Below are 50,889 nucleotides of genomic sequence, written 5' to 3'. Positions count from 1 at the left end.
AGTGTCTGCAGGCCTTTAACACTTTGAAAGAGAAGTTGACTTCAGCACCTGTAATTATCACACCGGATTGGAATCTGCCATTTGAATTAATGTGTGACGCCAGTGATTATGCTGTGGGAGCCGTGTTGGGTCAACGAAGGAATAAGGTATTTCACGTGATCTACTATGCAAGTAAGACTCTGAACGATGCTCGATTAAATTATGCCACTACGGAGAAAGAGCTTCTTGCTATAGTCTATGCATTTGACAAATTTCGATCATACCTTGTGGGGTCAAAGGTCATAGTCTACACAGATCATGCCGCTATCAGGTACTTAATGGAAAAGAAGGATGCTAAGCCACGTCTCATTCGTTGGATATTACTACTCAAGAGTTTGATTTGGAAATTAAGGATAAGAAATGCAGTGAAAACGTGGTGGGGGACCACCTATCTCGGCTTGAGGACACAGAACGGACAGAGACAGTGGAAATAAATGAAATCTTCCCAGACGAACAGATTTTTGGTGTGATGGAAACACCCTGGTATGCAGATATAGTTAACTATTTAGCCAAGTCTATCATACCGCCAGATTATTCAAGTCACCAGAAGAAGAAATTTTTCGCTGAATTGAAGTATTATTTTTGGGAAGATCCCATTCTCTACAGGCGGGGGGCTGATCAAATTGTTCGTCGCTGTGTACCAGAGGAAGAGGTGTCTTTGATATTAGAAAACTGTCACTCATCTATATATGCAGGGCATTTTGGTGCTTCGAAAACAGCTGCAAAGATTCTTCAATCAGGTTTTTACTGGCCTACACTCTTTAAAGATGCTTTTGAATTTGTGAAAAGGTGTGCCCGATGTCAGCGCACGGGTAACATATCTAGAAGAAATGAGATACCTTTGAATAGTATCTTAGAGGTGGAATTATTCGACGTCTGAGGGATCGACTTCATGGGACCATTTCCACCATCTTTTTCAAATCAATACATATTAGTGGCTGTGGATTATGTATCGAAATGGGTCGAGGCTGTTGCATTGCCTACCAATGATGGGAAAGTGGTGATTGAGTTTTTAAAGAAAAATATTTTTACCCGGTTTGGAACACCGAGAGCCATAATCAGTGACGGGGGCACACATTTCTGCAATTGTCGGTTCGAGCAGTTGTTAGCGAAATATGGCGTTAAGCACCGTGTAGCCATCGCATACCATCCCCAAACCAGCGGACAGGTCGAAGTATCTAATAGGAAATTGAAGCGAATACTCGAAGTCACAGTTAGCTCATCAAGAAAGGATTGGTCTAAGAAACTAGATGACACCTTGTGGGCCTATAGGACTACATTCAAGACCCCTATAGGTATGTCACCGTATCGACTAGTTTTTGGGAAAGCATGCCACCTACCTCTTGAGATCGAACACCATGTCTACTGGGCAATGAAGAAATTAAACTTGGATTTGAAGGCTGCGGGCGAAAAAAGGCTCTTACAACTTAATGAGTTGGATGAGCTCAGGATGGAAGCCTACGAGAATTCAAGAATCTACAAAGAGCGCACTAAGAAATGGCATGACATGCATATTCAGAGACGTGACTTTAAGGTGGGGTAAAAAGTGCTACTCTACAACTCCAGGCTTAAACTGTTTCCAGGAAAATTGAGATCGAGATGGTCTGATCCATATACCATTACACAGGTGTTTCCACATGGGGCAATTGAGATCACTCACGACAGCAAGGGGACATTCAAAGTTAATGGACAGCGTTTGAAGCACTATTGGGGCGGTGATTTTTCAAAGGACAAGTCTACCGTCCATCTTGGATCGTCAGAATGACGCAATACGGTAAAGTCGGGCTATTGACTATAACCTAGCGTTGAGTGGGAGGCAACCCACTGTATCCTTAAATTTATTTTATTGCATTGCATTAGTTTAGGAATTTGTTTGATTTTAGTTTGTTTCGGTCATCGCTCATATTTTGCATGATAGCCTAGGTACTACACGTTTTATGATGCATGAATGGGTGCTAAATGAAGTGTTTGGGTGTTTGAGTGTGTGGCACGCATTTCGATGTGCGAAGATGTTCGTTTTGGGTAAGTTATCAGAATGCGGGTCAATAATTATGAAAAATCGATTTTGGTGCCAAGTTTTCGATAAGCATATTCCTTTTTCAAGTCAAAATTTTCAATTTTTTTCGGAATATAGCAAGGCGAGTCAAAAAAAAAATTTTAAGTGAACAAACCGATTTTGGGGGAGTTTAAATTTTAAGTCATGTTTTGAAAGAAAAAGAAAAAAAAAACCCGGTTTGGTCTATGCGACCGCATAGACCTAAACCGAAAAAGTTTGGGGGACTTTGTGTTGCACTATGCGGTCGCATAGTGTTGTGGTCACGGATTAAACCTCATTTCCCCAACCTTCCCCTCTCTCAATCACACACAACTCCACACTCTACTCCACACCCACTTCACCCATTCCATTGCATACACTCCACATTTGCACATCACACACCTAGCTTACACTACACCCATTGCACACTAATCATTCAATTGCTTGGATATACATATTTAGTGAAACAAATCAAGAATCCAAAAGTTGTCAAGCTAAGGTATGTCTTCTAATTCCAAAAATTTCGAGCTTCGTTTTCACATTTTCATTCAATGTGTGGAATAGTTAGAATGTATAATGATGTATTGGTATGGTGTTGTGAATTGGGGAAAATTTCATGATAGTGTTTTAGAAGAAATAGGAAGTAATTCACATTGTCACCACATGTTCGACGAAATGCCACATTGACGCATGTTTTGAATTCTTGAACTTTTCACTTATGCAATAGTTTACATCGTTATTGTGTAGCTTTTTTGCCGAACAATCATGTGAAATTTCATTTGAAAAACACTACCTCAACATTTAAGTTCACATAAGCACTTCATGGCTCAACATATCAACTCACGTCACTACCTTCGTCCCCATATTTTCTTATGCAAACGACCTTCGATTAAGGTGAAATTTGGATATATGCTAGATGTCATTGAGTACTTTCACATGTCCAAAGCTTGCCCGAGAAAATTTCGATATTTCTCGGTGATGCCCGGGGCTGAAGATAGTCACTTGGTCATGGATCAAATTTTCTAAAAATGCATGTTAGAGCCATAATTTTGAGTAGTCATAATTTTAAGTTTTCCATACTTATGCAATGTTAGAGTTATATTGATGTTCATGTTTTGAAAAATTGCATAATCACACGTACATGTGCATGTTGAAGAAAGTTTGGGGGATTTTGATTTCAAAGGTTAATCATACTCGTTTTTCCTATACCAGTGATTGATATTTTGTATTTACTTTTGCAGGATGCCACCTAAAAGAATTTTGAAAGGAAAAGAGAAAGTCGGCTCCTCATCTGGAACAGCCCGAACAAGAGAGCACGAAGGGGGTGTTAGAAGATTTCTATCATCGGATAAAGCATCCTGATACGCCAATGTTGTGCGTGATTGGGCAATCATTCCCGAGAGGCCAGTTAAGCTAGAAGATTTTCCCAACTTTGAAATAGCATATCTGATTCACAACTGTGGCTAGGAAAAGGTGATAGAAAGACCTCATCCGGTGTATGAAAATCTGGCAAAGGAGTTTTATGCAAATTTCAACACAGAACTCGACACTCCCGGATCGGAGCACTTACATCAAACATGGGTTAGGGGCAAATGGATTATGTTTTCACCAAAGGTAATTCATGACTACTATCAGTTATCCTGGAATAATGTGGTCCCTATCCCAGAAGACTTCAACTGGAATGAGGTTGCAGAAATATTGTTGGGACGTGAAAACACTTGGCCTCTACCTACAGCAGACTGGCATCAGATAGATCTCACCCCCATCCATAGCAATTTTATGGTTATTCATGTGCCATAACATCGAGCCTATATCCCACAGAACAACATTTACAAATCCAAAGGCCGGATTCATATACCATTTGGTTAGAGGAAACAAGATTGATCTAGCCACGTACATCTACAACCAAATTCATGGTACAAGCACTTGGGGTGATAGGCACTACTCACTAATTTTTCCCAGTCTGATAAGTGGAATATGTAGAGCAGCAGGCATACAAATCCAATCTGGGAAAGCACCAGAAAAGCCAAGCCCCTTTATCAAGCAATCCACACTAGAGGCCCAAGACCGAGCGAGACTGAAGCACCAACAGAAATTAGAAAACGCACGACAACGACAACAATTGAATGAGGAAGGTCAAGCAAATGCAGACCTTGATATGCCTCAAATTCCTCTACCACCAGCCCAGGTTGATATGGAAAATCAGGTCTTGAGGCAGATATTCGCCGCCACCACTGGAACTAGCCGGGACATACAACATCTCCAGCAGAGTTTCGAGACCATGGCTACCACTGTTGACAAAGTGCAGAGAGACCTCTACTCTTCCCGGGACTACACAAGGGGTGCTTTGAATGAAGCCACAGCGGCACGAAGGGAAGTGGAGACCATGAATGGTAGGTTCAACATGTATGCTGGGAAAATGGATGGCATACAGTGACGAGTGAACGAAACCTGGGATCGATTAGGAAGTATGGAGAATAGGCTTCAATCCATTCAGGCCGAGCAAGCACAGCAGATAGAGTTGATGAGACAAATCCTATCTCGCCTTCCGTCTCCTCCTGAAGATCATGCTGCGGGTCCCAGCTACACACCACAACCACCACTTTGATCAGGGGAGTGTTGTTTACCTCTATTTGCCAAGTTGTGTATATATTTTTAAATTATGCATCATATTTAGAATATCTTGATATCCATTTTTAACAACATTTTGATTGGTTGGTAAAAAATGTTGATTTGTAAGTCCCATTTTTATCACATGGAATGATGGATGCATATATTTAAGAACGGGATCCCATTCCATGGTTGTTGAATGAAATCTTATATTTATATATATATATATATATTTGTTGTCTTGACGGCTTCAGTATATCTTTTAACAGCTTTCTAGGATATATACAAAGTATATTTCCTATCTCAAAACAATTTCGTACCCAGTTGGCTGGTGCTCCTGGATAAAAATTTATCTTGTTGTATTTTGAATAGTGGAGAGTCTTCATCCATTTTTCAATCTCCAGATACCAATCTGATAAAATATTGAAAATAACAATAAAGAGTGTTAGTTCTTCATGGTTATCTTTTCTGGGAATTTTTGCTTCATGGCATATCTTGACAATATATTTTGGATCATCCTTTCAATAGAAAGTTTAGATTGAGTTTGACTCTGTGAAGAGCTACCTTCTCTTTTGATATCTTGAATATCTTTATTACCAGTAATAGGTTCAAGTTTTTCCTGTGAAGGGGTTCTTATTACCTTCTTTTCTTTCTCTTTATCCTCGAGGAGAGCACTAGTATTCACAAATCCCTACAAAGGGATACTAGATTTGGTAAAGTAACTTCTGCCTCAAAGGCAATATTTTTGTCTCGACAGCTATCTTGGATAATTTGAATTTGTGTTTCCAAATAGGAAACTTTTATCTCAAATATTTGGACTTTCGTCCTTAGTTGTTCTAACTCCATCCCTGCTAAGATAATCAGGTAGAAAATTAGTTTTACCTTTTATATATTCAATATCAAATTTGAAATATGAAAACCAAATTTGTATCCTAATAATAAATCTATTGACAATAGATGGATCAATATTATTTTTCAAAAATGCTTTAATTTGAGTATTATCAGTTCTAATCAAGAACTTCTTTGGTAATAAATAATCTTCATATTTTTGAACTCCACTTTTTAAAGCAATGAATTCTTTCCTATTCGTCTCATATCTTGTTTCAACTTCTTTGAATGTTCCTGATGTATAACCTGCAAGTATCTCAGGACAAGAACAATTCTTTTCACATTTATATTCTTTATGATTCTTTTTGACCTTTAATACTGCTCCCCAGTAATTATCTGAAGCATCAGTTTCAAGGATAAAGAAATCTTATTCTTGTGGAATTATAAGTTTGGGCAATACCTTTAACTCTTCTTTTACTTTCCTTATATTTTCACAATCTTGTTCTTCCCAAGACCACATTATATTTTTTCTTAACTTTGGAAGAAAATAATTTTTTAATTTGGCACAATTTTCAATGAATCCTTCAGCATAATTCAATATACCAAGGAAGCTTTGTAATTATTTTTTATCTTTGATTTTTTCAGGAAATTCTTGAAATTTTTCTCCAATATGAGATTGCAGTTGCAATTCTCCTTCTTTTATAAATAATCCTAAAAAATCTATTTCTGTTTTAGCTATCTCAACTTTTTTTTGAGAAAGTGTAATACCATGTTTTTTCATAATATAACAGAATTTTTCAAGATGTTCAATATGTTCATCAATGTTATTTGAATGAATAAGTAAATCATCTACATATGCAATACAGAAATGAGTAATTGGTTTAATTACCTCATCCATCCTTCTTTGAAATATCTGTGGTTCATTTTTCAACCCAAATGGCATTACATTCCATTCGTATTGTCCTAAAGGATTGGGTGTACTAAATGTAGTTAATGGTTTACTTTCTTCTGTAAGCATGATTTGCCAAAACCTTGACTTACAGTCAAATTTTGAAAATATCTTTTTATTGTGTACTTGCTTAATAAGGGTGTCCTTATTTGGCAAATAATATACATCAAACTTGGTAACTTCATTTAACTTTTTGTAATTTATCACCTTTCTGGCTTTTCCTCTTTTTATCTCACTATGTTTTCTTACCATAAAAGTTGGGCTGCTATGTGGACTTTTACTAGGCCTAATCAATTTGGCTTCTAACAATTCTTTTATCTGGTCTTTAAATTCTTTTTGACCATCAGCACTATATTTCATAGGTTTGACTCTTACAATTGTGTCTGGATTGATTAATTCTATTTTTGCCTCTACTTTGTCTGTATTCCATTTTTCTAATGAATTTTCAGAATATATTTCAAAAATTTCTTTTTTCAGTTTTTCAATCCTATTTTCTGTTGTCATTTTTAAGATTGTAACTGGTTTAAATTTTTCTGTACTCCAACATCCACCACGCTGGGTTGAAGAACTCTGATAGTTTATATCTGTATATGCTATTGTAAAAGCTTTATTTATTTTTGGTGTAAATATTTTATGTGCACAAGGTGTTGTGAACATATACTTATCAATATATTGTGTAAATGGTGCATATTTTAATAGAAAATTTTGTTCTAATAAAATATTACATCCAATTGTGGTTGACATGTATATTGTATCAACAAATACTTTTCTAAAGGAAATTAGAAAAGGTACTTGCGTAGCATATTTGTTGTATATTACCTTATTTTCACCTGCTGTTGTAGCGGTGACTATCTTCTTTGAATTGTATATCCAGTATTCAGATGGTAGTACATTTGGTAAGTATAAACTTATTGTACTTCCTGTATCTAAGCATGAAATTTAATTCTACAATAACTTTTTATATTAAGTGTAATTTCAATATATGGACTCATGGGATTAGTGCTTATTACTATTTCCATGATAAAAATAATTTCATATTTTCATCTATTCTTGATATGATGATTGGGTTATCATCAACTGTTATCTTTAAATATCCTTAGCAGATTTTATAAGGACTATATTTTTCAAGAAAGTTCATTCCTAATAGAATAGATGAACGATCTACTCCATATAATTCATCTTTATATATAATTATTTCTTTAGTATATTCTTTGTGATCATCGCCTTTAAGTATAAGAGGGAACTTAATATATTTTCTTATTTCAAGATTATTTCATAAATAATCCTTAAATATATATGGTTCTGGTATTTCAAAGTCTATTAAATGACTAACAAATTTAGCATTTACATGACTTTTATCCGCTCCAGTATCTATGAGGACAAGAAGATTCTTCTTATATCTTTCTTGATTTACATATCTTGTCTTAATGTAATATTGCGAACTTGATGGTTCAGCAATACTTAAATTCTTAAATCTGTTTATCCTAGAGTCTTGTCTAGAGGGAAATCTTGCAATAAGATTATCTCCTTCTAAGTTGACACTATTTCTTCTTATTAATTTTCCTTCGGAATTAATTTCTTTAGCTTGTTTATGGAAATCAAGCATTATTTGTTCTGGTATAGTGACTTCATGTTTTTGGTATTTTCTAGGAGGTATATATTGTGCTAATTCCTCAAAATCTTTATGTATGATAATATTATCAGTTATTTTCCTTAGATTGTTATGATGGCTAGTACTAAAAGCAAAAATTGATTTTATGCTTATACTAATAGCTTTACTTCTTCGTAACATTTTCAAGTTTCCAATTCTATAATATAGATTGAAACTTTAGTCAATATTTTCATCATTTAATGATATTGCATAATTTGGTTTTACTGTAAATATTATTTTCTGATAGACTAAGTTTCCTACAACTGTACCTAATAGAGCATCTATAGGATCTTGTAAGATTCTGTTGTCCATACAGTATATTTCTATTGGTATGTTTATACCTTCTCTAAAGAATCCTTTTACCATTATCTGGACTCCTCTTATTTCAATACATTTGAATTTGTTTCTTACATTTTCTGGGATTTTGGATAACTTTTGTTTTACCCATTCTTTTGTAATTATAGGAATTTTTTACTTTTCCTATAGTATCTTCTATATTGATAGACATTTCTTTATAATTCATACTTATAATTGTTTTATTTACTCTTGGTAATATTTCTAAGAATCCTTGATGGAATACATCTTTTTCTTGTAGGTCTAATATCTTCTTAGTGATTCATGTGTATTTTTTAATATCAAAGGTAATCTCTTAATTTATACCTTCTATAGAGTCTTCAACTTTTTCAGTTGTTTCTATTTCTATTTCTGATTGTTGAATCTCCTGGTTCATATATACCATCTCCTCATAATCTTCTTCTGATGAGGATGTATTTAATTCATAAATGTTACTGCATTCACTACTTAGATCTTCAAAATATTCAATTGATTCTATGTCATAAATTCTAAGAGTTTTTATATTTTGTCTATCTTTAAATTTTTTACTCCAATTTCTTTTCTTGAAATATTTTTTGTGTGGTTTAAAATTTCTTTTCTTGAATTTTTTATAGTTTTTGAATTTTCTTTTATATTTCTTATACGGTTTATATTTCTTCTTATGGCATCCAAATTGTATAACTTGGCCAATATCTTTGTGACAACATAATGCATTTTTTCTTATTTTATACGCTTTTTTATTTTCTAAAACTTCTCTGCACCACATACCTATCATTCTTTTTGTAAATTCAATCCTACTTCCAAGACTATCTATTTTTATTCCTTCCTCTTCTCCTAGAGGTAATAATTTTTCATATTCTTTTAATAACTTAATTCCCCATGAGAATGGTAACTTAGTAAAATAAGACCTTAATATAGGTTTATTTTCTTGATAATCTCCTTGGTTTAATATATAGTATATTTCTTCAAATTTACAAGTATATCTTTCTAATTCACACATATCACACATCTTTGAATTTTTCATTGCTATCATTCCTTGATTATATTTATCATGTTTTCTTTTTTCATCATTAGAAGTATACTTATCTCTTAAGAATTCTGTTCTTAAAATTTTTTCAAACCTTTTTAATATCTCCTGTATATTTTGTTCATTTAAAGTATTCCTATTATCTAATACCTCAGTTCTACCTGCTCCATACTTTATCCTTCCTTTAATAGTTTCTAGTAATTTTCTCCACGATTCAGAAACAATTCCTCTGAATGTATGTTCGATAAATCCAAAAGAAATATATATTTCCCATTTATTAAATTGTATTGCTAAATCTGTGTTTTTCATCCATGTTTCAATAGTTTTATTTTTATCTACACAGTCTAGATCTAACCATACTCCTGTTGTGTGGATTAGTTCATTATAAGATTTCATTGGGTTTATTTCTTTTATGGACTGTTTTCTTACATTTTCAGTGTATCTTTTCTGTGTTTTTCTATATTGGTAAATACCATCCTTATCAGGTATTGGGATACCATAAGGATAATCTTGTTCTTCATCACTACTGAATTCTACTTTTATAATCTGATTTGAAGATGGATTAGTATTCATCTTTGTATTTTTCATTTTTTCAATTAATTCTTCTAACTTTTTTTATATTCTTCATACTCTTCACCTGTAAATTCTAAGAATTTTTGTTCTATTTCTTCTACATCTGTAATCATATATTGTTTTTCTTCATGTTTTTTCCCTTTATTATTTTCCTTTTGTGTTATCCTAAAATCTTGAGGTGGATTAATTATAATTCTATCTTTTCCTTTAAAATTTTTATCTAAAAGAGCATTTCTTACTTGTAGATTATATTCTAGATTTTCTAATCTTTTGTGTATATTCTCAAAACTTTCATTTGTGGTATTTTTAGGTAAATAGGGATAATTAGGTTTTTTATATTTTTCAACTTTTTTCAAAAATTCTTCAATTATACTTTCTTCATCTACTATATTCATCATAATTTTTGGTTCGTAACATGACTCTGATACCATTTCAACGGAGTGTGCAGCGGAGGGGTTAAGATTTTTGAGCCAATTAAAATCTTCATAAGTATCTAAAATATCACAATAGAATTTATAAAATTCACTATTTTTTATTAAAACTTTTTCTTCAATAATTATATTTAGTTCTTTAATTCTTCTTTTCAGGTTAAGAATTAGTTTATATATATCATTTTCTATTTTGATTGTTCTATTATCTATAGAAATATTTTTATTTTTTAATTTTGGATCTAAATATTCTGTAAAGAAACCTGTCAGATCTTCTTCTAAATATTTTAATTCATTTTCTGTTGCATTTTTTAGATCAATAAATTTTTGTATAATATTTGGGTTTAAATTTATTAAAGATTTTTTATCTATATTTCTTTGAGGACCTAATTGAAAGTTTTTATACATTGTAATAGTTTTGATTGCAATTTCTCAATGAGGGGTATTTTTGGAAAGATTATTATTAAAAGGCTATTTCTTAAACTATTATATTTTTTGGTCTAATCTTACAAACCTCTCTTGTATTTAGGCTATCTATAGGTATTTCCTCCTATTTTACGTACCCCTACGAGACCCTCGCACTTGCGAGTGCCGACGTATTTTTTATTTAATTTTTTTTTTTTTATGTGGGACTGACCCTTAAATAGGACCCTATGAAGTACAGCTCTGTACATAGAGCTTAATTCTGACTAAAATCACCCCTCTGATCTTTACAATAATTGCAAATTGTAACTGGGATGAGAAACCCCCTTTTGGCCCCAAATTTTGTCAAATTTTAATAGTTGGAATAGTAATTTTTTGAAAAATATGTGATTAAAAAAAATGAAAATTTTTTGATTTGCGTGTAATATTATTTTATGAAAAATTTTGTAATTGAAAATAAGAGAGAAAAAAATGAGAATGAGAGCCAAATAGGGGCTAGTGAGGGATATTTTTCCCATGGCAATCGGCACACAACGTCGAAATGTTCTTATTTTCATTAACATTATTTTGACATTTTGACTTTTATTTTTTCTTTTCATTACTAAAAATATCATTTTAATCCAATTTCTCATTAAAAAAATAAAAAATTACAAATACACTCTACTATTTAAAGAAAAATTAAAGAACAACCTATAATTATATTCCCAATTTTTTTTAAAAATCACAAATAAATCTAAATAAATTATTTTGACATTTTGTTCTTTTTTTGTTTTATTTAAATATGAGGGTATATTCGTCATTTTATCATTTTTAATTGAGAAAATAGACAAAAATGGTGATTTTTACAATGAAATATGAAAAATAAGGATGAAAATGCCAAAAAATAAAAGATATGAACGTTTTATATAATAATATTGTAAGGTAAAGACATTTTGTGCTAATTATCTTTTAATAATTTATTTGGACTTATTTAAAGTTTTGTAGAATGCTTAAGAGTATAATTGTAATTTGTTCTTTTTTTTTTTTATTTAAGTAGGATGGTATACTTATCATTTTACATTTTTTTTATTAAGAAATTGGATAAAAATGATATTTTCACAATGAAATGTGAAAATAAGAATGAAAATGTCAAAAAATGAAAGGTGGAGACATTTTGCACAATAACATTCAAAAGTAAGGACATTTTATGCTAATTGCCCTTTTATTTATCTTTTAATACAAAGTGATTTTATCTTAATTGAAAATTGATATCCAATTAGGGAAAAAAAATGGAGAGAACAAAATATGAGCCAAAAAAGGGCAAAGCTTTAAATCGTTGATGCCAAACTTTATTGTGTTGATATTGTTTTGCGAACATTACCATTTCATTGTTTGCTATTATTTAAGTCCATGTTTGGTTATGTTTAAAATTTGATTTTCATCTAAGTCAAAGTCAAACAATCAATATTAATCATACATTTTATGGGTCTCACACTTTTTAACCACACATTTTAGAAGTTTTTATCACAATCTACCAAAAAATCTAATTTTAATCTCCACCAAACATCTGGTAAATCTTTGAAACTGAATTAAGCAATTGACTATACCTCGAGTCCTTGGTCCGAATTTCACTTGCAGACTTCTCAAATTGTTTATCTATTGTTAACTTTCTTCTTGCTTTTCAAATAGGCACATGACACATAAATTCGATAAAACTAATTTAATTTAACTTATGGGACAACCGTAAAATTTTGTCGATAAATTAATTGGCATGCTGTATTTCGTAGCATAATTTAACTCCATGCTTTATAGATTATTTCTTGTATAAATAGAGATACATACATATACAACTATACAAGTATTCTCTATGTCAAGAATCATGAGTAACCGTGGATTTATTGATTCTTCATTCTTAGTTTTCTATGCTACTAGTTACGGTCTTGGGCTAACTTGGGTTTACATATCGAGCTTTTACATTTGAGACATAAATGGTACATAACATTTGTTTTCAATGTGCAAATGATTCGTTATATTTATTTATTGACATGAACATCCCTAACTATGTATTTTCGTGTTCAATTATTTTTTGGATCAACCAATGGTCCTTTTTTTTTTTAATTTACAAGACCCGTATTCCTTTAATTTTAATTCGCAAAAATTGCAGCTGTGTCCCAAAACTTTGGAAATAGTATAAGCTCCTGAAGCTTTATATAATAATATAATTTAATGTATTATTATATTACCATAATCTGGCAAATAAAGTTTTAGAAGGAATAAAAAGTGAAATTGTCGTTCTTCAAATGTATTTAATTGATTTGTGGGGCGAAAATTTTGAATAAAGATTAAGATAAATAAATACTAATAACTAAAATAATTTCACGACATTCAACCAACTTTTTATGTTACAATTTAACAGAAAAATACTAAAAAAAAATTTTATGAATCGCGCATTCTTTTCTTTATTATTATTAAATGAAAATAAAACGATAAATTAAACCTCTAATATTCATAGTTACTAAACAAATAGCTCAATTAAGAGAGAGAGAGCGAGAGAGAGAGAGCGAGAGAGAGAGAGCGAGAGAGAGAGAGAACTTCTTCTGACGTAAATGCCATTAATTGCTAAAATAAGTTCAGCAACAGATTGATCAGAATACTTTAAATGATACATAGTCCATGAATTTACATAAATCTGTCTTTACATATAAAATTAATTGAACATTTTTCTAATGCTTAGCCAAACATGATCATTTATTAGTTTCAACCATTCAACTAGTACATCAATTTTCACACATTTTTTCACAAACACACACATGCAAGTGGATGGGATCCACGATTACACCTTTATGAGGGTGTGAAAATTGCTATAAAAAAAACATGCTGTACAAACAGCATTTTTCTATTAGTTTTCTAGTCTTAGCAAATAGCAATTATAGTTGTCAAGTGGGTATGACGAGACTGTACACACGAACGAAGAAAAAAAAAAGGGGGGGGGAGTATTACCTAGACTCCACGACATGTTGAAAAGAGGTTCATTTATTCAATAGCAATACGATAGTAAACCGGCAGTGATCTGCCAGTAATCCACAGCAGTACAAAACGGACGATATCAGAAAACCACAAGGGATTAGAAGTGCACAACGTTGTTTAACAGTCAAATTCTAAAGAATCGGAATTCTTCAGAATTTGCATAAAAGTTGAGGTTGCATAATACTTCAGCACGTCAAGGAGATCCCATTATTTCAAAACATCACACGCTAATAATTATCCATTTTGCTGGTTCATTTTGGCAGTGGAGTGTTCACAAATTCCCATGTGATCTTATGAAAGGCCTCATTAGAACTTCTTGACCCAGCTACTTCATTGATGGGAACCGCATCGGTGATCTCTTTCAAATCTTCTTTAGTAAGCTTCACTTTCAAAGCACCAATATTGGAGTGAAGATTCTTAATTTTGGATGTACCTACAAATATTACAAGATCGAAAGAAAGATTATCATTAAAACCATTGCAATTCAATAAATCAATGTAATATATACAATTCACTATCTATCCATTGCACGTGATTCCAATGAAAAATTCTTACAGCATCTCCAGTGATAACAGACCTCAGTATACAAAACTCTACTTTATAATGCTTCAGTATGTATATATTTCCTGGGGGAGGAAAGTGATATATCACAACTTGGCCTAACTTCGAGGAGTTATTATTTCATGAAATTTGGAATGATCTACCGTCTACGTAAGTTAGATATGAAGAGTCTCACTTCTTGATCCAGCTTTCCAAATCCTTCTGACTAGGAATAAATGGCCAAAATGGCTATTAATTATTGGGCCCATAAAGATGATGAAAAATATCATTAGAAACAAGTCTAATAAAGGGTTGTACTTGGTGTACATAATTTGGATATACAGGGGTGTCCACATCCCACATGTACTTGAGACCGCACAAGGTAGGAACCACCCCATCTAAGGGATGTGGACACCCCTTTGTACATATTTTATGTACACCAAGATTTATCCAAAAATAAATCTCTCAACCGTGAGGAGATCTACAGGCACAAATGAATATAATTTCTACTTCTAAAGTGGGTCTTGAAACCCACAACTTGAAAGTGTAGGATATCCATAGAGAATAAGTTCTTACCTATTTAAAACAACAATAATTTATGATGACAATCCAAGAAGCATACTAATATCTAATCAAGAAACAAAAAGACTCGATAATTATACCAAAGTCTTACTAATCTCAAGTACATGAACCCCCCAAGGGAAAGGCTGATCATCTCGTACACTAGGCTAATTTAAACATATAGATCCAATTTCTTTAAATCTCTACATTTCCAATCTGTCCAACATGGTTTCCACTAGAGCATTTAAAGCAAAGCTTCTTATATGATTGGCTTACCTGGAATAGGTACAATATCATCTCCTTGATGAAGAACCCATGCGATCGCAAGTTGAGCTGGTGTGCATCCATGCTTCTTAGCCAACGCTTCTATGCGAAAATATAGGACTTTGTTCTTCTCAAAATTCTCTCCTTGAAGCCTTGGGTGACTTGTCTGATAGTACGAAAATTACACAGCTTTTCAGCAACTAGAGATTACAAGAGTGAATAAACTACTATATGATCTTTGATACTAAAGAAGATATAATGCAATGAAGATTAGAAAATATAGATGCGCACACACCAATGAGCTATTTGGATCCGCACTTTCCACGATTGCCTTCCCAGCAAAAAACCCTCGACCTAAGGGACTGTAGGGAACTATTCCGATCCCAAGTTCCCTGTATCCATTCCCAAAAAGAAACAATTTATGAGATCACAATTTTTGAATAGGAAGCATAAAAATAAGATGCGAAACTACACAAACTTGAAGCGTAGTAGTTGAAAGAAGACGAATCAAGGTATCGAAGCATTGATAAAAAGAGGGTAGTAAAAATACTTCCAGTATTCTCATTAAAAGCATAATGTTCAACACACTAACTGCGATTGTAGTTTTAATTACTTAATGTTGCAAAATTAACTTCATGAAGAAAAATATAAAAACATAAAGGATTATAATAGAAAATAGGAGCAGAGCACTGTACTGTTAATCCTAGGATGAAAATGACGTCAAGAAATTTATATTGTACGAAATTAATCTAAAAATTTAAACATGAGAAAGTAGAAACTGACCAAATAGTTAGCTGAAAATGTAATATTTAATCAGAGTTACAACGGAAATATTTAAGAAATATGGAAACCTGCAAAGTGGAATTATTTTTTCTTCAATGTCACGAATCCAAAGGGAATAGTCCATTTGAATTGCAGTAATAGGATGAACTGCATGAGCTCTCCTTATTGTGTCTGGGCTAGCTTCAGACAATCCAATATATCTTATTTTACCTTCATTAACTAGCTTTTTAAGTTCTCCAATCTACAACTCAAAAACAATTTTATCAACAAGTGCGATCATATTGTTAAAAGGAAACGAAAGAATGATAAGAAAAATGAATGCAAGCAAAGAGAAAACGTGGTTAGTGGCCCCAAAGTTTTAAAAATGAAAAACTCACTGTGTATTCAATAGGCACAGTAGCATCAATTCTGTGTATGTAGTAAAGATCGATATAGTCCACGCCAAGAACCTTCAGGCTAGCCTCACAGCAAGAGCGGGCATATTCAGGTGAACCTTTCACTATAACTCCAGATGCATCATACCCGGCTACACCAAACTTTGTAGCTAATTGGACTTTTTCTCGCGGTAACTGCTTTAATGCCTGCAAAATATGAATTCCCTAAGTTAAGACAACTCAAAGGTGACCATGAAGTGCTTATGGTTACATTTACTGGTTTCTGAATTAATAATAATCTAATAAGAGGCCAGGAAGGGAAACTTTAAGTTAAACATAACTTCAAGAATCATCTAAAGACAAAATTATATTTTTTTCAAAGAGATAATTGTTCGCCAATTCAGTTTTTTTAATATCACACACTTTATATAACTTACAGATACAATAGCCGATAGCTGGACTTTTATCAACTATTGTTCTCAACTTTTGAAGAAAAAATTCAATCACGTTAAGTTCAATAATATTTTCAATAAACACAAGAAGTTTCAACGGATATATTCGCGAAATGAAGCTGTCTGTCCTTTTTCTTTCTGTCACAAAATTTCCACGTGTTGTTTTATTATCGCAGAGTTATACGCAAGGAAATGGAACTTTATTTAGATCAGCTTGATGCCATAGAATACCATTATTGTTGTTCACATCAACTTTCGATGACAAAAGAAGTATCTTGCCAGCACATAAATTCAAATGTGCTGCCATGATCAAGAGTAAGTATCTCAGTAAAGCACCTACCTTCCCCACCAGGTACTCATTGGCATGGTCCGGACCATAAGCATCCGATGTGTCAAAAAATGTGATGCCTTTACTAAATGCCTCTTTGATTACTGCAATTGCATCCTCCTCAGGGACAGGATTACCGTAGGCACCTGAAAGCCCCATACAACCATAACCTAGCCTTGATACCTAAGAGAAAAAACAAGTCATTGGATGAAGTAAAGAGATTTAAGAAAGTATTATTTGAAGAAAACAAATGAATCATTGCATTATCTTCCAATCAATTTGCTGGAGCTTAATGCGGGGTGGGAATGCACAAACAACATCAGTCTGCAAGAATTCTATATGTATATTCTTCGTCTTTCTTTAATCAACTATATTTCTGATTTCTCATGTCTTAAAGAGGGTTTAAAAACTCTGTTGGTAGCCAAATTTTCAAAGTGGAGTTAATTGTTCCCATAGTCACCGAACTTGAGTCCATGTCTTTGAATGGTCACAGAAATTAAAAATGTCGAATTTTGGTCACTAAATTTAGGTTCATGCCTTCAATTGCTCATTGAAGTTTAAAATATCGAGTTTTGTCAAATGAATTTTGAAAAATGTTGTACATTACTCAATAAATTTTGAAAATTGCTGTGTATTATTCACTGTAAACTTGATATTTTTCAAAATTCAACAATTATGCTAGCTAATAAGTAACATACGGTATAATCCAAAATTCAGTGGTCAAAACTCGACATTTTAAATTTCAATGAAAAATATAAGACATGGACCTAAGTTCGAAGAGCAATCGAAAATATTGATCTAAGTTCAATAACCAAATCTTGACATTTTAAACTTGAGTGACCAATGAAAAAAGACATGGACCTAAGTTCATCGACCATTGAAACAATTAATTTTTCAAAATGTGAAACTTCAAGTACCCAACTTTTATTAAGTCGTTAACCACCTATCCAACTAAATTAATCGATTTAACGAATTTGGTGATATGTCCTATGGCCAAACTTAAACGGCAAAACAAAACCAAAGAGCTCCAAAAAAATGAAAGCATCAAAACGTTTAAATAATAAATAACAGTTGTGAAACCACAATCAAATGTGGAACTAGAGTTTCTAGCTTATTAATGCCAATTCCCCGGCACCGTCAGCCACGTACGCAACACCGCGAGACACCTCAACAGAACGGTAAAAATTTGTCATAAATACGCAATCAGTAGCTTATTCACGAACAAATGGGTTGTTTTTAGGATTCTAAGCAATAATCGGTAAGGTTACCGAAAGATCACATGTTTTATAGGGTATAGAAAAAATTCAATTCAGATCTACAAATTGAATCGAATCCGAAACTGAATTAATCAAATTTAACATATACCTCGAGTCCTTGGGTTCCAAGTTTCACGCGCGGCATCTCGATTTGTTCAGCCATTGCGAAAGTTTCTTCTCTATCTTTGAACTAGACAGTGCTGCTTTCAGTGAGATGGCTCTAGTGTCCAGCAATTGAGCCTATCTATAGACACCATTACACATGGCTGACGTAAGCGAGTTCGCTTTTCACTTAGCCCTAGATCTATTTTTATAATAAAAAAAAAAAAGAAGAAGCATTTTTAAATATTGTACGGATCAAAATGTGTGATTAAAAAAAGTCATGAATTTACATGTAAATTATTTTATTAAATAATGTGTAGTCGAACTGGAGTCAAATACTGTTGAAAAATATATTTTAATAAAAAAATGAGGCTCAAGAGTTTTTTTTTTTTTTTTAAGGGACATTAAAACATCTATGATCATGGTATTTTTATTTTTAAAAATTACTTATTTGACAAAAAAAAATATCTATGATTATGGGTACTTTTATATTAAATTCTTTTTTATCGATATTCAAAATGATAAATATGAGATGGTATGTAAAATAAGTGTATATTTAAACGCATTCATATCATTCTAGGACATTGATATATATCGTGTTTCTTTATGATTAAATGCCAAATCAAACTATTACCTTTTTGAATTTTTCTTCTTGCATCTATTGCGCCAATAGGGGGCAATGTAGGACATTGATATATATCATGTTTCTTCATGATTAAATGCCAAAGCAAATTATTCCCTTATTTGAATTTGTTTTCTTGGATCTATTGCGCCGATATGGGCGCCACATCGCCCCCTATTTGGACACCTCCATGTCCAAGTAGCATGCCTTCACCTTTTTAGACATTAAACATTTATTTGTCCCTGTTTGGCCCCCATTTTGTGTAAATGAAAATTGTATTTTTTTGAAAAATTTTTCATTTACGTATAATATTATTGCATGGAAAATTGTGTTGTTGAAAGAAGAAGGGAGAAAAATGAAATGGAATAGAATGAGAATTAATAGGGGTCCAATGGGGGCTTAAGGACTCTTCAGCTACATTAAGCCTTGTAAGTACCCTTTTTCTAAAACTTATTTTTTATGAATTCATTCTCAATTATGGATTCTCTGAATAAAATATGCAAGGATTCATGAATTTTTTATTTTATTTTTAGTATTTTCCAAAAAATAATAATAATAATAACAACAATAATAAATCATTTGATACAAACTCATTTATTCAAAATTCTATATCATATGGGTATAAAATGTTCGTCATCATGTTGATGAGTAACACTCATTTATAGGTGTGTATTCATCCATGTTTGATCAAGGGCCAAATTAAATCAAAACTTGACACTTTGACCCTATCCATAAATATCTTCTTTTATTTTAGGCCACTTGCCAATTTCTATCTATAAATATCTTCCTTATCTTATCTTAGACCACATGTCAATTTTGCATCAATGGTAATATGCATAGATATTAGACCATACTCACTGCTCAGTGGTAGATCCGAAAAAATCTTCGAGTCAATGGTTCAATCGGTGGATCAGCAATTCAATCGGGGGATTATTATTAGACTTTAATTTTAATTATATTATATTTTTGAAAGAAAAAAAGAAACCATTTTTCGAAATCTAATATATATATATATTGCTCACATTAGATGATTAAGGACCATTAGTTGCCATAGTGGTCATAGAGTAAGATGTCTCCTTTGTTGCCAAAGTTCGAAACAAAGCTTTTTAGCAAATTTAACATAAAATTTTACTTCAATTTAGTAGCCATTCGATTCACACATTGAACCGGATCTGGTTCCACCTAAAATCGTTTGGTACAAAGGGTTGGTTAATGGTTTAACCGATTCTTGACCGATTCATATGCTTGCTTAATCAATTAAATCACTCGGACATCCGATCCGATTTTAATAACTATGATAATATGTTGCTTCACACGTACATATGAAACACATTTTATATTTATATCTCTTCACACGTAAATATGACACATGTTCTATATTTATATCTCTTATTAAAAATAGACAATCAAAAAGAATTCAATCTATAAAATATTATCCACCATATATAATTATTGACTCCAAGGAATAATTTTTTTTTCCATGGTTTCACACTTTTGATGCGTCTGCAAATTTAATATTTTTCTGAGCGTGCGGGCGTAATTTTAGAAATCGACTACAATGATTTTTTTGGTCAATTATTCTTTTCACGAAAAGAATTTCACGTGATCTTAGGAAATCCTGGTTCATAAGAAAACATGAGCATAATCTTTATAAATCCTAGCGCATAAGAAAACATGAGATTTTGAACAACTACAATGAAATTTTTTAACCAAAAAACTATTGTGACTTTGATTTAATATTCATATAAAGATGGAGATGAATTCTCAAAAAAGTTTGAAGGTTCGAGTTTGGTATAAAATAGGGAAAGATATTTTGTAATTAATCTAGATATGAGCTCTAATTATGGAGACGTGAGGATTTGAATGGAGTGTACTCCCATTAGATCATGTAAAATTAAAAAGGAAATTTTTGGTCCAGTTAGTGCATTTGTTTTTTTTTTTTTTTTTTAATACAACAATATATTTCTTTACACATTTATATGTTGAATTTAAATCCCAAATCAAATAGAATTTTATTTAAGAAATAAACTTACACAAATTTTAGCTCAAATGTGTAAATAAACTCCACACATACACAACACTCAATTATCAATTATTTCCTTTTGGTCCAGTTAGTGCATTGGTTTTTTTTTTAATACAATAATATATTTCTTTACACAGGCATATGTTGAATTTAAATCCCAAATCAAATGGAATTTTATTTAAGGAATAAACTTAACACAAATTTTATCTCAAATGTGTAAAAAAACTCCACACATACACAGCAATCAATTATCAATTATTTCCACTCACTATCTTTCTAACACTTGTGCACTCTCTCGCTTACTTTCACATACACGTGCCCTCCCTCTCGCTCTCTCTCTCAATTATCTCCACTCACTATCTTTCACACACTTGTGCACTCTCGCTCTCTCTCCCCCTCGCTCCCTCACATTCATTAACTTACACAGCCAACACACGTGTGTGTGCGTGTGTCTATATATATATATATGGGTGAGCGAATTCAAACATTTGATTGGTAAATGACTTAGATTCATCAAATAAAGGCCTTAGAATCATACCATAAAAACAAAATCCCAAATGAAGAATCAATTGTCCAGGTTTTCTCAAAATCCAGGCAACTTCATGAGAGCTCCAGTTTTTTCTGAAAGTTCAGTGCAGGCAGTGGCCTACATTGGACTCCATGCAGCTCCGCCCCTGCTAACAATAGTAGACTAATCATAAAATTCTAAGTTATCTACTATACTGTTATTCGCTAAATGAAAACCAGTGTGATGGATAAAAGTAAACATGTCTTCAAGCAAGAACAAAATTTAATGGTTTTGAAAAAAAGAAAAAAAACACCCACATATTAACAGAAAAGAATATATAATGGTAGAAAAAATTGCACTGCTATTACTAAAATCATATCAGAATTTCAAATTCTTCCGAACTCCATCGCTTTAGATATGAAACTTCAAGTATGTAAAGATTCTTAGGATGTTAGAAATTTTTCAACAAGTAACATCAAAATCGAAATGTAGCTTAACCAAAGCAAACACGAAATCCAAAAACAGTAGAATAAAAGGTGGAAGGAGAGAGAGAAAGAGAGAGCCCTATTTAATTTAAGAGTAATGCTTAGTCTCACTGAAATTAAAATCTCAGTCTAGTGGCGTTAATGTAGTATTAAACAATATGTGAAATTAAATAAATCATTTAATTTTATATTTCATTCACCCTATCATCTAGTGCCAACTAGATTGGGATTGCAACTCCATCGGGCTACGTAGCATTATTCTTAATCTAAACATGAATCTTTTCATGACAAAGTAAAATTAAAAAAGAATAATTTAACTAGATCATTAATTCACAGAAAAAAAAAATGTTAAAGAATCTAACGAACAATAATCACATCAGTTTAACTAATCATTCGAAGAGCTTTAAAATTTAAATATTCCTTGTACATTGAATAAAAAATAAAAAACCAAAAAATTGCATTCTTCCACTATGGACAAATTTTTGCATAGCATATTTTCCATCATTTTTTTATTGATCACATACATCTTTCAAAGACCTCATATGGCCTCGCGTAGAAATATATAAATAAGGGATAATAGTCCAAATGATCGCTCAACTTTGCAAAAGATCCACAATGAGTCATTTGACCCACCGTGGGTCCGCCAATGCCTGTCACTTCATTGACAAGGACTGCATTAGATATCTTTTTAAAATAATTTTTTTAACTTTCACTTTCACAGAATCAATATTTTCATGAAGATTTTTTATTTTGATTGTACCTATAATTACAAGATCGAATGATATGTAAATATTAAGATTAAAACAACTTAGGAGATCAATATAATAATATACATGTCACTCATCATCAATTCGAGTGAAATTTCTAAAAATATATATAACTAATCACAATTTCCCAAGCTAAGTATGCCGAAGTCTTATCAAACTTTAAAGCAAGATTAGAATATGAATGGGCTTACCGAAATAGGTACAATATCGTCTCCTTGATGAAGAATCCATGCAACCGCAAGTTGACAACCACATAATAATATCCATCTTAATTTACCATAGTATTTTTGACTAAAATTTTATGACGATTTTTCTTATTAAGTAGCCAATGTCATGGTTTATCCTTGGAGCAATAATGAATCAGCATGAACAAAACTAATTCCACCCAATCCAATGGTGGCCCATGGCCATCTATGATGTTGAAGTATCTAAGCACCGATTTCGACACCACTCACTCTCCTTATATAAGGTCCATACACTTGGCATAAAAGCAAGTTGAATTGGATTTTTAGGCTAGTCTGCAACCCCACATGTCCTCTTGCCCTTATCTGTTAAAGGAATAACTTGTGAAAAGCATTACGATGGAAAACTACTTTTTGGTGTCATTCCCATATTTTATTTTTTGTTCTTTTGATTAACTTTTTGAAAGAGAGAAGAATTAAAACAGCCTCTTTATTGCTTAAGCAAGGGCGTGAGCTATAGATCAAACAACGTTACGATGGGTTCAAAATTTGTAAGGTTTAACAATGCCCACTTCGAGAAAAATCGTTGTGGATTAAAAGTTTTGTTCTGCGTTATTTTGAAAAATAAGATTTTTCTCTAAAACATTTAATAATATCAAAAGTGGTTGATCGTGTAACGAAAGGCTTGATCAATTCATTCTCTAAAAATTCTTGGACAACGTTATTCCATTAAGGAATTGATGCCTTTTCTAATTTTGGTTCTTTATGGCAACTTCCCAACAATGCAACTTGAAAAGTTCAATGCACAAGATAAAGGAATTAATGTAAATAACTATGGTGGTGAACTACATTTTATTTTACCATTTTTCTTCTTTGCTATTGTCAATGAGTATTGAGTTGCATCAGTCACTAGTAAACAACAATGAAATACCCATATTCGGGAGAAAATTTATGAAGAACTTGTTTAAAGATTTTTTATTGATCATATGGCCTTAATTACAAATATATAAATAGACACAAAAGTGTAATATATCATGCCAAAATATGCAATCCACGCCTGACTGAATTATCTACCAACTATTCTTTAAAAAAAAAATTACTAATAATTTATCGATAATTCATAGTTCATGATACAACCCTAGTGACTGAAGAGAAACATTACTTGCATTATTGAACCAAGAGTAGTAGCAATATGTCTACGACAAAATTGTTACAAATATCAGAAGCCCACATTTGAAAACATAACATACAAAGATTTATCAACAATCTTGCAATGTTCATTTTGGGGGTGGGGTATCGGCAAATTGCGCATTGACCCGACCAATAGCGCTGTCAGATTTTGACCCTGCCACTTCATCGATGGGGACTGCATCAGAGATCTCTTTTAAATCATCTTTTGTAAGCTTCACTTTCACGGAACCAATATTATCGTGGAGATTTTTTATCTTAGTCGTACCTACAATGTTGCAAGTTGAATGGCATGTTACTGTTAAAATAAAAACAATCCATGGAGTGAATATGATAATAAATGTTTTAGTTACTATCCATTACTATGCGGTTTTGCATAAAATCTCTGACAACATTGACAAGTAATCACAATATTTCAAGTATAACAAAATAAGTACGCCAAACTCTCATCAAACCCTACCATATTTAATGCAAATTAAATATGAACAGGCTTACCCGGAATAGGTACAACATCATCTCCTTGATGAAGAACCCATGCAAGCGCAAGTTGGGCAGGAGTACATCCATGCTTCTTAGCTAATGCTTCAATACGAAAATAAATGACTTTGTTTTTATCTAAGTTCTCTTCTGTAAACCTTGGGTGATGTGCCTGATGGTACAAAAATCAGGCGACGATTCAGCAAGTACAGATAACTAAAATGAAGAAACTACTAAATCATCTTGGATTCCAAGGTAGAGTTTACATGTCTAAAATTAAAAGACAGGAAGCATACGAACCAGTCTGCTACTTGGGGCCAAGCTCTCCACTATGGCCTTCCCAGCAAAAAACCCTCGGCCCACTGGACTGTATGGAACTATTCCGATACCAAGTTCCCTAATAAACCATTCCAAAAAGAAAAGGAAATCCTATATGAGAACATTATTATTGAACAGGGAGGAGAACGATAAGATAAAAACTACACATACTTGATGAATAGTAATGGAAAAAAGATGAATTGGGGCATTCAAAAATTGTTAGAAAGAAAGAAAAGAACTTTTAGCATCCTCATCAAAAGCAATAATTATCAAAACCCTAAGTAAGACTGTATTTAACCCATCAAAAATACAAGTTTAACACATCAACAAGAGAAGTACACAAACGCGAACTATTATATTGGAGAATAGGAACTGAACATTGCAATGTTAGTTGAAGAAGGAATGACATCAAGTACTTTATGTCGTGAAAAAATAAATATGAGATTCCAACATCTGCTTTCACCCTCTTAAAATTTGATTTGCCAAAATTTTTTGCCTAAAATGTAATATTTTGAACAATCAGCATTATAATAGAAATATTTGAGAAATAATTAAAACCTGCAGAGTGGAATAAATTCTTCTTCGATGTTACGAGTCCAAAGGGAATATTCCATTTGTATAGCAGTAATAGGATGAACTGCATGTGCCCTCCTTATTGTGTTTGGGCTAGCTTCAGATAACCCAATATATTTTATTTTACCTTCTTCAACTAGCTTTTTTAGTTCTCCCATCTGCAGCTCATAAACAAGTTTATCATCAAAACGTAATATTAAGTGATATAGAAAGCGTGTTAAGAAAGACGAATACAAAAAAGAGAAAATGAGGTCAATGGACACTAATCAAAATGGCTATATAAGAACAATATCACAAATAAAAGTATATAAGAAAAACTAACCGTCTCTTCAATAGGCACAGTCTGATCAATCCGATGTATGTAGTAGAGATCAATATAATCCACGTCAAGACGCTTCAAGCTAGCCTCACAACAAGAACGGACATACTCAGGTGAACCTTTTACTATGACTTCAGGACCCCCAATTTTAAATACACCAAATTTTGTAGCCAACTCAACCTTTTCTCGAGGTAACTGCTTTAATGCCTGCAGCAATTGAATGTCTTAAGTAAGTTCACTCAAATGTGATAATAAATGCTTATGTGTTACTTTTAGTTGTTTTCAATCAACAGTTATCTCATGGTTCGATACTGAAAGCTGAAGTTAAATATAACTGAAGAGTAACTTAAAACAAAATTTATATCACCTTTCCAAAGAATAGCATCTCCACATATTGTAACTTTGTAATATAAATTCAAGAAAGCTGTCATGTCTATAATTCTCTTTACCATTGAATCTCTTCTCTTATAGTTATTACTATTGCGGAGTCAAATAAGTAAATGGAAGACCTGATTTTATACTAGAAAAACAAATGACAAACCTATACAAATGAATCAAACCTAGAATCCTAAAAACCTATAGTTGGCCATATATATCAGATTTTGATGCTTTAGTTTATATAAATGATGAAAATTGGAATTTAAATTTATGAAAAAAAAAAAAAAAAAAAGTAATATACTGTTCAGCATAACCATTACAACTTTCAAGTCAGTGACTTGGAAGCTTCAGTGCCGAAAGCAGCACAGAATTAGATTAAATGCAATTAAGTTCAGAAAAAAAAGAAGCTAAATTTACAATCCATTTTTTTTTTTTTGCGCACCATACTAACATATACTTGTGTTATGTTAAAATTTGGGATCCATCTTAATAAAGTCAATCTTATTAAGAAGAGTAGTCCAAGATTTTTTTAAGTTGATCAATATTTCAATATTTAATTGATGTGGGATTTTCATCCCTTAATATGCTTCCGCAAGATGGTGACTCGTTTGAACAGACCAATCTTACAATCCGTTGCTCATTAATTGAGATTTATAATTGAATCGAATCGTTGGTTGGAGCTTAATGGAGATTTGAGGTCCATCTTAATAAGGTCAACCTTGTTAAGAGGAGGAGTCCAAAATCTTTTTAAGTTACTCAATATTTCGGTACTTAACCGATGTGGGATTTTTATCCCTTAACATGCTGCAGTTTATCGAAGAAATTGGAATTTAAATATGTAGTTCCCATCATCTTACAACCACTAAAGAAGAAAAAGTATGTTGCCAGCATATAAATTCAAGTGTGCTGCTTTAATCTAAAATAAGTATCTTAGAAATTACCTTTCCGACCAAGTATTCATTGGCATTGTTCGCACCATAAATATCAGATGTGTCAAAAAATGTAATGCCTTTACTAAATGCCTCTTTGATTATTGCAATTCCTTCCTCGTCGGGAACAGGAACATTGTAGATTCCAGTAAGCCCCATACAACCATAACCTAACTTTGATACCTACCATGCCATAAAAAATATATATCACTGGATGAAGCGCAATAAGATTCAAGAAAACATTATCTGAAGAAAACTAATTAATGGTTGCAGAATTTGCCGATCAATTTGCACCCATTACCCATATCCCTATACAAATTATCGTCGATTGTGGGAATCTTGTGTTATTCAATGTAAAAGTATTTGGACAAAAATGAGTGTCCCATCTTTGAGAAAACAACTGCAAGTGATTCAATATTGGATTTTCTTCAAATTCTAAGTAATATTTCTATAACTTTACATCAGGCTTTTTAACAGATTCTCTGTCCTTTTTTCTTGAACCTTATTTCCATATGTTAATAATTAAACTGGTACACTATTTGGGGAAGAATGTATCATGGAATAGTAATTGATGTTGAAATGTGTGATTAAAAAAGAAATGAATTTTTTTTTATTCACGTGTAATGTTATTTTAATGAAGAATTTGTGGTTGAAAATTAGTTCTGTAAAAAAAATAATGAAAAAAATAGGAGAAAATAGATGACAAATAGGTGCTTATTTCAGCCCTGCTTTTGGGACAGGCCCAAAAACAGGCTTGGAAACAGGGGCGCCTGGAGGGTGGGCAGTTTTAATGGCTTTTTTCCACTTCTTTATCAGTATCCAGACAAATTAATAATTAAATTGGTACGCTTATTTACCAGTACCCAGACAAATATGTAAGAGGTCCACAAAATTCACTCCGTTCCGTGATGAAACGCAAGTGCAAAGTTGTGCAGAGATTTGATTCAGAAAGGTCACTGGTCGTTGGATCCGGCCGAAAACAAAAATTCAAATGGGATTTACAAATTAAATCGAATGAATTAAGAAAAGAATATTACATACCTCAAGTCCTTGGGTTCCGAGTTTTACTCGCGGCATTTCAACTTGTTCGGCCATGTCTAACTTTCTTCTTGCTTATCAGATCAAATTTGTGCTTCTTTTAGCGAGTTGATGAAGATCCAGCACGGTCGCGTTAATATATATAGGGAAGGTAAAGTTTGGTTTGCCGACGTCAAGGATTACGTCAGTCTCTTCGCCAGCGTGGTTGTGGGGACCTGACCCACAATTTTAACATTGTGGTCTCATATTTTTGCCTCATGTTATTAATTTATCATCATAATATTTTTCTTTTCCGACATCAAGGATTACGTCAGTCTCTTTTTTTTTTTCTCTTTTTTTTTTCAATCACTCAATCTTTCCTAAAATAATAATATACGAAAATTAAAAAAATTTCATTCTTTTTCAACCACACTTTTTTCAAAAAAATATTATTCCAAATTTCAAAATTTAAAAAAAATAGGGACCGAACCGGAACTTTCTCATTAAATTTCGTATAAACCAAAGTAACTAACGAATTTATCTACCCCTTCAAATAAACACATAAAAAATAAAATAAAAAAGAGTGAGATGTCCCATCCCTTCATTATGCAATATATAAAAATGGCATTTAATCGCAGTGACTTTGCTACAACAATATTCACAATGCAAAGAGCTCGTTGAAGGATTGACATCAAAACTTCCTTTGGCTAATAGCAGCAGAGGGGATTCGTTTCCCACAAATAAAGGAAAATTTGCATTAAGAGTCCCTAATCTTTTCAAAAATAAATTATATATAAATCATCTTCTTCTCCCAGTGACCCCCCTACTCTTTAAAAGGTTTACTGAGCTCCCGTTTGAGCTACATTATAGTAAAAATAAGAATGAAAAATATAGTTGTTATGGGTCCTACACAAAAGATAAAAAGTCAAATATGGTGATTTGATGTAATGAATAACGGTTATATTTTTCATTTTAATAAGAAAATAATGGGGTTCAAACAATGCCTAAATCTATACTTACTTTTAAGCCCCCGTTTGTCCCCCATTTTTGGAAATAAAAATTGGTCGAATAGAGCTTTTTTAAAAAAATAAGTGGTTGAAAAAGAAAAAAATATTTTCGATTTACGTGTAATATTATTTTATAAAATATTGTGTAGTTGAAAATATGAGAGAAAAAATTGAATGTAATGGAATGAGATTCAAACATGGAACTCTTTTCTATTCTCAATATATATTAAAATCTTCACAACCAATAAAATCTACCATCACTAATCTACAATCATATCCACAATTCATTAAGCCATCATTCCTATCATACATGCCAAAACTTCGATTCAAATGCACCTACCCCGGTTCGAAATTGAAGAACAATGACCTTATCACGGTGAAAACAACTGAATTGTGAAAATAATAATTAGAAACTTATAAAACAAATTGACACATAAACACATTGCCATTAGAGTTCTCTACTGTCATCCAGAGTATTAGATCACAAAAATTTCTCCCTCTTTGTCACTTGTGCTCCTAGACCTTTTTGTGTGTGTGTGAATTTTACAGTATTTGGAAAATTAAACACAGTTGAGAGTAAATGTAAAATTTTGAAAGATGAGAGTTTATAGTGTAATTATCCCATGAAAAATTGAAGAATTTTAGGCTTCCACTACTTCGAGGGTAAATTCCACCTGGAGTTGGAGTTAATATGCGACATATCAAAAACTTTCTAGCATACTTCCGTATGATAGAAATTGTATATTTTGTCGTTCAAAAGTTAAATTATTTAAATTGACACATGGCTCATGTCATTCGCCTCATCATTGAAAATAGTTATAACAATAGAAATTGTATATTTTGTCGCTCAAACGTTAAAATATTTAAATTGAAACATGGCTCATGTCATTCACCTCATCATTGAAAATAATTATAACAATAACTAAATTTTGTCTCCTAAGTAATTTTCATCACTTGTTCCACCAAGCAATCTAATGATACATTGCAATCAAATAATTTACAACCATAATAAATTTTAGTTTTAACTTTTACTAATTTAATTGAAAAGTGACTCCAAGATGGAGGAATGAAATTCAAACCCCTACTTTAATAAAAGTTCTAAAAGCAATTGGTCACTTTGGTATGAAAATAAAGATTATTGAAGGAGGCAAATGGAATCTTTCTTGGACTTCATATCTAAACAATCACTAATTTGAACACGCAAAACCAAGACCACCCACATGTCCCTCCTCCTTTCCATTTTTCTTTACTTTCTAATGATCACATGTATTAGGGCACGTGTGAATTGCGGTTAATGGGTACACGAAAAATCAAGATGACTGGTCAAATTTTTCTTTCTTTTCCCTTCAATAATCCCTTTTTTCTTTTTTCCTTCTCTTTTTTCATGAGCCGTGTAGGCGTCTCTCTCTTTTTCATTTTTTTCTTTGTTTCTAATTATAATATTTATCAATATATTCAAATCAAGAGAAATAGTAGAAGCAAAACAATAATCGTGAGATCAAATAAAATCAACAAGACAGTATTTTTGTTTCAACCTAGTTACAAACTTATAGTACACCATTATTTTCTTTTATTACTGACCTCAGAATCTAATAATGACACAGCTCGTCAATAAATCTTGACTCTACTCCTCTCTCCTGATATGTTACTTGTGCACTTGGAATATACACATTAGATGCGCATGATCATAGCATCTCCAAACATAAAAAATGAGGCGGGGGACTTCGATGCTGCACGCTACAACGCTCAAGTTAGTCAAAGGAACAGTTATAATTTGAATGCAGGAGTAATGCTAAGAGGAGGAGAAAATATGGGAATCAAGTTTGTAATGGAGAAAAAATTATCAAAATTGTAATTGTCTTCAAATTACACTAAATACGAGTATTTATTGGCGAAAGAGAGACACCTGATCGCAATTACAATTACCTTTAATTTTATAATTAACAAACTAATAATGCAATCATGTAATATGATTATGGTTTGTAATATGAATTACACAACTAAAGCATGGGAACTAATATGGTTAGAACGTATTCAATTTTGGTGTAAAATTGTGTGTAAATTTGTATTTTCAAAACTATATTTGCATCGTCATTTACATTCCGTTGGATTTAAATTCAAATTTTGCTACAATGAAAAGATCAAAATCAATTTTTTGCCTCTTGTGGATGTAAAAAAAAAAAAAAAGAGATATAAATGTACTTTTTAAAAAAAAAAAAAAAAAAATTTTTTTTTTTTTTAAATGCCAAAAAATGTATTTTTGAATAGTATATTGATGGAAAATAAGGAAAAATTTTGAATTTGCATGTAATATTATTTTATTGAAAAATGTTTGATTGAAATGGATTCAAAAAAAAAGAAAAAAATGTACTTTTTAAAAAAAAAAAAAAAAAACGTTTTCTATTTGTGCAATATGCATTTCCTTTGCATCTCTCCATTGGAGTGGTTTTTGATCACTTTGATGATCCAAAATTCCAAATCACAATTTATATCTATTTTACACGACAATTGGAGAGGCTCTCATTACATAGTTCGTACATGAATTATAGAAAAATTTAAAAATCAGCCACTATATCAGTCCTTGTAACTTATAATTGAACTAACACTTTCAAATTAAATAGTTAAAAATTACATTCTCAGAATGAGGATTATCACATAGTATGCGTTACAATTTCAAAAATTTATATACATTATAACAAGAACAAGACAGCGTCGGTCACGAGATCTGGTATGCCTTTCACATAGCCTTAAAACCAACATCTTCAATCGTCGGTAATTTGAGAGTGACTCGTCCATCATCAAATTCAAAATTTGATAACCCACTCCCAATCATGTTCTACCAGCCCAGAGAATTTTGATGTCCGACCTTGAGAATTTTGAGGTCCTAAGCAACTCATTATTATGAGGCCCTTAAACGTAGAGAAAATTTACATTCGTAAAAATACTTGAATATTTAAATAAATCATATATTTACATTTTAAACAAAGACTTGGTACGATTTAAAAGATAAAGTAGCAAATTCAAGTTATTTTTAATAAATCATATTATGGACATTATGGACTCATGAAAAAATTATTTTAAATCAAATTCAAATTATAACTTATTAAAGTAAATTACTGAATGTGTAATATTATTTTTCAAATTAAATCATATTACCATAATAATATTAGACTCGTTTGATAACTTGTAATTAATCATTTATGCTAAACTCAAGAAAAATTTATTTTAAATAAGATTGAACTAAGTTAGAATCAACCAAATAAATTATTGTTAAATAAATTTTTAACTAATCCATCTTTTAAATTTATAATAATTTAATTGGACTTCTACCACGGTTTTTATTTGGAGGCCCCCATTAAATATGAGACCCTAAGCCATTGCCTAGTTGCCCTTGGCTTAGGGCCGACCTCGTTCAGAAAAGATCCATTCACTTCTATATTTAAAAGAGGTTCAAGTTCTACTCACACTAGAAAGCTCGTGAATCATTTTAAGCTACAATTAAAAAGCTACCGATTACGTATCTGAAATCATCATTGGACCTATTTTTGACTTGACACTTTAATTTTATTATCACCTTCGAACGTATCATGTTCACAAGCTTGACTTGTGTACATTTATCACTTTCAGGTATAACAACAAATGATGCAATTCCAAATTCAATATATTTCTCGCATAACTCAAAAAAGAATGTAAACAAACAAATAAAAAGCTAATCTTGTCTCTTTAAAAAATAAAAATAACAATTATCCACATTTAATTAGGAAGAAATCAATGCAATTCATTGAATTATGTAACTATATTCGAACCATAGCCTAATAGTAGTAATTACATATGCAAGTGGAATTATAATTCCAAAAAACTGGAAGAAAATTGGGTATTGAATCAGAGAAGTTTGAAATAAGTAATCTACATCGCTCAAAAACAACATAAAGACGAATAAATAAACACCCAATGTCACGATTATCTTACCAGATTACGTAAAAATTACACATCCTGTAAGTTTCATATATAAATCCAAAAAACAGAAAATAAACAATTCACACATTTCATTGAAATACAAAAAATAACCAAGCATATACACTTGTAACTCGGCCATTTAATTCACTAAGATAACAATCATATTCGTTAAATACTATATTTAAAATCAAATAAAAGCAAATAGCAACTCAAAATTCTGCAAATTTCAATAATGTAGGACACGATCAAGTTAAATATTTCTTTTTCTTGTTTGAAGAGAAATAATGAAACAGCATTAGTTAATAAATTTGTTCATTTTCGTGTAACAAGTGTGTTAATTTCATGCATAAAAAAAGTCCTTCCATTACGGAGAACCAACCTCCTGATGGTTGGCATTTGGCATTTTAAACATGTACCTACAAGCTGCATAGATAGAAAGTCTACTCAGACAAAAGGAATAAAAATTATAAAATAATTTGATTAATAAGATGACCATAACATGTTAAGCTGGTAAAAAAGAAGAGAAGGGTTCAATTATTAAATAGCCACGCAATATATTATTCGTGATCAGCAACACAAGCTAATGACATGGGAAAAGTACAAAAGGGAATTAGAAGTGTGCAAAGGAAACTGCGGGAAATATCAACACAACTACGACAAAGATCTTTCAAAACATAATATACAAATATTATCCATTTAACTGGTTCATTTTGGGAGTGGTGTCCTCACAAATTCCCACGTGATCCGATGAAAAGCATCATTAGAACTTCTCATCCCAGCTACTTCATTGATGGGAACCGCATCAGTAATCTCTTTCAAATCTTCTTTTGTAAGCTTCACTTTCAGAGCACCAATATTATCGTGAAGATTCTTAATTTTGGTCGTACCTACACCAATATTTCAAGATTGGCAAGATAAATTATCATTAAAAACAATCAAATTCATGATATCGATATAATGCACATTTCACTGGCATCCATTGCATGTATGATTTCGGAGAAAATTATTTTACAGCATCTGCAAATAATAACAATTTTCCAGAGTAATCTCACTTAACGATCCGTCTTTCCTAATCTCCCTATCTAGGGTGAAATGGCCCAAATGGCTGTTAATTATAAGGCCTACGCACATAAATATGGTGGAAAATTAAGAGAAAAATAACTCTGAAGAGATTTACAAGCTCGTATGTATATCTCGACACCTCCAAGAAGCATACTGATATCTAAATAAGAAACTAAAAGACTCATGAAAGACGAGGGAAAGGTTGATCATCTCATACTCAAGTACATGAACTTCCAAAGGGCAGGGACGATCATCTCATACTCCAATATTATAGGCATATTTGTACAGTTATTCACGTGTGACGAGACCTCTGTTTCTTTCCCATCTCATAATCCTGAATTAACAAAAAACTGCACGAGCATGCGATAATTTTACTCTCATTCTATCCCTTCCATTTCCTTGAAAGAAAGGGTAAAAAGAAAAGGAGTTACGTAATTAGATATCTATGAAAAAGAATGTTGGTTTTCAACCCCATCCATAATGAGGGTACCTGAAATTCATGGGGATGCTAAATAGAGACTTCCAATTTTACAGCGAAAAACAGGGAGGGGAGGGTTGGCTGGTTTCAATTGGCGTTTAGCTTAGTCTAAGTCACAATTCCAGTTCAATTCACAAATCTCCAAGACAATCCACATTGATATACTTTTAATATGAATATTCTTACGCTCATAAAAACGAATTAAATGCCTCAATATAAATATGATGTGAGGGTAACAGCAAAGATTTTTAAACAGATAGTTCCAATTTCTTTAATACTCTACATTTCCAATCCGTCAAACATGGTTTCTACTATAGTTTTTAACGCTAAGGCTTTTACATGATTGACTAACCTGGAATAGGTACAACATCATTTCCTTGATGAAGAACCCATGCAAGCGCAAGTTGAGCAGGAGTGCATCCATGCTTCTTAGCCAACGCTTCTATACGAAAATATAGGACTTTGTTCTTATCAAAGTTCTCTCCCTGAAGCCTTGGGTGACTTGTCTGACGGTACGAAAATTAAACAACTTCTCATCAACAGGAGATTACAAAAGTGAAGATACTACTACATGATCCTGGATACTAAATAAGATATTACGCAATGAAATCTAAAATATATAGATGCACACACCAAAGAGCTATTTGGATCTGCACTTTCCACGATGGCCTTCCCAGCAAAAAACCCTCGACCTAAGGGACTGTATGGAACTATTCCAATTCCAAGTTCCCTATTTTCCATTTCCAAAAAAAAAAAAGAAGAAACAATATATGAGATCATAATCTCCGAACATGAAGCATAACAATAAGATGAAAAACTACAGAAACTTGAAGCGTAGTAGTTGAAAGAGAATGAATCAGGGTGTTCAAGAATTGATAGAGGAGGAAAATATTTTCTGTTTTTATTATAAGCACAATGATCAAAAATCTAACTAATCGTAGTTTCAACTTCAGGAAGAAAAAATAATGCAAACTTCAGGAATAAAAAAAATACAAAAACATGGAGTTTTATAATAGAAAATAGGAGCTCAACATTGTAATGTTAATCCTAGGATGAGGTTGTGCAAAATTAATTTCAAATTCAAATATCAGCCCTTAAGTTACAATTTAAGTACATAATTGCCAAGAGAGTCAACTGAAATTGTAATAGGGTTACAACAAAAATATTAGAGAAATATGAAAAACCTGCAAAGTGGAATTATTTCTTCTTCGATGTCACGAACCCAAAGGGAATAGTCCATTTGTATAGCAGTAACAGGATGAACTGCATGAGCCCTCCTTATTGTGTCTGGACTAGCTTCAGACAACCCAATATATTTTATTTTACCTTCTTTGACCAACTTTTTAAGTTCTCCCATCTGCAATTTATATACAATTTTATCAACAAGAGCAAACATGTTAGTAAAATGGAAAGCATGATAAAAAAAGGAGTACAAGCCAAGTGAAAACATGGTTAATGGCCACTTAAAGAATGGATACACGACACCAAGTAAAATCATTAAAAAATTAAAAAACTCACAGTGTATTCAATTGGCACAGTATTATCAATTCGATGTATATAGTAAAGATCGATATAATCCACATCAAGACGCTTCAGACTAGCTTCACAACAAGAGCGAGCATATTCAGGTGAACCTTTCACTATGACACCAGAAGCATCAAATCCTGCTACACCAAACTTTGTAGCTAATTGAACCTTTTCTCGAGGTAACTGCTTTAGTGCCTACAAAATTTAAATATCTTTTGTTAAGATAACTCAAAGGTGACTACTAAAAAGCTCATGCATTACATTAAGTCGAATTAATATGATAATTTCAAAAGGCATGAATACAACGTTAGAAAATAGTATTGATACATAAATTAATATGATAATTTAAAAAGGCATGGGTAAGGCAAAGTACTGAGACAGGAATTAAACCTCATTCTTCTACATTCTTTCCCATTATTTGTTCTACAGTATTCATTTTCAACCACACATTTATTAAAATAATACTTCATGCTAATCAAAAACTTTTCAATTCTTTTTTCATCACACATTCTCCATCAATCACCATTCCATAACACATTACTTCAAATTAGTGGAGCTCAAATGGGGCCTAATTCATACAATTTGATCAACAGTCTACAAATAGAATAATGTTATTTGTACATCACTGTGTACATAATGATGTACAGATAGATAACATGAAAAAAGAGCGAAAAAAAGAGACTGAAAGAAAAGAAATTCAGTTATTATAATCTTTCTTTCTCTTCCATGTCATCAATTTGTATACCGTTGTGTATACAATGATGTACAAATAACAAATTTTTATGGTTTCTTGTATTGGTATATGGACAATGGTGAGTTTTTTCTTCTTGCTCAATTTGTCAAAACACTCCTTAACTAGCGATAAAGAAAAACAAAGTAATTTTCATTTTTTTTTGGTTGAAAAAGTCTTTTAAAACTAAAATGTCTAATTTTACTTTATTGATAATAACATTATCTTTCTCATTTCATCTCTTTCTTCACTCTCATACTAGCTCCCAACTTTACAATCATTTTTTGTGCGGCTTTCCTGCCTTCCTTTTTTATGTTTCTTGTATGTTTCTTAATATGAAATCAGTAGTAGCTAAAGATCTGTCAAACCGCTAAACAGTTCTCTTACACTCTTCCAAAGTATGCAATATAAAAGGTCAAGAAAGCACAATATGATAGAAACGGTACAACATAAAAGAAAAGGTGAATCACAAGAAGCAAGCAGTTTGTCAATGTAAAAGAAAACGACATGAAGTATATGAGTAGGTTAAAATTTTATTACACATATTTACCTAAATTCATTCTTAAAAAAATAAAAACTAAATAGGTACTACAAGAGAATGTTTGAAGTGAGAATTCGTTCAAAAGAAGTGGACTTCGGGGTAGATTCTCAAGCTTTATTCTGGGTAATATTGATATACTGCACATCTTCCATGAGTTACAGCTCATGGACAATACTTTACATCAGTTGATATCAAAGATTGACGTCTCATGTACAACTTGGTATTGAAACATTCTCGTTAAGTGAGTAAACAATGTATATGTTTGAAATATAAGATGATCTAAAGGAAGTGTGCTTCAGACTAATTTTCAAACTTGATTAATTTTATGTATTATATAATGAAATATACTAGTATGACGAATTATAACTTTTGACCAAAATAACAGCAATGCCCTAATCAATAGGTCATCAATGGGAATGATCTCTTGAAGTTGAGGAGTATGTTTCACTTTTTCTGTCCAGCATTGTCTTTAAACAAAACAAATTCCTAGTTATTCCTTAAGATGTTGGCAGCCAAACCAAGGACTAGAAATGTTTAATGGAGAGGAAAAAGTCAAAACGGAATCATGTTGATATGCGCAATTATTGAACTTTAGCGACATTTGATTTGATCGTGAAATTTCATTCCGTTTGAACTCATCACTTAATTTTTAATTACAATTGGAACAATCAATTTGAACGTTTACATAATCGAATCATTGCACCCATGTCTATAGTTTAACTAATGAAACCTTACATGATAATCTAATTGGCAAAGAATGTTTCTAACATAAATACATATCTAAATATCCTCAGTTGAGATATTAAGATGATGTACAAATAACAAACACCATAGTTTCTTTGTTATAAACATATCTACATCAATTGATAGAAGAGTCTGCCTCTTAAATCACCCTGGGAACCACTTCTTTAAAATTCTCATATTTCCCTTGCTCACTTTTAGTAACAAAGACTCCTCTAAATGTTTTTATTAACCCAGAGTTAAATGTAAAAAAATGGAGCCTCATTTAGATCAGCTTGATTCCTTATAATATCATTATCGTCATTCACATCAACTTTCAATTACAAAGGAAGCAAAAGTACAGCCATAATCAAGAATAATTTTCTTAGCAAAGTACCTACCTTCCCCACCAAGTACTCGTTGGCATGGTTCATGCCATAAGCATCCGATGTGTCAAAGAACGTAATTCCTTTATTAAATGCCTCTTTGATTATTGCAATTCCTTCTTCCTCAGGGACAGGATTATTGTAGATACCTGAAAGCCCCATACAACCATAACCTAGCCTTGATACCTAGGAGGGAAAAACATGTCATTGGATAAAGCAATGAGATTTAGGATACATTCTTTGAAGATCATTGCATTATCTACAAATTGAATCGAATCCCAAATTGAATTAAGTAATTGTAACATATACCTCAAGTCCTTGGGTTCCCAGTTTCACTCGTGGCATCTCAAATTGTTCGGCCATTGCTAATTTTCCTCGAACTAAGCAGCGCCTCTTCAAGTTCCAGTAAGTTGAAGCCACTGGAATTGGCGTAAATATATGTATATGAAAGGAAAACTCTGGAAGTCCCCAGGACCCAGCTCTGAAAACTCTGGAAGCCCCCAGGACCCAGCTCTTTTTCTTCATTCTTCGAGCTCTTTCTTTGAACTAAGCAGTGCGTCCACGTTATCAATGAGGAACAGCAATATTCAGCCACGGGGCTTTTTTTTTTAAAATGCGTTTGATATATGTACGTGTGTATATAATGTATATATAAAAATTATCTCCCAAGTAATTGTGTTTAGCTTACGTCAAATATTGATAATATGGTACATCATTCAATTATATATTTTTTTTGTTAATTTTAAAGTAAGCCAAAGAACGACTGTTTATGTTTCATTTTTTCAAAAATATAATTTTTCAAAATTTATTTCAATTATACATTTTCCAGAATAAATTAAAACTCTCACTCACACGCACTCACTCGTGTATTGGAAGGAGGAAGAGAATAGTTTACATTTTATAGTTTACAGTATGGTTTGGATGGGGTGGGGGTGGGGGTGGGGTAGGGTGAAGAAGGAGATGAATAGTATTTTTTTTTGCTTTAGTTATTTATTTTAATTGTTTTATTATAGGGTTAAGTACTTTTACTTTTTTACCCTTTTCAATTAGTCAAAAATTGGTCAATGTTTAATTTTATTGGTCAACTAACGGTCAAACGGACGGTTTCCATCCATTTGGACTTCGGGTGCAGATTTTTGAAAGGTTTGGTACCTCCGGTAGCACAAACTAAAGGTTTGGGCAAAGTCTGCTAATAAACGAAATGTTTGGTATCTCGGCTGCAATTTTCCCTTCTTTTTTATCACACATTCCCAAAAAATAGATAAGTAAGTAAATGAAAAAGAACAGAAAATTTAAAATTTTGGGTATTATATATGTATGTACATGTGTGTGTGTGTGTAATATCATTATTTTTTCTTAAATTGTATAATTGAAATAAGTGCTTGTTTGGTAGAGATTTTGAGAATTGATTTTTTGACCGATAGAGATAAAGTGAATTCTAGCTGTGAGAAAAGAATTCAAAAACAACGGTTGAAATAGTAAAATAACTGTAAAAAAAAATTTGATTTTAATTGACTTAACATCACCGTCAAACAAGCTGTAAATTTTGAAAAATTATATTTTTGAAGCTCTTTTTCTTCATTCTTCGAGCTCTTTCTTTGAAGTAAGCAATGCCTCCACGTTATAAATGATGAACAGCAATATTCAGTCGCTGGGCTTCATTAAAATGCAATTGTCTGAGAAGATGTGTTTTGAAATAGAGATTATTTTATTTTATTTATTAATTTATTTATTTTTAAATATGTGATTAAAAAAGAATAAAATTTTTAAAATTATTGCAATATCATTATTTTTTCGAAAAATGAATAACTAAAATAAATTTTGAAAAATTATAATTTTTTCAAATGGAATATGTATTCCATATATGTGTGCGTATAAGTATTCCATTTTGAAAAATTTTGTGTGCGTGCGCGCGCGCGTGCGTGTGCATTTTGAAATAGAGATTTTTTATTTTATTTATTTATTTATTTTATTTTGAAAATGTGTAATAAAAAAAGAACAAAAATTTTAAAATCATGTATAATATCATTATTTTTTGAAAATGTATAACTGAAATAAATCAACTGGATCCGAGTGATAAGGCTTAGGTGTCGGGTGGATGAATTCAAGTATTTTAATGCTCAAAATCACCCACTACAATTTGATATTTCATAAACAAAACCGTTTGGATCCACGTAATTATTATAATCAAATTGTCGATTTGAATTGGGTTCAATTCCACCAATGACAAAAAATCGTGAGTCAACAATACAAATTATTTCAATTATTTCACCTATATTTTATAGAAAATAAATGTGTCACCAAATACATATTTAAACACCTTATTAACCCAATACAAATATGCCACAAAATACTGTCTAATATCTAGTGTAATAACATCCAATATCTAGCATTTCAAAAATACCATTAGTTATAAACTAAAATTGTGATGAAGAGTTGTCTAAACAGTCCAAAGACAGAGGGCCACCACTGTAATTTTCCCATTTGGACATATAACCCCAAAGAACCGGTAAGCATTAATTTTTGAATCTTTTCTTCTACTCAGTTTAACACCATTAGGCATGTGCCCACAAGCTACATAGATAGCAACTCTACTCAGACAAAAGGATAGTACGCCTAGAAAACAATTTGATTATCAAGACGAACATAGGATGGTTATCAAAGAGATAATAAAAAACAACGAAGGTTCAATTATTCAATAACCATGCGATATATTACTTCCGATCTACATCCACACAAGCTAGTGAAAAGTTGGATTACCAATAAAAGTATGTAGACAAAACTACATCAAATATCGACAAGACTAAAACTCCAATTTCTTCAAAACATCACACACTAATAAAAGGACAATACATCTAGAAAACAATTTGATTATCAAGATGACCATAGGATGGTTATCAAAGAAAAAACAAAAAACAAAAAGAGGTTCAATTATTCAATAACCATGTTATATATTACTTCCGATCTACATCCACAAAAGCTAGTGAAAGTTGGATAACTAATAAAAGTTGCAAACAAAACTACATCAAATATCGACCCCACTAAAACCTCAATTTTTTCAAAACACCCCGCTAATAATTATCCATTTTGCTGGTTCATTCTAGAAGTGGAGTATTCACAAATTCTCATGTGATCTTATGTAGGATGGTTATCAAAGAAAAATAAAATAAAATAAACAAAAAAACAAAAACAGGTTCAATTATTCAATAGCCATACGATATATTATTTTTGCTCTACATCCACACAAACTAGTAAAGGTTGGATAACTGGTAAAAGTATGCAAAACAAACTACATCAAATATCGACACAATTAAAACTCCAATTTTTTCAAAACATCACATACTAATAATTATCCAATTTGCTTGTTCATCATAGGAGTGGAGTACTTTTGATTTACATCCACACAAGCCACTGAAAGTTGGATAACTAGCAAAAATATGCGGACAAAATTACATCAAATATCGAAACATTTTGCTAGCTCATTCTAGGAGTGGAGTGTTCACTAATTCCCGTGTGATCTTATATAGGATGTTTATCAAAGAGAATAAAAAACAAAAAGATGTTCAATTATTCAATAGCCATGCGATATATTACTTTTGATCTAGATACACACAAACTAGTGAAAGTTGGATAACTAGTAAAAGTACGCTGACAAGACCACATGAAATATCGACACGACTAAAACTTCAATTTTTTCAAAACATCACACGCTAATAATTATCTGCTGGTTCATTCTGGGAGTGGTGTGTTCACAAATTCCCATGTGATCTTATGAAAAGCCTCATTTTGACTTCTCGACCCTACTACTTCGTTGATGGGAACCGCATCGGTAATTTCTTTCAAATCATCTTTTGTCAGCTTCAGTTTCAGAGAATCAATGTTGGAGTGGAGATTCTTAATTTTAGTTGTACCTACAAATATTACAAGATTGAAAGTTAAATCATCATTGAAACAAATGCAATTCGTGAGATTTCAATCACCATCTACAACATTGATTTCTGGGAAAAATTCTTACAGCATCTACAAATGATAATAATTTTCCAGAGATAAAAAGCTTAAGTACACCAAATTCTTATCAAAATCTTACCTAATGATATTACAGTATATAGATCCCCAAGGAGGAAGGTGAGACTGGACCAAACTTCATGTTATTATTTGAATAAGTGGAATGATCTGCGTAAACTAGTTTTGATATAATCCAACTTAATGATCCAGCTCTTTCTAGTTTCTACCAAGGAATAGATGGCCAAAATGGCGCTTCCTGTAGTTAAAAATGCTTATAGAGGAAGCTGGTCCAATGTATCTCTCTAAAAGCACTTCCAGAACAGGAAACAATTTTGAAAATTAGTTTCCAAACAAAAATTCAGCTTTCTTTCTCCAAACACTGCCATACCAAACGGGCCAATAGTCATTAGCTCTAGAAATCAATGTGGTGGCAAAGTTAACACTCCTCAAACCTGTTTACGTGGGGGGGGTTCTCCCTCTCTTCGTGAGCCTGTTTGTGTTCACTGGCGGAAGAGAGGCAAGATTCTAAAATAGGCACTTCCAATATTTTTAAAGAAATGGGAGAGGGGCCAAAGGAGGTTATCGTGTTGATACTCCCGACCAAACTGATGAGGGAACTATAAATCTCCAAAATTCCCTTTGCCCAATACTTAAACTAACTGAATTCACACTGAACTGAATCACATGAGGCCGCCCATTTAATTAGTTCAAATGGCTGTTTCAGTATAGTCCATGTTACAATTCCAGTTCAAATCATTATTAAGGATCTAAACTAATCAGAACAGCTGAATGCACACATCTCCAAGATGATTTCTGTCTACATACTTCTGGATATGAATATTCTAATACTCAGAGACAAAAGAAACGTTTCAATTTGAATATAATGTGAGCTCAACAGCAAAGTTTTCTAAACATATAGCTCCAATTTCTTTAATAATCTCCATTTCCAATCTGTCCAACATGGTTTCTATTACAGTATTTAGAGCAAAGATTTTTATATAAATGGCTCACCTGGAATTGGTACGACATCATCTCCTTGATGAAGAACCCATGCAAGAGCAAGTTGAGCAGGAGTGCATCCATGCTTCTTAGCCAATGCTTCTATACGAAAATATAGAACTTTGTTCTTATCAAAGTTCTCTCCCTGAAGTCTTGGGTGACTTGTCTGACAGTACGAAATTAACCAATTTTTCAGCAACTAGAGATTAAAAAAGTAACGGAACTACTAAGCGATCCTGGACACTAAAGTCTTGTGCATTGAAAATAAAAAAGATATATATGCATACACACCAATGAGCTATTTTCCACGTTTTCCACTACGACCTTCCCAGCAAAAAATCCTCGACCCAAGGGACTGTAAGGAACTATTCCAATCCCAAGTTCCCTATAATCCATTTCCAAAGAGAAAAGAAGAAACGCTATCTGAGATTATAATATTAGAATAGGAATAACAATATATATTTGAGAAATATGGGAAACCTGCAAAGCGGAATTATTTCATCTTCGATGTCACGGATCCAAAGGGAATAGTCCATTTGAATAGCAGTAATGGGATGAACTGCATGAGCCCTCCTTATTGTGTCTGGGCTAGCTTCAGACAATCCAATATATTTTATTTTACCTTCGTTGACAAGATTTTTAAGTTCTCTCATCTGTAACTCAAAAGTAATTTTATCAACTAGAGCAATCATATTGTTAGTGACGTGGAAACCATAATAAGAAAAATGAGTGCAAACCAAGAGAAACATGATTAACGGCCATTAACCTAAATTGATATGTGAGACCAAATAAAACAATAAATATTAGGAAAAAAAACTTACTGTGTATTCAATAGGCACGGTAGAATCAATTCGGTGTATGTAGTAAAGATCAATATAGTCCACATCAAAACTCTTCAGACTGGCCTCACAACAAGAGCGAGCATATTCAGGTGAACCTTTCACTATAACTCCAGAAGCATCAAATCCGGCTACACCGAACTTTGTAGCTAATTGAACCTTTTCTCGAGGCAATTGCTTCAATGCCTACAAAATTTGAATTCACGTGTTAATATAACTCAAAATGTGACCACGATATGCTCATGCATTACATTTAGTAGTTTTCTAATAAATAGTCTTCTAATAACAATTCACGATGAGAAAAATTAAGTTAAACATAACTTCAAGCATCATCTAGACCAAATTATATTAGTTTTCAATGAGAAAATTCTTCATATATTCAAACTTTAATGCTGTCTAGCTTTGTAATCTTTGTATAGCTAATTTTTACAATAACTAAACTTCTATCAACCATATTTGCCAACCTCTGAAGAAAAACTTTAGCACATTCATATGTTCGACAATAATTTAAATAATAGCAAAAAGTTTTGTGCAAATGGATATATTCGAGACATGGAGTTGTCTGTCTTCCATTTTTTTTCTCTTTCAATTTGTCATAATGTTTTTATCAACCCGGAGTCAAATGCAAGGAAATGGAGCTATTAAATCAGCTTTACGCCTTAGAATATCATTATTGTTGTTCACGTCAAGTTCCAGTAACAAAAGGAAGCAAAAGTATCTTGCCAGCATATAAATCAAAATATACTGCCATAATCAACAATAAGTATCTCCAAAAAGTACATACCTTCCCTACCAAGTGCTCGTTGGCATGATTAATACCATAAGCATCCGATGTGTCAAAAAAGGTAATGCCTTTACTAAATGCCTCTTTGATTATTGCAATTCCTTCCTCCTCAGGGACAGGATTATTGTAGAAACCCGAAAGCCCCATACAACCATAACCTAGTTTTGATACCTACGAGGAAAAACGTGTCATTGGATGAAGCAATGATATTTTAGAATACATTGAGATTGTGTTTAAAGCTCTGTTGGTGGCCAAACATCCAGAATGTGTCACTTTAGTTATGCAATTTTTATTTATTTATTTATTTTAAGTATAAAACAACAAAGAACTTTCAACGTTGTTTCAAATAAGTGTTTTCTGGCTTATAATTAAATGTCAGTTACAAAAGACCGCCAGTTACATAAGCAACACAGCAAAATACCTCAACAACAACTCAGCAAAAAAGTAAAATTTAGTATAGATGCACAGTGAGTGGCTTAACTGAAACAACTTTGTAAGTTCAATAACCATACAAGCTTAAAAAAGGTTCAGGGACTGAATTGACACGTTTCAATAAGAGATGTATTCAATCACGAACAAAATAGAGTATAGAATCGCTTCCCCAAAAAAAAAATATATATATATATGGAGTACTAGACAGCATGTAAGATATCTTAAGCAAAAATCGCTGTCAGGGACAGAGACAGTGGTCCCGTGGCTAGATCTGCCACTTCGTTCACTATAATCCGAAAGGTTACCGATTCGACTGATTATATTCAGGATGCTATAATCACTAATCGGAAAGTTTACCGATGGAATCATATAGATCTCTTGATTCATTCGGTTAGATCTATAAATTGAATCGAATTCGAAAATGAATTAAGCAAATTGAACATATACCTCGAGTCCTTGGGTTCCGAGTTTCACGCGCGGCATCTCAAACTGTTCAGCCATTGCTAATTTTTTTCAAGCCCTTCGAACTAAATTGTGCCTCTTCAGTGGGTTGACAGACTCCACCATTTCGCGTTAATATATATAGAGAAACTCGGGTGCCGATTTCACCGATCACGTCATGGTGGGCTCACGTTAGCTACAGTTAAGGCTTTCGATTGATTACCCTTTTTTATAATAAAATAAAATAAAATAAAATAATATATATATATATATCGACCACCATTTCGCATTAATCTAGAAACTCGGGTGCCGATTTCACCGATCACGTCATGGTGGGCTCACATTAGCTACAGTTAAGGCTTTCGATTGATTACCCTTTTTATAAAAAAATAAAATAAAATAAAATAAAATAATATATATATATACACACACACACACATTTTTCCCTCACCTTCTTCATAAAAAAATTTCATTAAAATAATATAACACATAAACTTAAAAAAATTTCAATTTTTTAATCATACATTTCTCATCAATTTACTATTCTAAAATATAATTTTTTTATTAAAAATGGAGTTCAAACACCCTGTAAAGCATTTATATTATTTTCATATTTATGCCTTTAATTATTATTAATTGTATTCTTGTTATCAATCTTTCTTTCATTATGTCATGTACTTAATGTTGATTTCATCCAAAACTTGTTTTTACGTGCTCATAAGGAGCAAATATTTTGTCACACTATAATTGTTAGCAAAAATGCTTGTTGCAAATAAGTATTTTGAAACCTTTGTATATTGCAAGTTTTGAATTGAAATTGTCATACGAAATAAGGTATACTTCTAATCTTCAATATATTAAAAGGAATGATTGAGGAGAAATCCTTACATATTTAGTTATACATCTAATATCCATTATTTAATTTTAGTTTTGTTAATAATTTATTAATAACATTGATTCCTTACATATTTAACTATATGCCCATTATACCTTAATTTAATCTTAGTTTTGTCAACAATTAATTAATAACATTGATTCCTTACATATTTAACTATATGCCCATTATACCCTAATTTATTTTTAGTTTTGTTAATAATTAATTAATAACATTAATTCAATTTATTCAAAATGAAATTATAAAAAAAATCTTTTTTTCTTTTTTCATTTGTCAATAATTCCCTAAATTAATCTTGTAGTGCTATATTAATTTTTATTAGCAACTTTTATTATAAAAATATAACTTAAATTTCTTTTCTTGATTGAATTAGTCAACTTAAAAAAATAATGTTACCTTATTTAAATGGCTGTTTCATTTTGTTATTTTACACATATCCTAACAACTAAATAATATATTTGATGTAATAAAAATTAATGCATACAGAATGTTACTATATAATTGATATAATTTTATTTTATGTTATATTTATCTTTATTTAAAAGTTTTTAATTCATAATTACGTATGAATTTTCATGATACCTAAGTTTAGATAAAAATGTAATACCCAATGATAGGGTAATTATATTCCCATTAAAGTTTTTATTAACTCACAACATTAAAATGCAATAAACATTTGTAATCTTTGCTCATTTTCACAATTAAGCCATGATTTATTTTTCGCTATGAAACTAAAAAAATTATTATAACATTATAATATTTTTTGAAATTCTAAACAATCCACACACGACATTAACATATTTAAAATCTCAAATATGTAGAGAGAGCGTACGATGAAGAGAGTGTTGAGACCACGTTTTTGAATTTCCCGACAATGAAGAGAATGTGAAATGGATTAAGAGATGACTACCTTCATAATTAATAATTAATGTAAATAAATTAGAGGGGAGATGCAATGGTGCTTTGTGTTAGTATGCACGTATAATAAACATAATTTAGATTATTATAGTTGTTGATCTCAGAAATTGGTCCCTCCATGTGGCCAACTGAAAGCTACTCCAAGTATTCCTCCCTGCGCAATCAACAAATGGTCAGGTGCACACGGCCGGAACCAACGGGAGTGGTGGCGGCCGTATACACTCCGACGGTCAAGTCAGGTTTGGGTGGTCGGAACAGTACCCAGGGGCTACACAAATCGATCAATAAAGGGGAAGGAGAATATTTAAACTTGTTATGGAGTGCTGTGTATTAAGAGTTTCATTACATTTGCCTCTTGCCAAACCTTAGGTATTTATAGGTGGTATGAACCGTTGGATGTGGAACGCGTGTATACATCTGACGGTATGAAGCGTCTGCTCATAGGCGTCAATTAGCCGCGTTTGTAGAGTGGACGGACAGTTTGTTTCCTCCGAGTTGAATTGACATAAAGTTGATAAGTCACATCAAATAGCCTCATGGAGACGTCAAATCAATTTAAACCTTAGGTGTAGGACAAATCTCAAATTGGCGGCGGATCTTCTAACCAGGGTCCACTTGATCTCGACCTCGGAGGTGAGATGCTTCGGCGGATCAGTAGTAGGAATCGCTATATCATTTCGGAGAAGTTTCGGAAGGGTCGTTTTCAGGTCGGAATAAATGGTGCTGCGGAGGGTCTACTTGATCTCGGCCTCGGAGGTGAGATGACACTTCGGTATCGAGGCGTAAATAATCGGGGGCGTAACAGTGGTCCCCCAAGTCCCAGGATGAATATTTATATCATGCGTGGATTTGCTTTCCTGACCGGACCGCAAGTCATGGGAGTTTTGGGGGTTGATCCGTCGCAACAATCGAGGTTATGATAATAGACAGATGTGCCAAAGTTTCGTTATTGTGCGTAACGTTCGAGGCGGTCAAGCAGCATGGGACGTCACGTAAGGTGCACCGAAGCTTCGCGAATGGCTGAAATTTTGTAAAGCATGGGAGGGAACGCGGCGTCCGAGGTGATGACCCAATAGGGCCTTCGCATCAGGCGCGTCCAAGCTTTGTAAAGTTGGAGGAGGAGCTCATCTGCCACCGGTGCGCTGACCCAAAAGGTCGACGCGTTGGGAGATGGCTGAAACTTTGTAAAGCATGGGAGGGAACGCAGCGTCCGAGGTGATGACCCAATAGGGCCTTTGCGTCAGGTGGTCCAAGCTTTGTAAAGTTGGAGGAGGAGCTCATCTGCCACCGGTGTGCTGACTTAAAAGGTCGACGCGTGGGGAGATGGCTGAAACTTTGTAAAGCATGAGAGGGCACGCAGCGTCCGAGGCGATGACCCAATAGGGCCTTCGCGTCAGGTGCGTCCAAGCTTTGTAAAGTTGGAGAAGGAGCTCATCTGCCACCGGTGCGCTGACCCAAAAGGTCGACACGTGGGGAGATGGCTGAAACTTTGTAAAGCATGAGAGGGAACGCAGCGTCCGAGGCGATGACCTAATAGGGCCTTCGCGTCAGGTGCGTCCAAACTTTGTAAAGTTGGAGGAGGAACTCAATCCGAGGCGACCCAAACGTCAAATGATTTGACAACTGTTGCGTATTTTCAAGGTGACAGTTGGGTGCCATGCCCATTCTCCTAAAAGGCTGCTGCGGCTACTAATTATTATTGACGGCTGGTTGTAACCGAGGTGACGCGTTTCAAGTTAGCGTGAAAGTCACAGCGACATCTTGGGCGTAGATCAAATCTGGTGTTTCATTTCAATGGCCTAGATTGAGGATGCGACGAACGGCTTAGATTGATCGCATTTGAATTCAACGGTGGAGATCGAACTTGTTTTTTCCATAAAAGGAGGACTCTGGGGTTTTCTCGGACTTTCTACCTTTGCAAAACTAAAATTATACTTTGCTCTCAAATTTTTGGCGATTTTCGGCGTTTTGCAAGCAATTTCGGCAAGAAAGAACTAGACTTCCGGGGAGAAAAACTAGGCTTCCGGCGACCTTACACCATTTCCGGCTAGGAAAACCTCCAAACCCGTAAGTTTCAGCACATATTTAGGCTTTTAAATTTTTAAAGAATGGCCTCAGATGGGAGTTCTGGTTCGGGGAGGGGCTTAGAAATAGTGAGGGTGGACGAGCCCATTGTGGCGACCTCCTCAGAAATAGCTGGGGCAATAATGGGGGGAGAACATATGGAAACGACCAGATAGCCCACCAGATACCTCTGTGCATTGGGGGGCGTCGGACTATCCTTCAAAATTAAGGGAGGCCGACCTGGGTAGACTTAGGACAGAGTATAGGATCCCTGACAGCGTAGACTTAATCCTCCCCGGGCCGGAAGAGAGAGCCTGTTACCCAAGGCCGAGCTGTGTGGCCATTAGTGAGGCGATCCTTAGGGCCGGACTTAGGCTGCCTATCCACCCATTCTTTAGGTTGGTGCTTAGGTCATATGGGCTAGCCCCGACGCAGCTCAATCCGAACTCTTGGAGCCAGATGGTGGACTCCTGGATGTTGTGGAAAGAGGCGTCATTAGGGGTGGAGATGCCCCTTTCCGTTTTTCAGACCCTCTATATTCCCAAGGTTACTGTCGGGGGGGATAAGACCCGGGGTTGGTACTACCTTACATCATGGGGTTCCCATACTCCATTCGTGGTCGATCTGCCGAGCTCCATCAAAGAATGGAAGAGCTCATGGTGCTGGGCAGCGCGGCGATGGGACACAATAGAGGGGGACCCCCTGGCGCCTCTTACAGTTCCAACAAAGTTTTCAACACTTAGTGAGTATAGTAGT

General features: G+C 32.9%; 2 protein-coding genes across 6 annotated transcripts; both read right to left on the bottom strand.

Moving 5' to 3' along the window:
* Positions 1-13,890: 13,890 nt before the first annotated feature.
* On the bottom strand, positions 13,891-28,506 carry LOC111379246 (perakine reductase-like). Of its 4 annotated transcripts, none has more exons than XM_023002593.1 (7): positions 28,373-28,506; positions 27,344-27,514; positions 26,028-26,231; positions 25,691-25,863; positions 25,115-25,211; positions 24,833-24,986; positions 13,891-14,335 (listed from the first exon to the last, which is right to left on the bottom strand). In XM_023002593.1, the coding sequence occupies exons 1-7, from the start codon at positions 28,424-28,426 to the stop codon at positions 14,154-14,156; spliced, it is 1,035 nt and encodes a 344-aa protein (XP_022858361.1). In that variant the 5' UTR covers positions 28,427-28,506; the 3' UTR covers positions 13,891-14,153. The 4 variants fall into 4 exon arrangements, with proteins under 4 accessions (XP_022858361.1, XP_022858360.1, XP_022858359.1 ...); XM_023002592.1 differs by lacking the exons at positions 24,833-24,986; positions 25,115-25,211; positions 25,691-25,863; positions 26,028-26,231; positions 27,344-27,514 and adding exons at positions 15,280-15,433; positions 15,563-15,659; positions 16,119-16,291; positions 16,428-16,631; positions 17,217-17,387 and having other exon boundaries at positions 28,373-28,491; XM_023002591.1 differs by lacking the exons at positions 24,833-24,986; positions 25,115-25,211; positions 25,691-25,863; ... (1 more) ...; positions 27,344-27,514; positions 28,373-28,506 and adding exons at positions 15,280-15,433; positions 15,563-15,659; positions 16,119-16,291; ... (1 more) ...; positions 17,217-17,387; positions 18,570-18,720.
* Positions 28,507-33,820: 5,314 nt separating this feature from the next.
* On the bottom strand, positions 33,821-46,472 carry LOC111379245 (perakine reductase-like). Of its 2 annotated transcripts, none has more exons than XM_023002590.1 (7): positions 46,263-46,472; positions 45,384-45,554; positions 44,582-44,785; positions 44,241-44,413; positions 44,052-44,145; positions 35,205-35,358; positions 33,821-34,199 (listed from the first exon to the last, which is right to left on the bottom strand). In XM_023002590.1, the coding sequence occupies exons 1-7, from the start codon at positions 46,314-46,316 to the stop codon at positions 34,018-34,020; spliced, it is 1,032 nt and encodes a 343-aa protein (XP_022858358.1). In that variant the 5' UTR covers positions 46,317-46,472; the 3' UTR covers positions 33,821-34,017. The 2 variants fall into 2 exon arrangements, with proteins under 2 accessions (XP_022858358.1, XP_022858357.1); XM_023002589.1 differs by lacking the exons at positions 44,052-44,145; positions 44,241-44,413; positions 44,582-44,785; positions 45,384-45,554; positions 46,263-46,472 and adding exons at positions 35,486-35,582; positions 36,037-36,209; positions 36,371-36,574; positions 38,772-38,942; positions 39,066-39,500.
* Between the last annotated feature and the right edge of the window lie 4,417 nt (positions 46,473-50,889).

Source organism: Olea europaea, unplaced genomic scaffold (assembly GCF_002742605.1).
Source record: "Olea europaea var. sylvestris unplaced genomic scaffold, O_europaea_v1 scaffold1956, whole genome shotgun sequence".
NCBI lineage: Eukaryota > Viridiplantae > Streptophyta > Magnoliopsida > Lamiales > Oleaceae > Olea > Olea europaea.
This window is presented reverse-complemented; position numbering and strand designations above follow the sequence as displayed.

Excerpts from the sequence above, each read along its gene's own strand:
- LOC111379245 (XM_023002589.1), bottom strand. The coding sequence starts at position 39,281 with ATGAAGAAAAAGAGCTGGGTCCTGGGGGCTTCCAGAGTTTTCAGAGCT. Across the intron at positions 36,210-36,370 it reads CTGTGCCAATTGAATACACT|ATGGGAGAACTTAAAAAGTT; the intron begins GTGAGTTTTTTA and ends TATAAATTGCAG. Across the intron at positions 35,359-35,485 it reads CAGATCCAAATAGCTCTTTG|ACAAGTCACCCAAGGCTTCA; the intron begins GTGTGTGCATCT and ends TCGTACCGTCAG.
- LOC111379246 (XM_023002593.1), bottom strand. The coding sequence starts at position 28,426 with ATGGCCGAACAAGTTGAAATGCCGCGAGTAAAACTCGGAACCCAAGGA. Across the intron at positions 26,232-27,343 it reads ATGAATACTTGGTCGGAAAG|GCATTAAAGCAGTTACCTCG; the intron begins GTAATTTCTAAG and ends CAATTGCTGCAG. Across the intron at positions 25,212-25,690 it reads GAATTTATTCCACTCTGCAG|GGAACTTGGTATCGGAATAG; the intron begins GTTTTAATTATT and ends ATGGTTTATTAG.